Here is a 72,089-nt window from a genome sequence, read left to right as displayed (position 1 = left end):
ATAGGAACGTTCAGAACATAATACCCTATATGGTTTATTAATGCCGTGGCTAATCCATGTCAAGTCGTCAGGATGATGACCAACAATTGTTTAATTTGGTGGTTAGTGCCAAGCTTCGAGTATGGCAAACTCGGATGAGGTAGACAACAGTCGCGATACTAATGACGCGACGAAAGCTAATGATGCTACAAACATAAACCTCAATATTAATGGAGTTAATATCCAAGCTGTGATTGACGCAGCTGTAGGAAAGGCCAATGAAAAGGTCATGAAACAGTTCAAAGAGCCAAGTGCTACTCGCTCCAAATCCCATTTAAAACCACATTCAATTGCTCATGAAAAGAGCTTTGTTCCTACTTTGAATATGAAGAATAAGTCAAAGGAGGAGGATAACTCCCAGAAATCTAAGAAAAAGAGCAAGTACAGGCTTAATAAGAACCAACAAAAGTTCAGTAAGAAGCCTGTATGTAAGAACTGCTATAAAAGACACTGGGGACAGTGTCGAATAGAACAAAGACCAAAACAGTGTGGCATCTGCAAAGGAACTGGTCATCAGTCCCATGAATGTAGGGGCATAAAGAATGCAGTCTGTTATGGCCGTGGTGAGAAATGCCATATCAGAACTAGATGCCATAACGCTGCCAAAGAAGGTGCAGCTAATCCTGGAAAGGCTAAGAAAGAAAATGCCTGAACTCACCTGATGAATGCCAAGAGGCAGTACACGATGTCATCAAGTACATTCCTTATCATTTATCAATGATGATTTCTGCTAAGTGTCCTATTTTAATACAGGCAATAATAAGTCTTTCATAGACCATAAGCTTAGCAAACTTTTAACGATATTCGTAAGAACTCCAGGTACTGAGTATAAGGTAGAACTTACCAATGAAACCACAAAGACTGTTTCTTCTATTTTCGTCAATAATCCTTCTGTAAAATCTAAGAGTACTCTTTCTTCGAATAGAGTACGAAAATATATATTATTCTAATTATTTTCTCATTGATTTTTATCAACTGTGAGTGCCAACTATGATTGATAAAAGCACCATATGAGGATTGGCGTATCCCAATGCGTCCCATAGATTGTGTCCATGCCTGATCAGTATGGAGGTTTAATGCATGGAACCACTAAGATATCCCAATGGTCATATAGTACTGAAGTCGGCTAGTGGTATTCAAGGAAGATATCCATTATAGAAATGCCTAAGTAGGCGTCTCTACTTAAGGCATCCATGCACTCGTAAAACAGATGTGTCATTTGCATGGCACAAGTAATGAACAACCCTGTTTACCTCCTGAGAGGTAAGGTGGAGTTAAAATTGACATCCTATTAGGAGCCGTATCTGTTAAAGAAGCTCTATATCGGTTAGCACCTACGAAAATGGAAGAACTGAGAGCCAATTAGATGAGTTATAGAGAAAGGATTGTACAACCTAGCTCATCGTATTAGGAGCTCTGATTATTGTTGATAAAGGAAGGCACAATGCAATACGCTTGTGCATTGATTACTGCAACCTAACTAAGAAACGATTGAGAATCGTTATTAGTTGCCCAGGATCGTCGATTTGTTCGAATAACCATGAGGATAATAAATTCCTTAAAATTGATTCGGGCAGTAGTTGGAAAGACCTCTCTCACCCTAATTAAGTTCTCCTATAATCAATAACATTATATAAGCATCAAGGTTGCTCCCTTGGAGACCTTGTATGGGAGAAGTGACAAACGCCCGTTTGTTGGGCAGGAGTTGAGAAAAACCCAATTATCAGAATCTAAGATTATCCTAAAGATGACAGATAAGATAATACGAATCCATAATCGTCTGAAAGCTGCCAGTAATAGGCAGAAGAGCAATGTGAAAGAGAGACGCTGATCTCTTAAAGATCCAAGTAGGGAGCAAGACTCTATTGAAAATACCAACATGAAGGGTATAATACATTTCAATATAAAGGGTGAATCGAGCCCTCGATATATAAGATTATTCGAAAGAATCGAATAAGTTGGATTAACACCCTATAAGAGGAGCTTAGTAGAATTCGCGATGAATTCAACATTGTGAATTAAGGAATATCTAGCCAATGTGTTGCTAGCATCGTCATATGAAAATGTGCAGATGATAAAAATTTTCGGATAGTTGAGAAACCAATATCGATTAAGGATCGACAAGTTAAGAAGCTTCGAAAGGAAGCATGTACCTATTGTATAGGACAATTGGGATGCCCGTAAAGGCCCCTAATATACTGCGAAAGTTAAGTCCATTATACGACAGAAAGTACTTCCATCTTTTTGAGCAAATCTCGGGGTCGAGATTTCTTTTAAGGGAGTGAGGATGTAACACCTCGTAAAAACGTGTCCAATGATGTGTTGACCCGTATAATAAACCCTAATAAAGTCAAACGTTGACTATGAGGGACTAATTTCATCAAAAATCGAAAACCTTGAATATAGAAGGACTGAAAGTGTCAACATGCCTAAACTAGGCCTCTGAGTGACCTTATACGGTGTTCATATTCTCAAACGAGCCACTTGTTGGACGAGAGGAGCCGTTTGCGTAATTATTTGAAAGTTTGCGCGACGAAGGGTTAAAAGTGTCAACATGTTAATTATATCTCTGAATGACCTTTTAACGAACCCGAAGCATTATGATGTGCAATCATATTCTCGAGAATGCTTAATATGGGCTACATAGGGCTTTGATGCTATTAAATGATGATACGCGCAAGTTTGCGCATTAAAGGGACCAAAAGCGTCAATATCCAAAACTACACCTTTGAGTGACCGTTTAAGCAAACTGGAGCGTCATAATATTTGAGCATACGCTCGGGAATGCCTAGAGTGGGCTCTGGAAGGCTTTAATATCGATAAATGATATTATGCGCAACTTTATGCGTTAAAAGGACTAAACGCGTCAACGTGTGAAACTACGCCTTTGAGAGGTCCTTTGAACGAATCAGGAATTATGGTCAGTCAAACTCCCGGGTGTGCCGAAGATTGGCCACTAACACCTTCACACCTTATAATGAAGATATATGAGAAACTTGAAAGTTATGTGCCAATTATGTCAATTCTGAAAGTAAAGCATGTTTAATGAAGTCTGGGGCTGGTCTGGACAGTTTCGAAAGTCTAAACGGGATTTAAAAAGAGTGCAAAGACTGATCTGATCTATTTGAAAGTTTAAAAGGGATTAACATGAGTGCAGGGATTGATTTAGTCATTTATGAAAGTTAAAAAGCCATTTAAAAAGCACAGGGACCAAAACAGCCAACTGCCAAAGTTGTTGCTGGGCTGGCAGCGCTCGCGGGCCGCGTAATATTGGGCCTAGGGCGTTTGCGGGCCACCAGAGCCCTATGGCTGCAGATTTTAATTTTTCTTTTATTTTCTTGCTTGTTCATCACTCATATCCACTCCTAACCAATCATAATCGAATCCTTGGGCTTCAAGACAATTGTAACAGCTGTTGCAACACCTGTTAGGATCCTAGAGATCCCTCTAACACTTGTCATGATCCAATTTATACCCAAAAACTATATATAGGCTTGAGTTCATCCATTTCATGGCACATTTCATTCAATCTTCTCCCCTCTCAAATTCTGGAGCCTCCTGATCTGAAAAGGGAATTCATTTTAGTAGAAAAGATTGCTAGGACCCTTTGTAAGTGTCTTAGCCCCCTCCTTAGTTCAGTTTTATAATTTAAAAACCGAAAAGTCAAGTTGTCGTAAATTAGCTTTGACCTTCGATTTAAACTCAAATGGTCCAGCCACTGTTCGAGATGAATGTTATGTGACCATAGTGAGGTAGGTGATTAACCCTTAAAAGGCACCTCCTAATTATTTCGTTTGCTTAGTTAATTGTCGGGTCAAACTATTTAGTTAAAAAATCAAACTTGGCAGAATTGTAAATAAGAATTAAAACCAATAATGCAGAGGTTATAAATTATATTTTAACACTCTAATAACCTGGTAATTATTATTAGAACATGTCTAAGCATGTTCAACCTGAAAATTCTGAGTTTAGCGTCGGTTTGCAACCGAAAGTCGCAGAAGCTTGACTTTTGCTTTGACTTTCAGTTCTGTCCCAATTAAGCTTAAATCCTTTATGTTTTAAGCTTCCATTAGGACCGTATTATGTTGTAGTATAACCCTCTAAGGTTATATTACCTGGTCATTAGTATTTTGAATTATATGTTTGTTTCCGTTATTATGCTTATAAATGCCCATTTTGCCCTTTTGACATATAAACGAGATTTTTGAAAATGTGAGAGGACAAAACCTTTATTACTGTTATATAAGTATGTCCCGAAAACTTGACATCTGTTAGGATCGGAGGCTCTCATGATTGTGTTTGTTTGTATAAATTGAACAGTCAGAATATATGAAATGATATAAAGTGCAGCGGAAATGGATACAAACTTTGTAAACACAATCAAAAAGGAAAATAGTTTGATAAACAAATGCTTTTCATTAAGTTGAATGATTGAAATACAAAGCAAATGATTACAGCATGTTTATAGAACTAAGCTCCCCCTCAGCCTGATACCCCAAGGTTGGTTGCACAAGATGAAAGGATTGGACTGAAGAAGAAGAATCCACTCAGTCAAGCAAATGTAACAGTACAGGGTACTGCTCCATTTATAGGCAAACCAAACCACTGACACATCTCAACTGACGTCACCATGATAGTGACATCTAACAAACTAACAACCTATATACACTGTTCTAAACAAACTACTGATATGCAACATCTGATTATTAGTACAAAACAAACCAAGAGATAACAACTGCTTCACGTTCCACTGTTGTAGCCTTAGCACAGATGTTGAACTTCAGTGCTTTCTTCAAAGGTGATCAGTCTTTGAGTGGGCAGTGCTTGTGTCTTTCAGTAGTACTTAGGAAACAGCAGTAGATAGAGCAACACTGTTTGTCTTCAGCAGTTCTTTAGAGTTTCATCAGTGTTTGGTTCATCAGTTGTTGTAGTGAGCAGTACTTAAGATCCATCAGCTGTTAGAATACCACTGTCAAGGGGAAAGCAAAGTGTAGGCTGCTGCTTATTGTTAGTCCACTGATGTGATCCGGTTTTGGCTTTACATTATATGTTCCTCCGGTAGGGTTCAATCCCAACAATCTCCCCCTGGAACAGATAATGCCAAAACCCTTCATTATTCAGGACCTTTATTACTCACCAAAAGTTCCTTAGCTTGTCTTTTAAATTCAACTTCAAATTCTTTGGAACTTAGATCATCTTCATCCCTACATAGTGTAAGTTCAAGGAGATCCTGCAAATCTTCAACACTAAGGCGTAGTGCTTCTTTCCTTGATATGTACTTCACTTCACCATTGGTTCTGACAAGAGTCAATACGTGGGTCTTTTGATCAGGCATCCACTTTAGTATTTTTAAACCAAATGGGTCTTGGGAGAGATTTATTCTTTGATGAGTTTGGAGATGATGGCCTTGTAAACACTTGCAGACTTTCAGACATTCTTTTGAAGGCTTCTTCAATGACTTTGTTTGCTGCAGCTATGTCTTCTGCAGTTTCTTTTTCAGTTTGCTCTTGCCTTTCAATTTCTGATATGTCTGTTGCAGTGTTTGGTGATGCAGGTTTGTTTAATACCTTCTTAACAAGGTTTTGAAGCTTTGTTGAGCTGGCTTCTTTTAGACCTATTTTCATGATGGTGTCCTTGAAGTACTCTGCTTCCTTTTCTTTGACCTCTTCCTCAGTCAGTTGTTTACCTTCTTCTTGGTTTGACACAAAAATAGGTTTGTCTGCTGATTTGAACAATGTTCTGAGGTTTTCAATCTGCTGTTCAAGCTTCATCATTTGTTCACGTTTCTTTGAAGCACTTGAAACAGTTATCTTTCTTTTCTTTAGCCTTTCATAGGCTTCACCAGTCTGCTGTTTTGACCATTTTGATATGGCTTCAGCAGTATCCATTTTTGCTTCCACCAGCTCCTTTTTCTTTTTTTTGTACTCAGCAATGAGGTCAGCAATGAGCTTTTTGAATTTGCTCCAGTTTGGAGGATTCTTCTTCTTTGTAGGATCATTCTTGATTCTGTCAATCCTATCAGCCTCATGCTTTAGAGCGATTAGTGGCCATTCTTCAAACTGTTTTTCTTCAGCAGGATAGAATTTTTCTTTCATGATGTAGGCTAGGTATTGTTTTCTTAACTTTCTTCGTTGTTCAGCCTTTTCTTTGTTCAGTTCTTGTGCAAACTCTTCTATCTGCTTTACTTTAGTGAGGAAGAAATCCAGTCTTTTAGCAATGCCTTCTTCGCTTAGACCTTCACTTTCACTCTCAACTTTAGCTCTTAGTTTAGCTTGCCTTGCCTTGATCTTGAGGTAATCATCCATATCCTCTGGTGGCATGTAGCCTATGAGTGAGGAGAATCTTCTTTTTGAAGGATCTTCTTCTGTATAGAATTGCCTCATCTCATTTTTGATAGCTTCAAGTTCCAGTGGATATTGTGCAGCATTAGGATCATGTATACCCTCATTGGCAGAGATTGGCTTTCTTTTTCTACTGAAGAGCTTTGGTTGTGATGTAGGAAAGGTGAGAGCAGTGGTGGATGGTTGACTAACAGCTGTTGAAACAACTGGTGCTTCAACCGCTGTTGTCATTACAACTACTGATGTATCAGCAGATGTCTTCTGCTTTTGAGCAGGGGTTATGATGGCAGTTGTTTGAGTAGTGATGAGTGGCTGACTAACAGTAGTTGAAACAACTGGTGTTTCAAACACTGTTGCCATTACAACAGATGTTGTAATATCTGTTGTCTTTTGCTTTTTGGCAGGGGGTGATGAAGGTTTGGTTTTTTTTGATGGTGATGGTGGTTTTTGTGCTTTAGACACAGATGGTGGTGGAACAGTAGTTGTGGTGGTGTGCGGTGATGTGGTGTGTGTGTTGATACTGCAGTTTTGGTTTGGCTACTTTCTGGCTCAACATATATCCCATCATCAATTCCCTTTTTCTTCCACTTAATATTCTCCCCCTTTTTGGCATTATCTGAGAAGGGTTCATTCATGAAGAGAACAGTGGAGGGAACTTTTCCAGAGGCACTTTGAATGTGAGCCTTTATAGCTTTTATATCCGCCTGAGTATCTTTGAATCTTGATTCCACCATGTTAGTCAGCTTTTGAACACGTATGGCATGCTGCTGATCTTCCATCTGCTTTTGTTTTTCCAGCAGTGGTTGAAATAGGTTCCATAACTCATTTGCAGCAGGTACTTGTTGAGCAGATGCTTGAGCAGGAGGAGCAGTTGATTGGGCTTTCTGAGCTTTTAACAGCTGCTGCACCATATCTTTTATTTCAACAACTAAGGTTTCAAGGTTTTCGACCCTGCCCATCAATTCCTGATATCTTGAATCATCACCTGAGTTAACAGGATCATCTGAATCCCCACCAGCAGTGGTTTTACCAATGAATGACTTAGGAACAGAGTCCCAAAAGTCAGCCATTGATGCCCCTTGTTCTTGGTACTGGGGACTTCTTTCTTCAGCACTTGATAACCTTTTGATGTTGCTAGTGGTTAAAACAATTTCACTGGTGGTTCTCAGTGGTGCTATTGAAGAAATTGCCTTCAAGGGAGTCTTATGAATGTAACCACTGTCCAAATGTAAACCAGTGGGTTCAACATTTGTAGTGGCTGCTCCACTTGAACTATTGACAGGAATTACTTGTAATTCCTGCAGTGTAACCTCCTCAGTTGTTGCTGGGATAACAGAAGTGTCAACATCAGACCCAGTCACCTGTTGAAGTATACTCTCAGTGATAGGTGGTTGAGAGGAACTGGTTTGTGTCTGAGTAACATCAGCTGCATGCAACAAAGGTATGGTGGATGGTGGCATTATGTGGGGTGAGGGTAAAGGAGTTGAAAGAGACATGTCCTTGGGATCAGGACTGTGGAAGATGGATCCGAGTGGGTCCAGAGCTTCATATTGTGGGGTCCCTGTGCTTACAACCTGATCCTTTTCCGAGGATGCAAGAGGAGTTTGAGGCTGGGGTTGAGATCTTTCTTCCATCTGCTGTGAGGAAGTAGCAGCAGTGGTTATTGGTGACTTTTGTGCTGTCACTGGCATTGACTCTGGGATCTCATCTTCCAGAGATGCCTTTGTTTTGGGTTTGGTGGGCTTTCTGGATATTTTTCTTTGTCTTTTTAGTGGTGGCAGGTGTGGGTTTCAAAACAGTGGGTGTGCTGCTTTGATCACCTGGAGCAGTGGGCTCAGCAGCAGATACCTAAGGAGCAGTTTCATCTGCTAAATTCTGCTCAGGCACCTCTGCTTTTGTTTTTATTGGTGCCAACATTCTAGAGAATGTTTCAGGTGTTAAGCAGTTTATTTTAAAAGAGGCACCTTGTTTGGGCAAATCTGCTTCTTTCTCTACAAAGTTTTGTTCAAAATAGTACCTTAAAAATATTGGAAAGAGTAGAAATGCCTTATTATCAACGTTTTTTGACCAAATCATCAAATATTTCCTGGGAGTAATTAAAGTTTTTATTGTTTAAAATTGCATACCCCAGGCATTGAATTTTTGTTGGTATTTCATTAAAAGACGTTGTTTTATTAGAAACACACATTAACAGTGTGTGAAATAAAAATCTGGGTGCAGAAGGAAAATAACCTTTTTGTAAGGTATCCCTTTTAGGTTGTTCTGCATAGCCCCTGTTTATGAAATCCTTTTTCAACTCGTCTTTAGAAAATGAGGTTTTTCCTTTCAAATCATCGAGTTTAAAGATTTCAGAAATGGATTGTGGAGAGATTTGAACCTTCTAACCCTGTGTCGAGGAGTTGATGGCTGTGATGATGTCTCCTTGTTTTTCAAGGGTGGCATTTTTCCAGAACTCTCTCTGGGTTTGAAGATAAATGGGAGCGTCTGCTGTTATCAAAGTTTCGTACTTTGATGCAGATAAGATGTTAATGATGGAGTCGAAGGTGTTGTTAGTTGTGGGTTTTGTGAGTATACCCACATAGTTGTGAGGAGATTTGTAGCAAATCTCCGTAGTTTTAGCGGCCATTTGAGTGGCGTCTGATGGGGTGGAGGAAGAAGATGGTTTTGATTTTGACTTCGATTTTGGTTTCGTCATTTTTTATGAAGAAGATCGAAGAAGGTTTTTGGAGTTTTGAGAGGGAAACTGCTTTGTGAAAAGAATGTTTGGAATTCAATTCGACAGTGTGAGCCTCTGTTTGGGTTTAATCAGGGTTTTATTTTGGGGAAAAAGTGAATGCTGATGTGGCAGCGGTTATAATGATCTGACGGCTAAAAGCTGACCACGTGCCAACCCCTGATGGAATGGTAAATAATGGAGGACAGTTGTTTTGACAACCACTGATGGATCAAGCATCAGTAGTTACAACGGTAATGAAATGAAGCAGTGGGTGTATCAATGGATAGAACAATGATTTTGAACATCAGTGTTTTTGAAAAAGCAGGGGTTGACTATAAGCAGTGGACATACTTTAGAGAACAGATGTTGAGGCACAACAACATTTAAGGTACAACAGTGGTTGAAAACAATAATGAGGATCATTTGTGTAACAACTGTTTGTGCATCAATGTTTTGACTTTTGACAAATAATTTTAGCAACTGTTTGTGCAGCAGTGTTTGTGCAACAGATTGTTAGATGTAGGAATTGATTTTGTCTTGTGAAAGCACAATATCTTATCTAGCATCTGTTGAGCACCAGAATTGCTATCCTTAACAAAATACATTTTAGATGTATATTATCAAGATTAAATTGCCAGCAGTTATCTACAGAAATTTTTGTTCAAGGTTTTGCCAAATGTCCATTATTCCAGACAGTGGTTTAGCATCCCAGATGATGAAGACTCTTCTACTAAAACTACTCATTTTGTGTCTAATTACTTGAACTAGAACATGAGTATCTCAGTAGTTCAAAATCAATTTGCAATCAATTTTTGATCTGTGACAACCAAACTTGAGCTTAACATAACCTTGATATGTGTGCCATTTCCTTTTGATCAGATTTAAGGATAATAATTTCACACAAAAATAAGGAAATTGCATCCTGACCAGAGATGAACTTTTACTATCAAAAAATGAGTAAAAGTACAAAATATATTATCCAGGAACAAAGAGATAATATATCCGGTTTTATTTGAGAAAAACACCTTAAAAAAAATTTAAAGGATGTTTTGAAAATTATCAAAAGGATCTGATAGCTTTTTAATAAGTTCATGATCATATCATTCTCAAGTTATTTTGACCATTGTTTGGGGTCATTTTCTTGTCAATCGATTGTAAATTCTTCTTTTAAGGACAATCACTGGAGATGCCATAGATACCTGAACGATTCCTGTATTTGATGAAAGCACTCAGTTGCATGATGACCACTGTTTACCCAAACTTTGACCTCATAAGTGTTTTATGCTTATTCTCTTTTTCTTTGGTTTCAAAAGTTTTGAGATAACCACACTTTGAGATTTGTTCATTTCCCTTTTTCCCTTTTTACCCTTTCCATTCACATGTTCAGAAATACTCACTGGGAGATTTTATTTTGAACAAGCTTAGTCCAGAATCATTTTGAAGTAATGTTTTGAGAAATCTGGCCACATTTGTACATGTTTTATTACCAGATCTCACATTACGTATGATTAGGACTGTTTTGACACCTTATTTTCTTAATGTGTTTTGACAAAGTTGATTTGGTCCTTTTGAGGATTCTCAACCTGCCTTTGAGCACATAAGAAATTTTAACTAAAGCTTTATTTCCCTCTTTCTATGTCAGCAGAACACTAGTGTTTAGATGAACATAGGTTTTGTTGATCTGAGGTGCATACTTTAGTGTAAAATATAAAAACATCACAAATTTCATAACAACAGTTGAAATCAATTTTGAATGAAGATGAACACACCATAGTGATTTGTGCATGACATCACCAGTTGTATGAGATTTGTGAATCTTATGACATCTTGGTTGTTTTTCAGAGCTTTTGAGTCATCATTTTGAACATGATTTCTCGTTACTCTGTTTTTCAACTGAAATACGACCAACCTTAGTATCAATGAATTGTGAGCTGAACTGTTATGTCAAATTGATTGTTAGATCGAATTTGACTCTCCAAGCTCTGATACCAATTGTTAGGATCGGAGGCTCTCATGATTGTGTTTGTTTGTATAAATTGAACAGTCAGAATATATTAAATGATATACAGTGCAACGGAAATGGATACAAACTTTGTAAACACAATCAAAGAGGAAAATAGTTTGATAAACAAATGCTTTTCATTAAGTTGAATGATTGAAATACAAAGCAAATGATTACAGCATGTTTACAGAACTAAGCTCCCCCTCAGCCTGATACCCCAAGGTTGGTTGCACAAGATGAAAGGATTGGACTGAAGAAGAAGAATCCACTCAGTCAATCAAATGTAACAGTACAGGGTACTGCTCCATTTATAGGCAAACCAAACCACTGACGCATCTTAGCTGACGTCACCATGATAGTGACATCTAACAAACTAACAACCTATAAACACTGTTCTAAACAAACTACTGATATGTAACATCTGATTATTAGTACAAAACAAACCAAGAGATAACAACTGCTTCACGTTCCACTGTTGTAGCCTTAGCACAGATGTTGAACTTCAGTGCTTTCTTCAAAGGTGATCAGTCTTTGAGTGGGCAGTGCTTGTGTCTTTCAGCAGTACTTAGGAAACAACAGTAGATAGAGCAACAGTGTTTGTCTTCAGCAGTTCTTTAGAGTTTCATCAGTGTTTGGTTCATCAGTTGTTGTAGTGAGCAGTACATAAGATCCATCAGCTGTTAGAATACCACTGTCAAGGGGAAAGCAAAGTGTAGGCTGCTGCTTATTGTTAGTCCACTGATGTGATCAGGTTTTGGCTTTACATTATCTGTTCCTCTGGTAGGGTTCAATCCCAACAACATCAGTTTCTGGTCTCAAAATAAAGTTATGCAAGATATCGTAAATTGAAAATTTTTATTAATTAAATTACGCTATCTAGCATAAGGCATGTTTAAACATGGATTCTGACCCAAAACTCATTACCTACTGTTAAAATATTATTTTTAGGGATTTTTGGAATTTTTGGTCAGATTATAAACTGACCATATCATAAAGTTCTTGTATAAATTTCTTAATTGACGATAATGCCCTTATAACTAATAAAATGAGATTTACATGTGATTAGCATACCAAACCTTTTTCTACTGACTTGATATGAAAAATAAAAATATTTCAAACATACAAGGCTGTCCAAAATCTCAGAATCACATAAATATCTCAAATATCGTCAATTAGCAATTTTTACGCTAATTAGGAGCATAGTATGGTTTAAAACCATATTTAACACCTAAGACTTGTTACCTACTGAATTGTTAGAAAATTTTCAATATTATTACAGTAGGTATAAGCCATGAACTCAGATTTCCAAAAATGTCCTTAAAAGCATATGTGAAATGACCAAAATACCCTTTCGGGGCATAGTTTGGCCATAAAGGGTAAACCACACATATGAATGATATCTTACTGTTTTAACAACATAAAATTAATATTTTTACTGATTACTTAGGACCAGAATATCAGTTTACTATAAAACCTCTTTTATAAAGGGTTAAATGACTAAAATGCCCCTACGGGACTTAATTTGGTTTTAAGTACTTTTTGGGCGTATATGTTAACATCCTACTGATGCATTAACACATTTTAAGCATAATAACATATGGGACTTGTATATGGTTCATTTGGTTGCCCGTTATGCATTTACGCGTTCGGATCGGTTCATGTAACTAGTTTACGTAAGTTTGCCGAAACGGGTTTAACCTTATCATTTTTACTTCAAAATCCAGAATGTACTTAGTTTACCCATATTATATAAGTCTTCGTACTTGTTGGGTCTAAATTACATTCTATTCCGGTCATCGCTTAATCTAGCGTATTGTACCATTTTAGATACTTTAAGCTAGCCGGTCTAAGTCTACGACTTAAATAAGACCGTTAGCATTCTGAATTGGTTATATATTATCATCACTCCAGACTAGAGGCACCCAGTAAAAGCTACCTGCATATAGATAGATTGGGTACGATTGAGTTATTTTGCTGTGAATCAAGTATTAGCTCAGGTAAATACTTTTAACTTATTTTCCCTTATACGGGCTTGGGATATGGTATTATAATAATACCACTTGGTCGGGTATGAAATCATTTAATTGGATTGTGATTAATAAATTGCATAACCCGTTTTAATCTGTTTTGTTTGATAACATAAGCAATGGCGGTTAATACAACCGTGTCCTGGATATCCTCGGCTCATTTCATTTGAAAATGGCCACGACCTATGCACGGGGTGTAGGCATACACCTGACAGATGCAAATGCTAAAATAACCCACATGTTGGGGATAACTCCTTTGTGGGTTCTATAAGTGGTGAGTCGGTTAATCATGACCGGCTTCCAAACCGGCCCCATATGTATGACAAACATATAAAACTGTATACAAGATTATTTTAAATAATTGTCCCAAGTTATAAATGGTTTGTGCCTTGTGCACATAAATCAATTTTCAAAAACTCTTTCCAAAAAGAGTTAGTTAATTGTATTTACCAGTGAAACTGACGTATTTTCAAAAGACTAAGTGGCAGGTACTACTCGTAATAGGCTGGGAGTTGGTCGGTGTCGAAATAGAGGGTCTTGCAAATCCTTAAAGATGCCTTAAAGTCTGCTAAACTTCATTTTATACATTCTGTAAAGATCCACCTGTGGATTTGATATTACAGGCTCGTTTATAATAAATACTTTGATATTTTCAGACACTTGGGTTTGTAATAATATTTTATATTCCAAGACTTCCGCTGTGCTATTCTGTGTATGTTTGACCATGATGATATCAAATACGTCACGATACTCCCCACCGGGCCCACCGGTAATTTATGGAAATATCGGGGTGTGACAAGATGATGCCAAAAAGAGGGAGAAGAATTCCATGAAAAACTTTGGCAAACCAACATCAAGGAATCAACCAAAACAAAATCCAGATCCTGCCAAGAATACTTCTGCAAAATCTTTTGGAAAATCTGACACTGGTAAGAAAAAGGGAGTTGATGATACCCTTAACAAACAGACAGATAAGGAGATTGAAGCAAAGCAGAAGAGAAAGGATACAAAAGAAAGTAGAAAAGATGTGTTGAGGCAGGAAGTTGAGAAAAAGATAAAGAAAGAAAATGAAGTGCAAAACATTGGAATCTCAATTAGAAGAGAATCATTCAAACACAACAAACCTCCAGTTGATACATTCCTTAAACCTAAATCACCACCACAAAAACCAACCACTGCTGCTACCAAACCTAAAACCACTTTTGGTTCTAAAAGGTTAAATACTGATACATCCAAACCTAATCCTTCACGACAAAAACCACCTCACAGAAAGCAGAAAACAAATACCTCATCACCACCACCATCTTCCATGGTAACAGATGTTGATGCACCAAAAGCATCATCAGATGTTAAGACAATAGCTGTTAAGACACCAGTGGTTTCAACAGTTGTTAGTCACTCCACTGATTCCACTCACTTTGATCCTCCACCATCAACAAAACCACCAACACCACAAAGATTCCCTTCACAAACAACCTTTTCACCCAAAGCACATTCTCCATCTAAAACTCCTCCTCCTCCAAAATCTGTTTATACTAGAAAAAGAAAGTTCATAGTGCATGAAGAAGAAAATGAAATACCAGCACCAATTCCTATATCATCTGCTCCATACATTCCACCTTCATCACTTCCACAAACCAACCCGATCAAATAACCACCCACTGCTCCCACCTCACAAATGTAACACCCCCAAAATTTCACCTGCGGAAACCCCGCGAGGCGTGTTACGCATCAGAGTTCGAGCCACCAATCACATTGAACCAATGCTAAACACTTAAATAAAACATGTCATTGATTACTGAAATAAAATGTCAACATGATATCAATTCCCAAAATGTTGTGTAGCGGAAGCATGTATTAAATCGTTTAGTAATAGTTTCATGATAATAATCAAAATCAATGCATCGTTTATAAGTCATCCAAGAGTCTCGATTCGTGACCACTCCAGCACTCCCAGATAGCAAGTCCATGTTCCAAACATTAATGACCTACAAGCATGCAAACAAGTGTGTCAGACTACGCTGGTGAGTTCAAAGTGTTGCTTACATGTTGTGTTACCAGGTATATGTTAATGCGATTCAATGTTGCGTTACGATGTTGCTCAAGTTAGTTACCCTAGGGACTACGCCCTTACGTAACCGAGGAGTGTGCCTCTTAGCAACCCACTATGTTGTTCAGTTAGTTACCCTAGGGGAACCGCCCTTACGTAACCGAGGAGTGTGCCTCTAAACAACCATAGTGAAACCCAGATAATTAGTTCACCCCCGTCCTTACGGCCCGGTGTGAGGTTTCCCACCTAACAGCGCTATCAACTAATTACCCCCATTGCCCTCCAGGCAATAACCAAAACCGATTAAGTTGTTTACCCAATGTTTCCCTTCCAAATGTTTACCAGTTGTCCCAAACCACCGGGACGCATGCTTGAGAAAATGCAATGAACTCACCTTGGTTTGCTCGGCAGATTATACCAAAAGTTACTTGAATTAAAAGTAGTCAATCACGTCCTAACAGGATTATCATATAAGTCAGGTTTGGTTCAGGTAAAGCACGTATGTTTCACACAAAGTTAACACGTTACAAACACTTATAGGTCATGGCAACGCTTTAGCAATCAACAATGTGCGATTAGATAAGCCCACTGGTCATCGGCCCAACATGTTGTGCGATCAGCACAACCTTGTGCGATCCACAACATGTTGTGCGATCCCTATACTTCGGCCCAAATAACAATAACAAGTTCAATTAACACATCGGCCCAATAACGAATGAACGAATAACAATCTTGTGCGGCTGGGTGGGTTGTGCGATGTGACTTGGGCTTGTCCGGCCCAATCCGACTAATTACACCTTGTGCGATCCGCTTTATTACCCAGCTCAAGATTTCTCACCCGGCCCAACAGTTAAGAGTTCACATACGGATCTCAGCCCAACAAACAACCAAAACAGAATTACTAGTGCGGCCCAATAGAGCATGTGCGATCCAAGGGACTTGTGCGATAGAAATCATCTTGTGCGATTAACTTTGTGTGTCCGGCTTGTGCGAGTAGCTTGTACGTTTGGATCAGATCTTGAATGATCTGATCTTGTGCGATTGGGCCATTTGTGTGATAGGAGGCCTTGTGCGATCGGTCTTATCATTCCGGAAATCATGCTAGTTAGTTACAATCCATTTAGTAGTTTCCATATTACACCAAATCAATCAACAACAGCAACGGTTTCTACCTCTAATCATAATCGATCAAATCATAGTTTTTATCACCTAAGCCATATGAACCCTAATCATGTTTCAAGAACACATCCTATAATCATTCAATCGGATTAACTTTAAAACACAACAAGTTCATAACTGATCAAGACTAATACTCGAATCCATGGCATAACAATCCGATTAACATAAGTATTTTCCAAAACATACATACCAGCCGATTACAACATGAACAATCCGATTCATATGAACAATATCTATCGCACATATGTGAAGGCCGATTGTATGAACGCTATCATCAACTCTTCGGATTTCAAACATCAAACGCATATATAATCAGTTACATTCATCTATGTCTAATCACATATTATTCAATCAATCATAACAAGCATATGAAGCACACATCATAAAATCATCAAACAATAGTTAACATACTAACCGAATAAAATGGAAACAGGAATTGATCCGGCACACTATGAATTCCAATGATGTGCGGCTGCCTTCAAGTTCGTGAAAGGGAGAGAGGGACGAGCTAGGGTTTGTAGCTTGTGTGTGTTGGTGTTTTGATAAGAATAAAAGATGGTTACACACTCTAAGTGTTATGCGTGTGAGGGTGGGCCGAACCCTAACATGGGCTGCCCTATAGTCCGATTACAAGCCATACGGCCCAACCTCGGGCTTGTGCAATTGGGTTGTGTGTTGTGCGATTCGGTTAAACGTTGTACAATCCACATGTGTTACACGTATGCTTAACACACTACAATCTCATAGCACTTATCACATAATAAAACGTAACATTTAACATACATACCATTAAATCAAAGCATCACATAAATACGTAACGTTATACAAGGTAGGTTCGGATTACGAGTTGTCACAGTATCCCCAACTAAAAGGAAATTTCGTCCCGAAATTTGGTACGCACTCACTGAGGGAGCTAAGTAAGTTATATCGTTCACTCACTGGTTTTCCTGGGGTGTCACATCATCCCCCACTTGAATGGGAATTTCGTCCCGAAATTCACTAGTTGCATCAACATTAAGTTTGCTAGGTTCTGCCGGATCTGTGGGGAACAAATGTGGATACTTAAGTTTCATCTGATCCTCGCGTTCCCACGTGAACTCTGGAGCACGTCTTGAGTTCCAACGAACTCTCACAATCGGTATGCGGCTGTGTTTACGAACTTTAACTTCCCAATCCATAATTTCAATTGGTTCTTCGACAAACTGCAATTTGTCGTCTATTTTCAGCTCTTGAAATGGTACTACTAGTGTTTCATCAACCAAACACTTCTTTAGCTGCGATACGTGAAATACATCATGGACATTACCCAACTCAGCAGGTAATTCCAACTTATAGGCCACCTTTCCAATTCGTTCCAGAATTTTGAATGGTCCTACATAGCGAGGGTTTAGTTTGCCACGTTTTCCCAAAACGCACCACACCCTTCCAGGGTGAAACCTTTAACATAACGCGGTCATTAACTTCAAATTCCAGTGGTTTACTACGCTTGTCAGCGTAGTTTTTCTGACGATCACGAGCTGCGGCCATACGGTTTTGGATCTGCACAATGCTTTCTGATGCCTCGTACACTGCTGCCAGCTGAGAAAAATTTGTCTGTTTCCTTGATTGCTAGGAAGTGTGCTGATTTCGTGAGGCGATCAACAATCACTCAAATAGTGTCATTCCCAGCCTGAGTTCTTGGTAGTCCTGTCACGAAATCCATAGCGATCCGTTCCCACTTCCATGTGGGTATCTCTGGTTGCTGCAGTAGACCCGAGGGCTTTTGATGTTCTGCTTTGACTTTAGCACAAGTCAAACATTTGCTGACGTAGGTTGCTATATGAGCCTTCATGCTGGGCCACCAGTAGGTAGTTTTCAGGTCGTGGTATATCTTATCTGATCACGGATGTACAGAGTAACGTGATTTATGTGCCTCTTCCATTACAAGTTCTCGCAAGTTGCCAAAGAATGGTACCCAAATGCGTCCAGTTACGTAGTAAGCGCCGTCTGCCTTCTGTTCTAATCGCTTGTCGTGAGCCACGTATGGCTTCAGCTTTGACGTTTTCGGGTTGCAATGCTTCTACCTGAGCATTTCGTATTTGTGCTGGAAGGCTAGGCTGAATCGTAAGCTGTAGCGCTCGCACGCGCCGAGGTAAAGTGTCTTTCCGACTGAGGGCGTCAGCCACAACATTGGCCTAGCCTGGATGGTACTTGATAGCGCATTCATAATCGTTCAGTAGTTCAACCCATCGTCGTTGATGCATGTTCGAATCCTTCTGCTTAAGAATATGCTCGAGACTCCTGTGATCGGTGTAAATCGTGCACCTGGTACCGTACAGGTAGTGTCGCCATATCTTAAGCGCGAAAACTGCAGCTCTCAGCTCTAAATCGTGCGTCGTGTAGTTCCGTTCATGAATCTTAAGTTGGCGCGGAGCGTAAGCAATGACCTTGTCGCGATGCATTAACACACATCCAAGACCTTGGATGGATGCGTCACAATATACTACGAAATCGTCTGTGCCCTCTGGCAAAGAGAGAATAGGTACGCTGCAAAGCCTATCCTTCAGGTGCTGAAAAGCAGTCTCCTGGGGCTCTCCCCAATGATAGGTGACACCCTTCTGCGTCAGTAGCGTAAGCGGCTGAGCAATCTTTGAAAGGTCTTTAATAAACCGCCTGTAGTAACCCGCCAAACCCAAGAACTGGCGTATTTCCGTTGTTGTACGTGGTGCAGGCCAGTTTCTGATCGAATCTACCTTGGATGGATCGACATGGACCCCATCCTTGTTCACTACGTGGCCTAAGAAGTGGACTTCACGAAGCCGGAAGTCACATTTCGAAAACTTGGCGTACAGCTGTTCCTTTCGAAGAAGCTCCAAAATAAGGCGTAGATGCTGCTCGTGTTCCTCCTGACTCTTGGAGTAGATCAGGATGTCGTCGATGAAGACAATGACGAACTTGTCAAGATAGGGTTTGCACACCCTGTTCACAAGGTTCATAAATACGGCAGGTGCGTTCAAAAATATCAAACCATCCATCATATCAAACATAAAGTATAGTAGTTAAAATAATTCATAAAACCCAATACGATTGATGTTCAAACCAAACATTGTTTGAGTAGCGAAAACATAATAATGAAAACCCAAAATAAGTTATAAGTTCAAATATCGTTCATTGCGTCCCCTTGTCCTAACACGAAAGCTCGACCTCTTGCCTCGTTGCCATTGTTGTTGTTTCCAGCATTGTCGTTATTCGGGCGGTTGTTGTCGTTGGCGTTCTGGTTTAACTGAGGGCAATCCCGTTTAAAGTGACCCTCATCACCACACTGATAGCACCCCTTCCTGAAACCCTGGTTCTGCTGGGGTGGTTGCCCCTGTTGTCCTTGGTTTTGCTGGTTCTGTTGCTGCTGGTGTTTGGGTTGTGAGGTCCTACAATCACTGGCCTCATGGCCCGGCTTACCACACTTGTTACACGTCCGACCACACGGCCCCCAATGATGATAGCCACACCTGTTACATCGTGGCTTTCTCCCTGCATACGAACCCTGGCTGTGGCCACTTCCCTGGCCTTGATTGACAGAAGACGACTGGCTGATGTTGCGGTTGCTGTTGTCTGGCCTTTTCTGAGTTTGGCCAGCACTAGATGCTTTGTCATAATCACTCCACTTCCGCTTGTTATCATTAGCGGACGCAGTGGCAGTGGGTGTAGCAGCAGTAGCGGCCGAAATACGCGGGGGTAACGAATTGCTTTCCACCTCTTGATCCACAATCTTATGAGTCAGACGAACGATCTGTGTCAGATCATTGAGATGAGCTGCAGTGACCAAGCTCTTCACATGCGGAGGCAACCCTTTGATGAATAACTCAATCCTCCGAGACATAGGCCGGGACAAGTTCGGGCACATGTCGGCCAGTTCATACGATCGCTTCACATACGCTTCGACTTCAGATCCAACCATCTTCAAGTCGTAGTACTCGTTTTCCAACTTCTGGACCTCATCCCGAGGACAGTACTCCTCCCTGATCAGTTCTTTAAAGTCTTCCCAGGTTGTCGCATTCGCTGCCTCGATGCCCAACAACTGTACCTGGGCGTTCCACCACGTTAGGGCACCATCCGCCAAGGTACCCGCAACATATTTCACCCTGTCCCCAGCGGGACAGTTACAGATAGCAAACACAGACTCTGCTTTCTCGAACCATCTTAGGAGTCCCACAGCCCCTTCAGTCCCGGTGAAGGTCTGTGGCTTACAGTCCATAAACATTTTGAATGTGCACGCAGGCTGGTTAGGTTGAGGTTGCGCTTGTTGACCTAGATGACGGAAGGGAACACATTATAGGAGTGAAAAGACGTGTACGTGGTATAAGAGTAAAAAGTACTTGGTACATTCCGTACCAGCTTGATAGGCTGCTAAAGCCTCAGCCACGCGAGTATTGATTAGGTCGGTCAACTCAGCCTGAGTCATGGTGATGTTACCACGTCTGTGTCCTCGTCCACTCATGTTTCTATAGTTGGGAATAAACCGATTTAGAAATCGAAACGAGATAGGAGTCAAGTATCATACTGATATTTACGTACTACCAAGTTTACACATAGTAAGGCAGAACCCTTCTCACGCTCGATAAGCCTCACTGGGACTTGCATGCACCCCGCGTTATTATTAAGTGTGCACCCATAATAATAAGGCAATTTGCATGCTTATCTCAGTGCCTCTTAGCTTGCGCTCAAAGCTTCCCCCGTTCAAACAACACAACAGATGGTATCACAGGTCTATGGTTCGCATAAGTCGAAGAGTAGTGTCACACTATCAAGCCACTATGGTGTTAAATGTTTCAGTTCATATACGTTGTGAGTGTGTGTGACTGCTAAGCAAGTAATGTATAAAGTGAGAGAGAGACGAACCTTGCAATCTGGAGTTGAGTGTCATGATCGATTTTCGAAGTTGTTCGGTTATAGTCTGGTTTTACAAAACGCTTTAAAACCTAGTTCACTATAACCAGTGGCTCTGATACCAAACTGTAACACCCCCAAAATTTCACCTGCGGAAACCCCGCGAGGCGTGTTACGCATCAGAGTTCGAGCCACCAATCACATTGAACCAATGCTAAACACTTAAATAAAACATGTCATTGATTACTGAAATAAAATGTCAACATGATATCAATTCCCAAAATGTTGTGTAGCGGAAGCATGTATTAAATCGTTTAGTAATAGTTTCATGATAATAATCAAAATCAATGCATCGTTTATAAGTCATCCAAGAGTCTCGATTCATGACCACTCCAGCACTCCCAGATAGCAAGTCCATGTTCCAAACATTAATGACCTACAAGCATGCAAACAAGTGTGTCAGACTACGCTGGTGAGTTCAAAGTGTTGCTTACGTGTTGTGTTACCAGGTATATGTTAATGCGATTTAATGTTGCGTTACGATGTTGCTCAAGTTAGTTACCCTAGGGACTACGCCCTTACGTAACCGAGGAGTGTGCCTCTTAGCAACCCACTATGTTGTTCAGTTAGTTACCCTAGGGGAACCGCCCTTACGTAACCGAGGAGTGCGCCTCTAAACAACCATAGTGAAACCCAGATAATTAGTTCACCCCCGTCCTTACGGCCCGGTGTGAGGTTTCCCACCTAACAACGCTATCAACTAATTACCCCCATTGCCCTCCAGGCAATAACCAAAACCGATTAAGTTGTTTACCCAATGTTTCCCTTCCAAATGTTTACCAGTTGTCCCAAACCACCGGGACGCATGCTTGAGAAAATGCAATGAACTCACCTTGGTTTGCTCGGCAGATTATACCAAAAGTTACTTGAATTAAAAGTAGTCAATCACGTCCTAACAGGATTATCATATAAGTCAGGTTTGGTTCAGGTAAAGCACGTATGTTTCACACAAAGTTAACACGTTACAAACACTTATAGGTCATGGCAACGCTTTAGCAATCAACAATGTGCGATTAGATAAGCCCACTGGTCATCGGCCCAACATGTTGTGCGATCAGCACAACCTTGTGCGATCCCAGCATGTTGTGCGATCCCTATACTTCGGCCCAAATAACAATAACAAGTTCAATTAACACATCGGCCCAATAACGAATGAACGAATAACAATCTTGTGCGGCTGGGTGGGTTGTGCGATGTGACTTGGGCTTGTCCGGCCCAATCCGACTAATTACACCTTGTGCGATCCGCTTTATTACCCAGCCCAAGATTTCTCACCCGGCCCAACAGTTAAGAGTTCACATACGGATCTCAGCCCAACAAACAACCAAAACAGAATTACTAGTGCGGCCCAATAGAGCATGTGCGATCCAAGGGACTTGTGCGATAGAAATCATCTTGTGCGATTAACTTTGTGTGTCCGGCTTGTGCGAGTAGCTTGTACGTTTGGATCAGATCTTGAATGATCTGATCTTGTGCGATTGGGCCATTTGTGTGATAGGAGGCCTTGTGCGATCGGTCTTATCATTCCGGAAATCATGCTAGTTAGTTACAATCCATTTAGTAGTTTCCATATTACACCAAATCAATCAACAACAGCAACGGTTTCTACCTCTAATCATAATCGATCAAATCATAGTTTTTATCACCTAAGCCATATGAACCCTAATCATGTTTCAAGAACACATCCTATAATCATTCAATCGGATTAACTTTAAAACACAACAAGTTCATAACTGATCAAGACTAATACTCGAATCCATGGCATAACAATCCGATTAACATAAGTATTTTCCAAAACATACATACCAGCCGATTACAACATGAACAATCCGATTCATATGAACAATATCTATCGCACATATGTGAAGGCCGATTGTATGAACGCTATCATCAACTCTTCGGATTTCAAACATCAAACGCATATATAATCAGTTACATTCATCTATGTCTAATCACATATTATTCAATCAATCATAACAAGCATATGAAGCACACATCGTAAAATCATCAAACAATAGTTAACATACTAACCGAATAAAATGGAAACAGGAATTGATCCGGCACACTATGAATTCCAATGATGTGCGGCTGCCTTCAAGTTCGTGAAAGGGAGAGAGGGACGAGCTAGGGTTTATAGCTTGTGTGTGTTGGTGTTTTGATAAGAATAAAAGATGGTTACACACTCTAAGTGTTATGCGTGTGAGGGTGGGCCGAACCCTAACATGGGCTGCCCTATAGTCCGATTCCAAGCCATACGGCCCAACCTCGGGCTTGTGCGATTGGGCTGTGTGTTGTGCGATTCGGTTAAACGTTGTACAATCCACATGTGTTACACGTATGCTTAACACACTACAATCTCATAGCACTTATCACATAATAAGACGTAACATTTAACATACATACCATTAAATCAAAGCATCATATAAATACGTAACGTTATACAAGGTAGGTTCGGATTACGAGTTGTCACAACAAAACATTCCATTGGCAGTTAAATATCCTCTGGAACTGTTTGCAGTTCAAAATGAAATGATTCAATTTTACAAAGAGGATGATCCATCCAAAAGAACTTTTCCATCACTGCAAGGCTTCAGTAAACCACAGAATATTTATGAATACTTGAAGATGAAAGCTAAACAAGCTGAGTTAATAGCCAAGTTGGTGAGTAAAGGGAAATCTGACAGGGATTACTAGGGAACTTATTCACCTGAGTAAGTCTATGTCAGAACTGCCACCAGATGCTGTGCTTCAAAAGGAACCGAGGATTGATTGTCTGGATATCATCTTGAGAGACAAGTCCTACAAAGCCTACAGGTCTCATTTCAAAGACTGGTCTCTTGAAGATCTCAAAGAAGAGGTTAATAGAATTGAAATGATGAACAAGGATCCTAAAATGAAGAAATCTGCACCCAACTGGAACAAATACAAGAAGGTTGATGTGGATGAAGCTTTGAGGTACAAAAGAAAGAGAGCAGAACTTGTAGCAGCTAACTATGGGACTGCTAGATCCATTGCAAGATGGACCAAGCAGGATGTTGATCTAACTTACAAAAATTTAGAAGAACTCAGAAAGACTGATCCAACACTTCCTAAGAAGCCAGTATATGATGATGAAACCACTGATAGGCCTCGGCAGACCCGTTCTTCTAAAAAGATGTTCTCATCATCTGATGTATCCATCAGTGTCTTGAACCAAAGAAAAAGACAACAACACATTGATGAGGAAGATGAAAAAAGGGATGCTGAATTCAGAAAAGTGGCTGTCAGAAATCAGTTACAGTTTGGGATGGATGATGCTTCTCTACAACTTCAAGCTCAGCTTGCTAAAACACTTCAAAAGTTGGCAAGCAGATTTCAATCCCCAAAGTCATCACAAATAAAACTTCTCCCAAGAAACCCATCAGACCCAAAAATACTAAAGTGGAAGTCTGACAAAGATACCCACGTATTGACACTGTTCAGGTCTGATGGTGGAGTGTTAGTGCATTTATGTCTATCGCCTCCGTCAATTCAGATCGCAGCTGAAACTGTTTAATTTTAGACTTTATGTTGTAATTAGTAGAGAAAAGGCAAGGTGGCAATATTGTAATTAATGAGTTTTCTCATTAAAGCCTTGGCCTATAAATAGGAGGCTTATGCCTTAGATTTAGAACTTTTGCCATTTGGAGATTTGGAGCTTAGAGTTTAGAGAGAAAAAGTAGAGAGAGAAAGGCAAAAGGTGATTCAAGTGATTGTACGTTTTTAGATCTATCAAAGAATCACAGATTATATTACGTCTCGTGTGTTCGGTCACGTTCATGTACGGATTCCGCACGTCACACGTTCGGTACGCAATCGTTACAGTGTCAAAACCGAACCTACAAGTGGTATCAGAGCAAGAGCTCAATTGCAAGGATCAAACACACTGATTCGCACAGATATTCATCAGATTCAGAGCCAAAAACATCCAGATTTTTCAAAATTTTCATTGTTCTTCTTGTTCTTCACGTTTTACACTGAATTTTGCAAAATTGAACGAGTTTTTACGGTCCAAATTAGCTGATTTTTTGATATGTTGTGCGAAATTAACTGATCTATAACCCTACAAATTTTCAGGTCAAAATTCCAAGCCGTTTGGAAGAAATCTGAGATTTTCTAGCCGATTTCGCTGATATGTTCATCATTTGATATATTGCAAAATCCCACCCGATCAAGCCACAAACCCACTCGATCGAACAATAATTTTTGTGGTGTGACTTGATCGAACAACAGCTCGATCGAACAGAAATTTTGTGGTGTGACTTGATCGAACAGTGGGTCGATCGAACAACATATCTTTTGTCGTGTTGTGTAGTGCCATCAATCGACCAGCCCACTCGATCGAACAACGTGCTGTCTGAACGACCAACGTCCCACTCGATCGAGCCACGTGGTCAAACCCTTTTAATCAATTTTGTTAGTCAACAAGTGTCAGCCCCATTAATAACTACAACAGATGTCACGCAATTCATTTAAATTGATAATATTCTAATTAGCGGCCCAATGAAATTAAGTTTGGTATTAAAGTTGTCGGCCAATAGCTTTTGATAATATCAGTCTGCATGTGAACAAGAGGTTTGACCCAATCACATTTTGTTGTCAATAAAGTCAAGTGCAGCCCACGTGAATCTGTTGTAATCAATATCTCAGCCCAATTAATATCCTTATTAGATTTTCACATGATATAAAGCTGTCAGTTTGCATGTGTCATATTGAATTAGAATTGTTGACTTTGATTGTTGTGTGCATGTGACATGTCAGGTTGCATGTAAGATTTAAGTTCATTATTGTGGTCAAAAAGTCATCAGGCTACTCGATCGGACAACACTTTTGACGTGTAGTGTCACTCGATCGAACAGTGGGTCGTTCGAAGTGCCACCCGATTCAAGGCACTCCCACCCGGTCGGACAGTATTCCCATCCGGTCGAACAGCTTCTGTCCATCCGCTCGGATCACAAAAACTCACCCGAACGAAGTCTATTTTTGGCCCATCCGATCCAAGTGTTTGATATTTTTGTTGTAACTAATCATTGTTATTTGATTGTTTCTTGTGTTGTGATTTACGAGGTGTGAATATCGAGGAAATAAAATCATGGCTGAAATAAAGGAGAAAACTCAAGAAGAAATTCTAAGTGAGAAAACCAAAAGAGAAATATTCATTATTGGGTGCAGAATTGAGAAAATGCAGGAAGAGTATGAAAATGCTGTAAGCAATAAAAGATGGGACAAGAAGCGAGAATGTTATGTCAACAGAGATGGTAAACCTGTTGTACACAGGAGGGACATAGTTCATGATGATGTTCTTATAGTAATTCCTCGATCCGGCGAATACTATTCAAATGTTGAAAAAGATAAAACGTATGTGAAAAGGCTGATAAAATCATAAGAGATGCCATGACATCAAGTTTGAGGAAGAGGGATGAAGCAAGAATGAAGAAATATGTTGAGTGTATGGTAGAAGAGTTGAAGAAGGTGGCTGAAGAAGTGAAAGAGAAAACAATTGAAGAAAAAGTTGTGGTGAATGAAAAAGCTGAAAAAAAAAGTTATTACTGAAAAACAACAGGTTGTTGAAGAAGAAATAAAGAAGAAAGAAGAAGAAGTAGTGAAAAATGAGAGTTTGGAAGTTGCTGGTGATGTTGGTGGTGAAGCTGATGTTGAAAAACAGAAGAAAAATGATGATCAGACAGAAACTGCAGCAAACACCGAGGTGCCAATCACTGAGGTAAATTCTGTCTCTGAGATCTTAAACGAAACTGTTGAACAGTGTAAGAAATGCATGGAAACGTACAGTGCTTGTACTGAAAAAGATGAAAAGTTCAGAACAAGAAATCTAGAATTTAATAAAATCGAAGAAGTTTTCAAAAATAAATGCAAAGAAATGTTAGAAAACGAAAAGGTTTTGAAAGATAATGACGAAAAGCTTTCTCAAAAAATGTAAAAGTTTAGAAAAAGAAAATGAAAATTTAAAAGAAAATGTTTCAAAAATGACAGAAGAATGTTTACAAAAAGAAAATGCTTTTCAAGAAATGAAAAAGGAATATGATTCAATAAAATTGGCTTATCACATTACAAAAGAGTCATATGAAAATGTGAAAAGTCAAATAAAACTTGTTCAATCCAGATTGAGATACTGTTCTGAAACAACTGATACGCTTAAGCGACAGTATTCAATAAAGCAACAAGTTGTCAATTCTTACTAGGGGTGTGCATGGGTCGGTTTGGGTCGATTTTGACCAAAAACCATAACCATAACCGCGATGTCGGTTATTGGATAACCATAACCATAACCGATCGGTTATGATGGTTATGGTTATTCGATTTGGATGATTATAGCAGGTCGGTTATGGGTGGTTAACCGTGTATTTAGCTTAGCTAAAAATAGCTTAATTTTTTAACATGGAATAAATTGTTATTGCATATTTGTATATATTAATATATTACATAGTATTAAAAAATACATATAATCTATAATATTAATACCAATTATTATCGAATATTCAAATAAAGTGATATGATCCGTTCCATAAATTCAAATAAAGATTCAACCAAAACCACAATCTGATATGAAAAACCAAGAAGTACTAAAAATGTTCAGTCAAAAACATCAAATATTAAAGGCAAATTGGAAAATAATAATCCCATCTTTCTGAAATTGGCCAATAATAATCCCAAGTCAGTTATTAGCCAATAATAATCCGATCTCGTCCAACATTTTTGTAAAATAGTCCGCCGTTAAAATAGCTTAATGGAGTTAAGTTTTTTTTCCGAATTATAAACCGATGTTTTAGGGCTTTTGATCAGAACGAGGATAAGAGTCGATTGATGTAAAACTTACCTCAAAATACTGCCCCCAACCCACGAAAACGGTGCTTCAATTCGGGTGTTTAACTTCCAATTAACAAAATTCAAGCCATTTCGAACACAATTTCAAGGTAAGTTTTACATCAATCGACTCGTATCCTCGTTCTGATCAAAAGCCCTAAAAATCGATTTGTATTTCGGAAAAAAATTTAAGGCGGTCTATTTTACAAAAAAAATTGGACGAGGTCGGATTATTATTGGCTAATAACTGACTTGGGATTATTATGGGCCAATTTAAGAAAGATGAGATTATTATTTTTCAATTTTCCAATATTAAAAATATGGTGAAAAGTACTAAATCCTATAAAGATTTATTACATGTCAGTTCGGTTCGGTTATGGTGGTTATGGAGAAAATGATAACCATAACCGACCCACTACATTCAGTTTAAAAAAAAGACCATTAACCGACCCACCGGTTTTTTATTTGGTTCGGTTTTTTCGGTTCGGTTTTGTTGGTTAATTCGGTTATGGTTCGGTTAATTCGGTTTTGTGCACACCCCTAATTCTTACATTGAGGATGTTGCTAAGCTAAAGCGTTAAATAGCTAATTTAGAACAGGATAACAACAAGTTACATAGTTATCATGCGTCATCATATGTGCTTGAAAGAATTTTCAACATAAAACCGGGTGATGATGATTCTGAGAAAAACAAGAAAGGTATTGGCTCAGAGTTTCATCAAGTCCCTCCACCGGAAAAATTTGCATTTTATGATAATGAGAAAGTCGAAAAAGCTTTCAACATGGTTGATCAATTGCCAGATAACATTGACATAACCTATTCCACATCTGATGATTCAAGTATTTCAGAGGTGGTAGGTAAGGTCGTTGAAAGTGTGTTGAAAGAAGAGTTGGTTGAAACAGGTAAATCTGAATCACAGGATGAAAATGAAGGTAGTTTTCATGAAGAATATCTGAAAAACTCAAAATCTGAGAAAAATTTGAATGATGATTCAAAAAGATTGGTTTATACCATGATTGGATCAGACAAATTATTCTTAGATATTGTATTCCCGATTCAGAATGTGATTTCAGAAAAGATTGATAAAGTTTTCAAGATGGTTGAAATTGAAAAGTCTGAGATTTCAAAGTTTGCTCGAAAAGGTCACAAATTTTTTTTGTAACGAACCTGGTTTCAAGAAGAAAAACATGAAGGCTGGGTTGGGTTATAAAAAGAAACAAAATTGGAAACAAAATGAAAAGTCAAATTATCAAGCAAAAATGAATTTTGTTCACGGAACAAGTTCTGAAGAAGAGAAAGAACTCCAATTTAGACGACAGTCAAATGAAGAGTTCTATGCTAAGAAAAAACAACAACAGGTTAAAGATGTTTCAAAGAGAACATGTTTTAAGTGTGATCAAACTGGACATCTTGCACGCAAGTGTCCAAATCTAAAACCTGTTGATGTTGAGACGAAAAAGAAGTCTGATGATGTTCAAAAACAGAAATATGAGGATGTGAGACAAAGGTCAACCAGATTTGATTCAAAACAAACTTGGAGGTACAACAGAAACAAGTTTGCTTCGCATCAAACTTGGAAATCAAACCCAAATAGTTTCAATTCTAGACAGACCCAGAATTTTCACACACCCAGATTTAGAACAACACAGAGTTGGAGAACAAATGTCGATGCAACAAAACCACAACAATTTTGGAAACCAACTGTTGTTCAAAATCAAAATGTTCAAAAAGATTCACATTTTTACAAAAGAGGTACTCTAAAAGGTCAAACATGGTCTGTTAAGAAACAAATGACTTCGGCAAATGATGAAAAAGTTGAAGTGAAAATTGACAAAGTCTTTGTACAAAATGACAAAGATTTTCCGAAGTTAAATGATGCATATTGTGTTGAAATGCCTTAGGTTAAAAAGACCTAGGCTAAATTGTTCAAATGATTGAATTAAGTTGAATGTGCAGGTGCTTCCGAAGAAAATAGAATGTCAATTAAAGGAGTGTCGGAGCAGCCTGGCACGAGGAGAGAAGGCTGCTGAACCCTGAGTTGGTTGAAACAGGGAGTTTGTTTTGATTTTTGTACATAAATAAATAATATTTTAAAATCCTAAAAATTTAAAAATTTAAAAACCAAAAATAAGTTTTTATTTTGTCAAAAATTTGAAAAATAAAAAAAATATGTTTTTTTTAAATTTTGTCAAAAATTCAAAAATTACAAAAATATGTTAAGTGAATATGCCGAAACCCTCACGGCGGAACAAACATGATTAATTTCACAAGATTGAAAAACGGCTTTCAAACTGTAAAAGATCAATGAGTTGTAAATCATTGGGGTACTTTATATTTTCTACAAAACAGAGCACGAAAAGCAAAAAATGGATGGCGAGACAAAGCCATCAGTATCGGTTTGTCAAATTTTCTTTAAATGGTTTTGCATTTTAGGGGGAGTAAGAAAATTTCAGAAAATCCAAAAACATTAGAAAATTCGAAAAAGCCAAAAAACATGATAAAATTCAAAAATGAGTTTCTGTATAAAAAGAGGAAATGATAGTACATCAGTAGACAATCACAGTACGCTAAGGAAATCGAATGTTAAAATGTGTTAAGCAGTCTCGCTGATGATATGTCGATAGGTTTTTACACATTCAGTAGGTTTGTTCGGGATATAAACATAAATCATTTCTTGCTTATACGTGGGGAACATCTCTCGGATATATAGGTAACCCCTGAAATCCTGTTTGAAAGACTCTATTTCTGACATACTAGGTATGTGCGTAATGATATCTGGGGTATTATACCAGGATTTCTGATTTTGCGGAAGCAATAGCCTAGTCCTCGTATAATACTCTGCACTGATTTATTCTTAAAGCTCACCCTCAGCATAAAAAATGATGAAACATTGAAAAATGCTAATCATGTGCTGTTGAAGAAAAGATCCCCAAACGGGACACACCGAAAGTCGAGCCATCATCTCTCTGTCTGAACGGAAGTTCTAACCTGAGCTCTCATGGCCTCGCATTACCCGTTTACAGATTTATTATTGTGCGTTCACCTGTAAGACTGAATATAGAAAGTCTGGATACGGAAGTATATTCTGAGGTGGTACACGCATATAAGTTAAGTCATTAAAACACTAATTCGTATCCTAAACAGATTGAAATTTGTTTGAAAATTTAAATTGGATCAGTATATCGGCAATCACTGTGAATTGTTTAATGCTTAGTATGTTATCAAGCTTAACGGTACTTGTAACTTGTCGGCAGCTGGTATGTCCCCTAACACGCTTACCAAAAATATGTTTGTAAATATTTTTTTTATTGCTTTATGTTTCAGAAAAATCCAAAAAAAATTTGATTCTACTTAAGTTTCGACAACCGATGTATGAGAGCTGAGTTTCAAAATCTAAGTATGCTAATCGTGTTTCTGAAAATAAACAAGTTCATTAATTTGAAACTTAAAATTTTAGAATCAAAAAATTCAAAAACAGTTTGTGATATCTCCAAGGTCATTAAATTGGACTTGGATGATTAACTGTGAGGGAGTTGGATGCTTAGATTGTTAAAATCTTTTGTAATAGAGCCAGTGTTCAATTTTGGATTCTTAATACTGCCAAATCAATGAAAATATTGATCGGGGGAGAGATTCAAGAAATCCTGGATATATTCATATTATTATATCTTAAAGCCAGGATCTTGATTAAAAGTTTGTAAGTGCCAGGTCACGATTCCTGGACAATCGATTCCAGATTATGATCCCGATAGAGGAGTCTAAGGGGGAGTCTGAAGACGAGCTCAACGCAAAGGGAAGCGTGCTTTCAAGGAACCAGGTAACTATCCTAAAAGAGCTTGTAACCGGAAAGCCAGGTGTCGATCCCTAAAGCACGGAAGCTTGACGAAAGGGGGAGCCTGAAGAGTCTACCGAAAGGGGGAGCTGAAGCTGAAGGCAGATCCACGGGGATTCTGTTCAAGAAAGAGGGAGTCTGTGTTTCCTGAAGTCGTCAAACCTTCAAGAAGACTCAAGAGAGAGAGAAAGACAAGACACTGCGAGATTGACTGTGGCAATATCCAAGGGGGAGTCTGTTAGTGCATTTATGTCTATCGCCTCCGTCAATTCAGATCGTAGCTGAAACTGTTTAATTTTAGACTTTATGTTGTAATTAGTAGAGAAAATGCAAGGTGGCAATATTGTAATTAATGAGTTTTCTCATTAAATCCTTGGCCTATAAATAGGAGGCTTATGCCTTAGATTTAGAACTTTTGCCATTTGGAGCTTAGAGTTTAGAGAGAGAAAGTAGAGAGAGAAAGGCAAAAGGTGATTCAAGTGATTGTACGTTTTCAGATCTATCAAAGAATCACAGATTATATTACGTCTCGTGTGTTCGGTCACGTTCGTGTACGGATTCCGCACGTCACACGTTCGGTTCGCAATCGTTACGGAGTCAAAACCGATCCTACATGGAGTTGTAAAGCTATCAAGGGAGGATGCATTTGGTCTGAATGCAGGTGAACTCCAAGATCTAATGAACCTTCAACTGGAAAGGGATGAAGATGACACTGATTCGTTTGATTTTGAGCTCCAATTCAAAGGGCAAATCCGGGAAAAGTTGATGAAGATGACACCGATTCCTTGTATTTCAATATTTTGATTAAAAAGCTTGTATGATGAAAACTGTTCTCTCCTTGATTGTGTTACAAAGTTTTACTTCATTCTGCTGCATTTGATCATTTATTTATCTACTTCATGTTACAGTTTTTATAAAACAACGCAATCAAGTAAACTCAGATCCTAACACAGATGATCCCCAATAACAGTGTCTCAACATTATTTCCCTCCAATGACAGTGGCACTCAACAAGTGATGATCTATAAGTCTGATTGTTTTATAAACACTGTTATGCAAAATTCTGTTGGATGTAAAGACTGTTGAAGACCAATCATCTGCTGAAGTGTACTGCTGAAGTCAAAGGCTTGATCAACCTTAATGGAAAGCACTGCTCAGCCTCATCAGTGGTTGAGCATCATCAGCAGATTGTCTCATCAGAGTTTGCTGATCTATAAAGACTGTTATACACAAAGATCTACTGATTTCTAAAGTTTGCTGATCTATAAAGACTGTTATACACAAAGATCAGCTGAAGTCTAAAGTCTGTTGAAGACCTATCATCTGTTGAAGTCAAAGAACTGCTGGAAGTCAAAGGCCTGATCAACCTTGATTGAGCTTTGGTGAAAGTTGTTGAGGTAGGTGATCATGTGTTTGTAGTTAATGTTTGTTGAAACTTAAGTTGTATTCAAATTCTATTAAGTTTGTTAGACATCTTTTATATGTACTTATGTCTATAAGCAATTTACATTGTCAACAAGTGGGTAGTCCGATTTTTGAAAATGAGAATGGAAATAGTCGTATGTAACTGATATATTAACCAATGATCTATGTTTATAGTTGTCTATTAGCTATAATAGATAACACGTTTTGGTACAATATCTATACCTATCTTTACTTTATATTAAAATGTGTTATGAATGGTTTTCTAAAAACTACCCGTGTTTGCACACGAGTCTTACTACTAGTAGTAGTAATAATAATAATAATAATAATAATAATAATAATAATAATAATAATAATAATAAAATAATAAAAATAATAATGACATGAGTGTGATTTGTGAAGTGTATGTGTACGTACAAAAAAACTAATAAATTAATAAAACAAGAGGAAGCTACGTAGTATTTACTATTTATTTACGGATTGCATATTTTTTAATCGAGTTTGGATGGATTGCATATTTTTGAATCGAGTTTGGATGGGTTGTAGTGTATGGTGTGATATAACTCCGCTATATATCTTTATGGTTAAGGATTTTATGAAAGTGCACGGCTTCTTAAATATGGGGAAGAAAGCGAAAATGATCATACACGACCTTGTTATAATATAATCACATGTTGGTGCTTATGAAAAGGAAGAAACGAGATGGTTTTTTCAAAACATAAAAAATAGTCCGCCAGACGTTTTGGGAGAAGTCAAGTTTTAAAGTTTTGTTTGATTACAGAATGTATATGTTGTAATTTTTTTTGCGTCGAGGGCGTATTTGAATGTATTTGTCAGTTGTCCGTTTGGGTCGGTGACGTGTTTCAAAAAAAAGGTATTTGTGGACTTCATACTATGAATCCTAATATTTGTGAAGGATAACAAGTCAAGTTGCAAAAGGGTCATGCATAGATTATGACTTTAATTCGCACGAGGCATCTCTTTTCTTTGGATAATTATTATATTAAGTATGTTACAAAAAAGTCTACTCAATCCTGTGTATACAGCTACTAAATGCATCAATGATTGCCTAATTCGATCTTTATATCTTCAAGTATCCCTAGTTTGGATACAATTGTGATTGCTGATTCCATACGTGTTTGTTGATATGTCTTTTTAGTTAAATGCTAATTACCAATTTGCATAATGCTTAATTACCTAACAGTTTAAAACTCTAATTCTCTCAGAGGATTTAAATTTTAATTTTTTAAAACATTATAAAAAACAAAACTAAAAAGCCTATTTTTTTTTCACCAAAAACATGGAAATTGTATTCATATATGCAATATTTGTGATGTTATCACAAGTCTTTGAAGGATCTAGTCAGGGGCGGACCTATTAACAAACATCGGGTTCTCAGGAACCCATTCAATTTTTAATTTTTAGTACAAATATATATAACAAACTGAAAAGGAACCTATAAGTAAAATATAAAGGGAACTCATAAACAAAAAAGCTTTGGTTCTCTACTAGTTAATCTGTGTTATTCTTCCCAAGACAACCGGGTTCGAATCTTGTATGAGACAATTATTAATCATTTTGTTCGGTTTTTTTATTTCTATTTTTTTCCGTTAATGTAAAACTCATTTAAGATTACAACAAAACAAACCCATAACAAAAAAAACAACATCAGAGAACAAGTGAACAACAGTCGTCAGCGGCACCTCCACCTTCAGTGACCACCTCCGCTCGCTCCGGCCGTCCTCCTCCGCCGACAGTCGTCCACCTTCAGTGAAAGCGTAAGTCTTTCCCATCTCTTGACTCTAAGCAATTAGGATGTTGATTTGGGTATGATTTGATTTCATAATAAGTTAAGAGCATTTAGAACTCAGATTGAATTTTGGTTTATCTTTTACATCAGCAAAGAAATTTAGGATTTGTGTTCTATATTAATTTAATGATTTGAAACTATTAAGATTTTGACTTTTGATTTAATTGAGTTGAGAATCTGAGTAGGGCTGTTTTTTTAGATCAGAAGCTCCCCTTTGTTCATCTGTCTCAAATCGTGTTTTTTATTCTTGAAGTTGGTGCTCAGTTTTTATGCATTTTATTGATTTGATTTTGAGTTAAGAATTGTCAAACTTTATATGAACTAATTATAACGAGTTTAGATTTTGTCGGAACAGTTGTTATGCATAATCAACTTTTGAATTGTTTCAAATTTTCTTTTCATTATTGTATCATACTTTTATTATGTGATGAACCTTACCCAATTCGAAATGTCGAACCGACTCGAAACTTTTTATGTTCAGTCATATGAAATTGAAGTATTTAAAAAAGTGAACCCAATGAAAAAAATTCATGGATCCGCCACTCTAGCTCAAGGACGACTTATTATGGAGGTTCTCAGTGGCGGAGCTTGAACGAAAAATCAATTAGGCTGGACTCAAAATTCAAATAAGTGAGGGTCGAACTCTTAAAAATCTCATATTTTACGGTACAGAACAAATATTTTTCAATAAAATTAATACTACGAGAGAAAAATTAGTGAGGGTCGGGGCATCCCCTGACCCTAACTAAGCTCCTCCCCTGGAGATTCTCATTTTTTTTAATCTGCTTATAAAAGAAAAATCATATAAAAAGTTGAATCACTGGAGTTAACTCCAAATATTAGTTCTAACTACTAAGTCAATGTGAGGCTCACCTTTGTCTCTTATCGGGAGGTCTTAGGTTCAATCCCAATTAAGGAGTAGATTAGGATTAAGTTGATGTAAGTTAGAAGTGAGTAAGCATTGTCATTAAAAAAAAGTAGTAAGTAATCCCACGCGTTGCGGCATAAATTCGGCCAATTTTAGTTTGGTTCACACGGTACCGGTACTCGCTAGACTAACCGAAAGAGAAAACCTAAAAAGTAAAAGTCGTGAAATGCCTAAAAAGATATTGAAACTTGTTTACATAGATCCAAAGCTATAATATCGGTACTCGTATGGTACCAACACTCGTATAGATTAAACTCGTGATACGCGGTTGAGTTAATTTTTCTTCTTGACATTGCGATATAAATTTTATTTGAAAAAAAGTTTCAAAATAATGGTACAATGACGAACCGAGTCGATATATTTACAATGATTTTATTACACAAAAAGCTGTATGATTTAACTCAAAAAAATAAAGTCGTATATCGATCGAAAATCACTAAAACAAATACCAATACCAGTTCCGATAACACCGGTACCAGTACCGATGTCGTTGGTCAGAACTGACTCAGATCTTCACTGTATCATTATTTCGAGTACAATACTGTTTTAAATAAAATTTTGAATACAACTCCATTTTAAATAAAATTTCGAATACAATTCTGTTTTAAATTAAACTTCGAATACAACTCCATTTTAAATAAAATTTATATCGAAATGTAAAGAAAAAAATTAACGCAACCGCATATTTAGGGGCTGTTTGGCAACATTTGAATGGTTAAGTGCTGAGCCAGTAAGAGGTCCAAGAGGTCTGAACCATTAAGTGCTGAACCAGTAAGAGGTCTGAACCATTAAGAGGTTGTATAATGCTTAACAGTTCAGAGACAAGTGTCTGACAGATTAGAGGTCTTAACCATTCAGACTCTGTATAAATCTTAACCATTCAGAGGCAAATGTCTGAACCATTCAGACATCTGCTCGTGAAACAAACAGTCTGAACCATTAAGTGATGAACCAGTAAGAGGTCTAAAACATTAAGAGGTAAACAAACAGCCCCTTAGTCTTTATAAAAAATGAACGAAAGTTATAAAAAACAAAACTACAAGGTTAATAACATATTGTATTTATACTATAAGATGCGTAATAGAAAGTTATAAAAAAGTCAAAGTTAACGTTCCTGTAATTTGGTAAAACGATGAGGTTAAAAACGGATATTATATATAGTATAAGTTGTGTAATTAAAACTAAAAAAAAGTCAAAGTTACTATTCACATAAGTCGATAATCTATAATTTATTTATACATATATACATATATATAATATAATGTGTGTGAGTGAATGCTATCAACATGAATATCTACTTGTTAGCTAGGTTACTTGTAAGTATTGTGTTGATGATCTATTATATATCGTTGTACTAGCGAATCGTAAATGGTTATTTTACTTGTTGAGTATGAAGCCACTTGATCAAGTGGACATCAGACAAGCTTCTCTGATTACAGGATAAGAGGATAAGGGGCAGGGATCATTATTCACGGATCTTGTTTTATTTTACTTCTTTCTCTTTCTTCAATCTCTATATAAGAGATTCGTATGTATTGTAATTCCTTGTACCTCTCCAAGTATTATAAACTCCTAGTTACCCGTGGACGTAGGTCAGTTTAGACCGAACCACGTAAATCCTTTGTGTTCTTGATTGTGGCAGATTGTGTGAGAGCGTTCGATCCTAACAACTGGTATCAGAGCTCAGGATCGTGTTGTTGAACCGACCAGAACGAACAGAAACCTAACAGAAACGAAGGTGTAGAAGAAGAAGATACCTGAAGGTGCAGAAATCTGAACTAGGGTTCCGATTTGCATCAGTTTCTACCGGATTGTTCATGTCAGCCATTTTCTGTTCGAAGTCGCCGCCGCCCACACCGCCGAGTTCCGATCAGAACCGCGGCCACCGCCATCAGAACCGCCTCCACCGCCATCAGAAACCGCCAGAACCGCCACCGCCTCCATACTCTTCACCCTCGCGACCAGGATTTGCTGACCCAGTAGCCGCCGTTACTTAGGGTTTTCAATCTTTGCTTTTTCCGGGTGTTGATTGCATCCAGAAAAGAAAAGAAGAGAAGAAAAGAAGGAGAGCAGAGTTTTGTTCTGTGGGGTAGAAGAAGCACAGTCGTGCTTTATCATTTTTTTTTTGGTGGAAAATTGAAATTTATCAATTTGACCAAGGAGGCCCCTCAACTTTAAACAAAGAAGAAAATTGGGTTTAGTTCTTTTTTATTTAATCCTTTGGCAGTAGTAGCCAAACTTTTATTTTTCAAAGAACTAAGTTTCTTTTGGGGCATTAGGCAGAAGGTTTAAAATTTCAAGATCAGTTTTTTTTGATCGGTTAAACCAGCAAATTTTCAGAGTATCGTTTCATTGAAGATCGAAGAAACAGAACCGTAGACCAGTGCTTGTTTCGGTTGTTTCAGTTTGATTTTCGGTTTATTTTTCCGATTTCAGTTTCGTTTAGTCGTGTTTGAGTTATCATGGTAGAAGACGGGAATGTGCAAATCGACAAGTTTAACGGTACAGATTTTAGCTGGTGGAAGATGCAGATTGAGGCATTATTGGTTCAGAAAGATCTTGATATTATGTTATCAGGAGTTAGACCAGAAAGGGTGGAACTAGCAGATTGGGAATCAAAAGACAGGAAAGCCAGGGCAGTTATTACATTAGCGTTATCAAAGACTGTGGCATTCAACATCATGAAGGAAACCACAACTAGTGGCATGATGTTAGCCCTATCTAACATGTACGAGAAGCCTTCGGCAACTAATAAGGTCTTTCTGATTCGAGAGCTGGTGAATACTAGGATGAGGGAAGGCAGTTCAGTCACAGAGCATATCAACAAATTGAATTCGATTTTGGCCAGACTTGTGTCAGTGGGCATCAAATTTGAAGATGAAGTTCAAGCTTTGCTACTGTTATCTTCTTTGCCAGACAGTTAGTCCGGAACTGTTACAGCGATTTCCAGTTCATCAGGTACCAGCGGATTTACTTTTGAAGGGATTCGTGATCTTATTCTGAGCGAGGACGTCAGAAGGAGAAGTTCAAGTGGATCATCGAGTGAATTACTGAATGTTGGCAGAGGAAGGAAGAATAACAGAGATAGTCGGAGCAGGAACAGAAATAGGAGTCAGTCTAGGGCTCAAGGTGATGTAACCTGTTGGAACTACAAAGAAATAGGACATTTTAGGAATCAATGTCCTAATGAGAAGAAAGAAGTTAACGCTGCAGTAGACCACTCAGATAATGATGTTTTGATCTGTAGTGTGAAGAGCAGTGTGGATTCCTAGGTTATGGATTCGGGTGCTTCATTTCACGCTACCCACAGCAGTGAAGCACTGCGAAATCTGAAAGAAGGTGATTTTGGTAAGGTAAGACTGGCGAACGATGAGGTTCTTGATGTGACGAGCATGGGTGACTTAGATCTGAAGACTCCAGTCGGTTCATGGACTTTGAAGGATGTCCGGGTAATTCCAAGTCTGAAGAAACAGTTGATTTCTGTTAGGCAGTTGGATGAACAGGGGCACGAGGTTAAGTTCAGGAACGGGCAGTGGAAGGTTCTAAAGTGAAATCTAGTCGTAGCTCGAGGAAAGAAACGGGGTTCGCTGTATATGGTCAGTGTACCGTCTAAGGGAGTAACCGTCCCAGTTCAGAAGAAGACCAAGATCCGGTTCACAGAATCTCGTGGGCAGAAGAAGGTATGTTTTGCTGGAGAAAAACCCAGAGCCATGGGTCAGATTCAGGTTGAACGTGCAAGGAAAGGTTCAGAGAAACCAGTCAGGGGTTTTCGTGGCAGTGGGAGCACAGGTAATGCTTCAGTCAGAACTCCCAGACGACAGTGGGTTAAGAGAACCTGTATTCCAGCGGCGAAAGTCTCTCCCGTGAATTACCCGCTTATGATGGAAAGTGTTAGTTCTCAGGTTTTCTCAGAATCCGGCAGTTCGTGTCAGTTGGAGCCGGTGGAGACAGAGAATGGGTCAGGGGCAGACTTAGCCATGACTGATGTGTTGAAGCTAATGAAAGCTTCAACGGGCCTTCAAGATAATTGAAGAAAAGGCCGGGTAACTAGGAAGGGGCTAAGATCAAAAGGTTTTTACAGAAATGCAGATGCATAGTTGAAGCACATGTGAAGATTATCCCATAGCTTCAAGTGGGAGATTGTTGAGTATGAAGCCACTTGATCAAGTGGACATCAGACAAGCTTCTCTGATTACAGGATAAGAGGATAAGGAGCAGGGGCCATTATTCACGGATCTTGTTTTATTTTACTTCTTTCTCTTTCTTCAATCTTTATATAAGAGATTCATATGTATTGTAATTCCTTGTACCTCTCCAAGTGTTATAAACTCAGTTACCTGTGGACGTAGGTCAGTTTAGACCGAACCACGTAAATCCTTTGTGTTCTTGATTGTGGCAGATTGTGTGAGAGCATTCGATCCTAACATTACTCTCATGTCCAACATACGTAAAACTAATCTTGAGGTGACAAACTACACGACTGGGTGACCGGTAAATTATAGGTGCATATCATATATGCTATATAGTGACTTATAAGGCACACTTAGACAGTGGCACGCTACTTTGATTTTGTTACATTTTGTAAACTTGAAATATAACAAAATGGTGAAATTGGGGCTTGAAGTGAAGATGGGAATGCAAGGAAGAACATCTGAAAGATTCTGACTCCCTCACAGATACATAATGATAAATGTTACTAAGTAATAAAAGGATACACTGCGAATAAAAAAGAATATAAACCTTTAAAATGATAACTTAAAGTACAACTCTTGGACATTTATTTATGAACCATTAAAAATGATATCCTGAAGGCCAATTCAATGGACAACCTTATATTTAGATAAAGATCATTACAGAATGAAAAACAATGACCCAATTTTCTTTGTAGGGGTAGTTTGGAAAGTTAAAAAGCTTGGTGTCATAATCTGTTAGGTATTTTAGTGTAATTCGGATTGACTTGGTGATCAAAGCGAATAATAATACACATCAAACAAGTTAGGAGGTGTGGGAGTGCACGCTTGTTTGAGTTATTATAATTCGAAGTGTACGGGCGGAGCCCGTACTCTACGGGGGTTCCAAGGGGGCAACGCCCCTTGGCGGGGGTCCGGGGGCAGCACCCCTGCGAGCAGGGTCCAAGGGGCAGAGCCCCTGGCTGGGGTCGAAAATTTTATTTTCTGAAAATTGCCACAATTTCGAAATATTTAAACATTGGTAGTTTCATTGGCAGTTTTGTCTTAAAATTAAGATAACTTCCATTAGGCGGGTAATGATCCCAAAAACCCAAATTCTTAGTCAGTTTTGATTGCAATTTTTCTGGTTCAGACAATTTTCGCATACACACATACCCTGGTTCAATTTTTCGAAAATCAGAGTTGTATCTGATTAAATTATTCGGGTGAACCATTGAAATAATTTAATCTGAGAGTGATTACACGCCTCTCTGATTATCCGGTTTTCTAAAATTTCTCCAACACAGTTGTTGCTGACAGAAGCTATTGAAGCTGAAGCTATCCAAAAACCAAAGACAGTGCGAGACTACATGAAGATTGCAAGAAGACCGAAGACAAAGTTTTGACTCAAGACAAAGTTTTTATGAAGCTATTGTCAAGGGGGAGTTTGTTGGTGCATACTTGTGACAACAGCTTAGATTTGGTCTTTGGATATCTTGTAATTAGTTAAACGATAAACAGTTAGCGGGTTTAGCTTTGTATTAGTGAAATAATAGAGTTTGGGCTAAACTAAACCCAATTGGATGTAGGGGGGACGATTTGGGCCTTGCCCATGTAGGAAACCCTAGTCCAATTAGTAAACCTTGTGTTATATAAACAAGGTTAGGCTTTAGGGTTTAGGTTAATCAGTTAATCAGCCAAAACAATATTTGAGAGAGTAATTTCGTGAGAGTGCTTAGGGCTTGGACGAAATTGTGTTGGTTAGGGTTTAGATTGATTGTAATACGAAAGTTTGATAATCAATAGAAACCCGGTTTGATTGGAATTGCTGTTTCTGTTTTCTACACGTTTTCTGCTTATTCTGATCAAGAGGATTCCACACTCTTGATTGGAAAGACGATTCTGTGAAGATCCATAACATCAAGGGGACCTAGAATTGGTATCAGAGCGTTGGGCTCTTGAAGGCTCGGTTCAGAATTGATTGCTGCAGAAACAGGGAGATTTTTCGAAATTTGTGAAACCTGAAAAATTAGGGTTTTAAAATTTTCGAATTTTTTTGTTTGGTTTGATAAAATTTTCGAATTTTTTGGCTGTTTGATCTTCTGGTTTGTTTGTTTGGTGGTTTGCAGGATTTCTGGAAAGATTTGGTTGATTCTGGAAAAGTTTTCGGCTGATTGACTTGAAGATTCGAAGACTGTTCTTCGTGTTCTTGAGTTTATTCAATCGGTTCTTGATAAATTTTCGAAAGGCTTTGATTTTGCAGGAAGTTGTTAGAAAATCAGAAAAATCTTCACAATTTTCGAACAGATTGAGTTTCCATAGTTACTGGGCGAAATTAACTGTTACTGGGCGAATTTGACTGATCTGCGAATTTATCCAGCATATTTACCGGCGAAATTAAAATCCAAAGGCGATTTTGGTAACTGTGTTATTTTCCACAGCGAAATTATCACGGTTTTCGGCGAATTTACTAGTCGTCGTAATAGCGAAGTTGACCAGAGAATTTGTGAGCTTGACAGCGAAATAGACCAGCATAATTACCAGCAAATTTAAGTGACCCAGCAAATTTAACAGCATAACCTAGCGAATTTACCAGTTGACCAGCGAAATTAACTATTAACCAGCGAATTTAGCAGCAAAATTAAGTGGTGAAATTTCAGTTGGCAAGCGTCGGAAAATTTTCAGTGTTGTGCAAATCTGATCTAGAGGATTCCGCACTCTAGGTTAGATATACAATTCTGTGAAGATCCATAACATCAAGGGGACCTACAATTGGTATTCAGTGTTTTGCAAATAGAATTTGATCCGTTGCTCGTTAGACAGAACCGTTTGCGCCGTTAGATTCCTTGGATTTTTAGGACAAAAAAAAAAATTCTGTACGGAAAAATTATATATCATTGGATTCGTCTTTTCGAGACGATTCTAAAGGTGTAATTTGGTAACCACTGTTTTCGGAAAAATTCTGTACGGTTTTGTCAGTCTGCAACGTTTAAAATGTCGAACATGGCCAACTTGAATGCTCCTAAGATGATGAAGGTGGAGAACTATCTTACTTGGAAAAACAGCTTCAAATCCTTTATTAAATCTCAGGATGCACGCATGTGGATATGTATTGAAGATGGGTACGTAAACCCAGTACATGATTTTGAGGGCAGACCACGTAGAACAGACTACGTGAACATGAAAGAGGATGATAAAAAGATCTACGAGGCTGAAAACAGAGCTTTAGTTGCAATAAAGACATCCTTACCTGATAGCATCAAGCATACCTTCTCAAAGTACACAAATTCAAAGGATATGTGGGATGCATTACAAAAGCGATATCAGAGAAATGAATGTGCGACTCAGGCATTCATGGCAGAGATAGTGCCAGTTTATGAGGCTGAAACTACTGTGAGTGATGCTGAATCTGAAGTGAAAAGTGATGAAGCTAAAGTGGATGCTGAAGTAGAGAAAGAGAGTGAAGCTGAACAGGTTGTTGCTGATCAAACCACAGAAGTTCACGAGGAAGAGGTACAATCTAATTCTGTGTGTTTGAGGTGTCGTGAACTACAGGGTGAGGTTGACAGGTTGTCAGCTCAAAATCAAAGTCTGGTGAGTGAGATGTCTAGCATAAAAGAGTCAAACTTTTTTGCTAAAAGAAATGAATCTCTATACTTGAAGAAGATAAAAGGTTATGAAAGTGAAATTGAAGCTTTAACATGCAAATTAAACGAAAAACTTCAAGTAATAGACTTAGCTCACGAAATGATGGCTGAGAAAACAAAAGAGATTTCTGAAAAATGCAAAGAGTTGTCAGATGCACAACTCAAAATTATTGAACTTGAACAGAAATTAAGTCAATTCAGAGATTCGTCTTTTGTTATGAAACACATGATGGGTGGGTTAAAGAAGAGTAATGACAAGACTAGTGTGGGATTCCAAGGCTTTAATGAAGTCTCACCTCCTCTTAGTCATGACTATTCTTTCCTCCCTGATGAAGATGAGCTAGCAACCTATATGTCAACTGCACCAAGTAGTTTCGGATCGACATCAAGTCAAGGTGAAGGGTCTGAGAATGGTGATGCTAGGAAGAACAATAACAGGGAATCTTTGAAAAAGAAAAATTCACCTCCTAAGGGCAAAAATCAAACTTTTGTTAAAAAGATTAATTTTGTTCAAGGTAGTGATATGAAAAATGAAACTGCTGTTATTGAAAAAGAATCAAATGTAGAGTTTGCAAAAAATAAGAGCATAGAAAAATCTGAAATTAAGCAAACTGAACAAAATTCTTCCAAGGCATCATCACCATCAGAGACTTCAGCTAAGAAGTCTTTAAAAAGGAGATCGTGCTTCCGGTGTCACGTAAAGGGACATGTAGCTAGCTGCTGTCCTAACAAAAATAGTGAAGCACAAATGAGTGACAAACAGAGAGGAAAATTACCAGAGAAGAGTGGTGATAGTGAGGAGAAAGGTTCAAATTCTCCAAAGAAATCTGCTCCTAAGCAACCACAGAATGTTGTTGTTGGTGTGGATAAGGCTGAATCAGGAACTCCACAAGTTCCACGTTTTCAAAGAAATCAACAAAGATTTCAGCCTAGATCTCCACCAGGCAGATATCAGAGACCTAGAAGCAGTTCACCTAGAATGAACAATCTTAATTCAAATAATTTCAGAGGTCAAAGTCAATATCAAAATCGATACCAAAATTATGGTGGTCGAAATTTTTATAATGGCTTTAGAAATTACCACAATAATGCTTCTTGGAATCAAAATCAAAATTTCCAAAGGTCGAATAGTCCAAATGGATATAGGAACCCTCAGGACCAGAGACCTTATGGAAATCAAAACTCATTTCCATCAACAGGTCTGAGATCCAAGACTCCAGTTAGGAGTAATGGATATTGGATGGATGTTCCAGTTGTTGGTGAATTTGGACGACCCAAGACCATTAAGGCTTGGGTCCCCCAATCTAACTAATTTCTTAAGTTAGTGTGTGCAGGAGCTGCTAAGGAAGAGTATCAACTTATGTTGATATTGGCTACTTCAGGCACATGAAGGGGGTGTGAGACTGTTGATATATATTTTTAAATGATTTAAATTGAAGTTCAAAGTGCTGAGTTGACACAGAAGATAACCTGGCAGATCTTTATACTAAAGCGTTTGACAGGGCTCGCTTTGAACACTTAGTCGAACTCAACGGGATGAGGAATCCTGAATAACTGGTTTTTCATAAGAATTTTGTAAATAGTTTACTGCTTTTTCTAAAAAAAATCAAAAATACAAAAAAAATTGAAAAATCAAAAACATAAAAAAAATAGAAAATCAAAAATGAGATTTCACTGTGTGAAAAAGAAGAAATGATAGTACATCAGCAAGTTAGACTGTCACACTGAAGTTGAACCTAAATTGCTTAAGTGTGATAGCAGCTTCATCATATGATGTACCAGTAGGCAAAAAGCATGAAATAATCAACTTACCAATGTGATATAAACTTAAATGAACTGAATATGAATGGGGAACACATCAGTGGTGTATGGTTTAATGACCTTAATTCTTGCATTGATAGATTGCCAAAATCTGAAGTTTTGGGTCTTTATACTGTTATTTCAACTAGGGATATCTTGGCTGTCTGTCTGTTAGAACTAAAATTGTACATGACCCCAGGAAAGATAGTCACTTGGAATTAGCTCATTTCTATTTGAATGTCTGTATATTTCCCGATACACACAATTTTGATCTGATTCTGAAATCTTCTCTGAAAAAAGTCGTGTACCTCCTCTGCTGCATCCAGATATATGCTGACCTGGAGGTGCTAGGCAACGACAGCTTCTGCTGCATCCAGATACATGCTGACCTAGCTGTACGTTGTCGCGCTATAGATCTAATACACCCAAAAGAGGCCCTCAAGTGCCCAAAAGAAACCCAAGAAACCTATATCAAACTGAGAAAATCTCATTTGATCTGTATATTATACCATCTCTACTAAAGATCTATTTTGTTCTCTTCTCAACCTATTCCCAGTTAAGATTTCAGAAATCTGGATTGGACTTGTGAAATATGTGGTAGGGAAGATACTTGCACGATAGAGTGTGCTGTTTATATTTCCAGGATTTGATTAGTATTTATTTGGGTGTTCATTGTTAAGCAATCAAAACATGATAAAACAGATTACATGCAGATCTAGACACCGTCATGATATCTTAAAGGATGACATCAGTATACTCACCTACTACGATGAATCTTTGTGCATACCTTGATCGCGGGGGTATATCCTGTTGTGGGACACGCTGATATTTCAAAAATTAAAATTACCTTAACGTATCATACGGTAATGGTACTTGAAATGTTCATGCATTTTGTTTAAGTGGACAAATATACTGGTAATCGTCTTGAACTGCTTTTCACGAAAAATTAAATAAAGAATTATCTAATTGTGTGAAACAGTTTGATTGTGCTGATATGATCTTCTTACCAGTGATTCTCACAACAATAGAGTGTTTATTGTTTTTGTTATTTACTTGCTTTCAGAAAAATATAAAAATCCAAAAATAGTGTCATTTTCTGTTTAAAATTCTTAACGTACGGAAAACTGTTATTCTTGGAGGAATTGTTACTGATAGGGGGAGACGGTGTTAGAAAGTGAGTTCAAAATTTTCAATCAGACAGGTTCTTATGTGTTGGACAGAGAGTTTTGCGTGTTGGTGATGAAGTTGAAAATGCTTAATCTGTAATACAGTTTAACTATCTCTTGAAAAATAATAATTTATTTAACTTATGTTGAAAAATTCTTATGGTTTCTCGAGGTGTTTGTTTTATAGTATACAGATTGAAGCAGTTTGTTGCTGAGAAGTTGCTGTAACGTGTGAAGATGAGAGTTTGATTGGATGCATGGTAGAACCTCCTTTCTATATTGCAGACAAGATTGAAGAGTTTGAAGATTGCTGTGCAAATGCTAAACTGGAGTTTACTCAAGTACTAACGTGTTGAAGATTTGGTGATTGGATGCATCAGCTTAGGGGGAGTCTGTTGCTGACAGAAGCTATTGAAGCTGAAGCTATCCAAAGACCAAAGACAGTGCGAGACTACATGAAGATTGCAAGAAGACCGAAGACAAAGTTTTGACTCAAGACACAGTTTTTATGAAGCTATTGTCAAGGGGGAGTTTGTTGGTGCATATTTGTGACAACAGCTTAGATTTGGTCTTTGGATATCTTGTAATTAGTTAAACGATAAACAGTTAGCGGGTTTAGCTTTGTATTAGTGAAATAATAAAGTTTGGGCTAAACTAAACCCAATTGGATGTAGGGGGGACGATTTGGGCCTTGCCCATGTAGGAAACCCTAGTCCAATTAGTAAACCTTGTGTTATATAAACAAGGTTAGGCTTTAGGGTTTAGGTTAATCAGTTAATCAGCCAAAACAATATTTGAGAGAGTAATTTCGTGAGAGTGCTTAGGGCTTGGACGAAATTGTGTTGGTTAGGGTTTAGATTGATTGTAATACGAAAGTTTGATAATCAATAGAAACCCGGTTTGATTGGAATTGCTGTTTCTGTTTTCTACACGTTTTCTGCTTATTCTGATCAAGAGGATTCCGCACTCTTGATTGGAAAGACGATTCTGTGAAGATCCATAACATCAAGGGGACCTAGAATTGGTATCAGAGCGTTGGGCTCTTGAAGGCTCGGTTCAGAATTGATTGCTGCAGAAACAGGGAGATTTTTCGAAATTTGTGAAACCTGAAAAATTAGGGTTTTAAAATTTTCGAATTTTTTTGTTTGGTTTGATAAAATTTTCGAATTTTTTGGCTGTTTGATCTTCTGGTTTGTTTGTTTGGTGGTTTGCAGGATTTCTGGAAAGATTTGGTTGATTCTGGAAAAGTTTTCGGCTGATTGACTTGAAGATTCGAAGACTGTTCTTCGTGTTCTTGAGTTTATTCAATCGGTTCTTGATAAATTTTCGAAAGGCTTTGATTTTGCAGGAAGTTGTTAGAAAATCAGAAAAATCTTCACAATTTTCGAACAGATTGAGTTTCCATAGTTACTGGGCGAAATTAACTGTTACTGGGCGAATTTGACTGATCTGCGAATTTATCCAGCATATTTACCGGCGAAATTAAAATCCAAAGGCGATTTTGGTAACTGTGTTATTTTCCACAGCGAAATTATCACGGTTTTCGGCGAATTTACTAGTCGTCGTAATAGCGAAGTTGACCAGAGAATTTGTGAGCTTGACAGCGAAATAGACCAGCATAATTACCAGCAAATTTAAGTGACCCAGCAAATTTAACAGCATAACCTAGCGAATTTACCAGTTGACCAGCGAAATTAACTATTAACCAGCGAATTTAGCAGCAAAATTAAGTGGTGAAATTTCAGTTGGCAAGCGTCGGAAAATTTTCAGTGTTGTGCAAATCTGATCTAGAGGATTCCGCACTCTAGGTTAGATATACAATTCTGTGAAGATCCATAACATCAAGGGGACCTACAATTGGTATTCAGTGTTTTGCAAATAGAATTTGATCCGTTGCTCGTTAGACAGAACCGTTTGCGCCGTTAGATTCCTTGGATTTTTAGGACAAAAAAAAAATTCTGTACGGAAAAATTATATATCATTGGATTCGTCTTTTCGAGACGATTCTAAAGGTGTAATTTGGTAACCACTGTTTTCGGAAAAATTCTGTACGGTTTTGTCAGTCTGCAACGTTTAAAATGTCGAACATGGCCAACTTGAATGCTCCTAAGATGATGAAGGTGGAGAACTATCTTACTTGGAAAAACAGCTTCAAATCCTTTATTAAATCTCAGGATGCACGCATGTGGATATGTATTGAAGATGGGTACGTAAACCCAGTACATGATTTTGAGGGCAGACCACGTAGAACAGACTACGTGAACATGAAAGAGGATGATAAAAAGATCTACGAGGCTGAAAACAGAGCTTTAGTTGCAATAAAGACATCCTTACCTGATAGCATCAAGCATACCTTCTCAAAGTACACAAATTCAAAGGATATGTGGGATGCATTACAAAAGCGATATCAGAGAAATGAATGTGCGACTCAGGCATTCATGGCAGAGATAGTGCCAGTTTATGAGGCTGAAACTACTGTGAGTGATGCTGAATCTGAAGTGAAAAGTGATGAAGCTAAAGTGGATGCTGAAGTAGAGAAAGAGAGTGAAGCTGAACAGGTTGTTGCTGATCAAACCACAGAAGTTCACGAGGAAGAGGTACAATCTAATTCTGTGTGTTTGAGGTGTCGTGAACTACAGGGTGAGGTTGACAGGTTGTCAGCTCAAAATCAAAGTCTGGTGAGTGAGATGTCTAGCATAAAAGAGTCAAACTTTTTTGCTAAAAGAAATGAATCTCTATACTTGAAGAAGATAAAAGGTTATGAAAGTGAAATTGAAGCTTTAACATGCAAATTAAACGAAAAACTTCAAGTAATAGACTTAGCTCACGAAATGATGGCTGAGAAAACAAAAGAGATTTCTGAAAAATGCAAAGAGTTGTCAGATGCACAACTCAAAATTATTGAACTTGAACAGAAATTAAGTCAATTCAGAGATTCGTCTTTTGTTATGAAACACATGATGGGTGGGTTAAAGAAGAGTAATGACAAGACTAGTGTGGGATTCCAAGGCTTTAATGAAGTCTCACCTCCTCTTAGTCATGACTATTCTTTCCTCCCTGATGAAGATGAGCTAGCAACCTATATGTCAACTGCACCAAGTAGTTTCGGATCGACATCAAGTCAAGGTGAAGGGTCTGAGAATGGTGATGCTAGGAAGAACAATAACAGGGAATCTTTGAAAAAGAAAAATTCACCTCCTAAGGGCAAAAATCAAACTTTTGTTAAAAAGATTAATTTTGTTCAAGGTAGTGATATGAAAAATGAAACTGCTGTTATTGAAAAAGAATCAAATGTAGAGTTTGCAAAAAATAAGAGCATAGAAAAATCTGAAATTAAGCAAACTGAACAAAATTCTTCCAAGGCATCATCACCATCAGAGACTTCAGCTAAGAAGTCTTTAAAAAGGAGATCGTGCTTCCGGTGTCACGTAAAGGGACATGTAGCTAGCTGCTGTCCTAACAAAAATAGTGAAGCACAAATGAGTGACAAACAGAGAGGAAAATTACCAGAGAAGAGTGGTGATAGTGAGGAGAAAGGTTCAAATTCTCCAAAGAAATCTGCTCCTAAGCAACCACAGAATGTTGTTGTTGGTGTGGATAAGGCTGAATCAGGAACTCCACAAGTTCCACGTTTTCAAAGAAATCAACAAAGATTTCAGCCTAGATCTCCACCAGGCAGATATCAGAGACCTAGAAGCAGTTCACCTAGAATGAACAATCTTAATTCAAATAATTTCAGAGGTCAAAGTCAATATCAAAATCGATACCAAAATTATGGTGGTCGAAATTTTTATAATGGCTTTAGAAATTACCACAATAATGCTTCTTGGAATCAAAATCAAAATTTCCAAAGGTCGAATAGTCCAAATGGATATAGGAACCCTCAGGACCAGAGACCTTATGGAAATCAAAACTCATTTCCATCAACAGGTCTGAGATCCAAGACTCCAGTTAGGAGTAATGGATATTGGATGGATGTTCCAGTTGTTGGTGAATTTGGACGACCCAAGACCATTAAGGCTTGGGTCCCCCAATCTAACTAATTTCTTAAGTTAGTGTGTGCAGGAGCTGCTAAGGAAGAGTATCAACTTATGTTGATATTGGCTACTTCAGGCACATGAAGGGGGTGTGAGACTGTTGATATATATTTTTAAATGATTTAAATTGAAGTTCAAAGTGCTGAGTTGACACAGAAGATAACCTGGCAGATCTTTATACTAAAGCGTTTGACAGGGCTCGCTTTGAACACTTAGTCGAACTCAACGGGATGAGGAATCCTGAATAACTGGTTTTTCATAAGAATTTTGTAAATAGTTTACTGCTTTTTCTAAAAAAAATCAAAAATACAAAAAAAATTGAAAAATCAAAAACATAAAAAAAATAGAAAATCAAAAATGAGATTTCACTGTGTGAAAAAGAAGAAATGATAGTACATCAGCAAGTTAGACTGTCACACTGAAGTTGAACCTAAATTGCTTAAGTGTGATAGCAGCTTCATCATATGATGTACCAGTAGGCAAAAAGCATGAAATAATCAACTTACCAATGTGATATAAACTTAAATGAACTGAATATGAATGGGGAACACATCAGTGGTGTATGGTTTAATGACCTTAATTCTTGCATTGATAGATTGCCAAAATCTGAAGTTTTGGGTCTTTATACTGTTATTTCAACTAGGGATATCTTGGCTGTCTGTCTGTTAGAACTAAAATTGTACATGACCCCAGGAAAGATAGTCACTTGGAATTAGCTCATTTCTATTTGAATGTCTGTATATTTCCCGATACACACAATTTTGATCTGATTCTGAAATCTTCTCTGAAAAAAGTCGTGTACCTCCTCTGCTGCATCCAGATATATGCTGACCTGGAGGTGCTAGGCAACGACAGCTTCTGCTGCATCCAGATACATGCTGACCTAGCTGTACGTTGTCGCGCTATAGATCTAATACACCCAAAAGAGGCCCTCAAGTGCCCAAAAGAAACCCAAGAAACCTATATCAAACTGAGAAAATCTCATTTGATCTGTATATTATACCATCTCTACTAAAGATCTATTTTGTTCTCTTCTCAACCTATTCCCAGTTAAGATTTCAGAAATCTGGATTGGACTTGTGAAATATGTGGTAGGGAAGATACTTGCACGATAGAGTGTGCTGTTTATATTTCCAGGATTTGATTAGTATTTATTTGGGTGTTCATTGTTAAGCAATCAAAACATGATAAAACAGATTACATGCAGATCTAGACACCGTCATGATATCTTAAAGGATGACATCAGTATACTCACCTACTACGATGAATCTTTGTGCATACCTTGATCGCGGGGGTATATCCTGTTGTGGGACACGCTGATATTTCAAAAATTAAAATTACCTTAACGTATCATACGGTAATGGTACTTGAAATGTTCATGCATTTTGTTTAAGTGGACAAATATACTGGTAATCGTCTTGAACTGCTTTTCACGAAAAATTAAATAAAGAATTATCTAATTGTGTGAAACAGTTTGATTGTGCTGATATGATCTTCTTACCAGTGATTCTCACAACAATAGAGTGTTTATTGTTTTTGTTATTTACTTGCTTTCAGAAAAATATAAAAATCCAAAAATAGTGTCATTTTCTGTTTAAAATTCTTAACGTACGGAAAACTGTTATTCTTGGAGGAATTGTTACTGATAGGGGGAGACGGTGTTAGAAAGTGAGTTCAAAATTTTCAATCAGACAGGTTCTTATGTGTTGGACAGAGAGTTTTGCGTGTTGGTGATGAAGTTGAAAATGCTTAATCTGTAATACAGTTTAACTATCTCTTGAAAAATAATAATTTATTTAACTTATGTTGAAAAATTCTTATGGTTTCTCGAGGTGTTTGTTTTATAGTATACAGATTGAAGCAGTTTGTTGCTGAGAAGTTGCTGTAACGTGTGAAGATGAGAGTTTGATTGGATGCATGGTAGAACCTCCTTTCTATATTGCAGACAAGATTGAAGAGTTTGAAGATTGCTGTGCAAATGCTAAACTGGAGTTTACTCAAGTACTAACGTGTTGAAGATTTGGTGATTGGATGCATCAGCTTAGGGGGAGTCTGTTGCTGACAGAAGCTATTGAAGCTGAAGCTATCCAAAGACCAAAGACAGTGCGAGACTACATGAAGATTGCAAGAAGACCGAAGACAAAGTTTTGACTCAAGACACAGTTTTTATGAAGCTATTGTCAAGGGGGAGTTTGTTGGTGCATATTTGTGACAACAGCTTAGATTTGGTCTTTGGATATCTTGTAATTAGTTAAACGATAAACAGTTAGCGGGTTTAGCTTTGTATTAGTGAAATAATAAAGTTTGGGCTAAACTAAACCCAATTGGATGTAGGGGGGACGATTTGGGCCTTGCCCATGTAGGAAACCCTAGTCCAATTAGTAAACCTTGTGTTATATAAACAAGGTTAGGCTTTAGGGTTTAGGTTAATCAGTTAATCAGCCAAAACAATATTTGAGAGAGTAATTTCGTGAGAGTGCTTAGGGCTTGGACGAAATTGTGTTGGTTAGGGTTTAGATTGATTGTAATACGAAAGTTTGATAATCAATAGAAACCCGGTTTGATTGGAATTGCTGTTTCTGTTTTCTACACGTTTTCTGCTTATTCTGATCAAGAGGATTCCGCACTCTTGATTGGAAAGACGATTCTGTGAAGATCCATAACATCAAGGGGACCTACAACAGTCATGAATTATAGAATAATGCGTGTAGATGTGTGAGTGGTGGAGTTTTGCAAAATTTCTTCATGACTTTGAAGGTCTTCATTGTCAAGATGTTTATGACCCACTAAAATGGATGCATGCATGCATCTAGACACCATTTTCCATTTACCCTAAATAAAATATTATAAAATATTTTAACCTTATATGAGTTCGTCTCAACATATTCAGCACACTTTATGCGTGTACGAATATTCTCTTTTTTCGCTTGTTTAAGGAAAGTAAAACGCTTCTTTTACGGTCTTTAAAATTTATTTCAGCTAGCTGTTGAGTTTGAAGCCTTTTCCTCTACTTTTTATAGCAGATAGCACACCACAAACCGAAATAACTAAAATTTATTGGTAATTCAATCTATCGATCTATATTTTCTATAAAAGAAGAAATCTGAGTGACATAAGAAAAACTGATGTAACAGCCATAGAGGCTGTCCAACAATGGTTTCAATATATAAAATCACTTTAAAATTCAATTAAACCACTGTCAAGAAAACATCTGCCCGTATATATCCGTCTATACTTTAATACCCAGCAGAGGTTAAAGGTTAATTGCCGGCAATTACAAATTCAAAATGCATGAGAATAAGTAATTTGCAATTAATGCATGTCACTCACAAACTTCTGTCAATCATTTTCTTGTATAAGGCTTTTCTTCTCATTTCCCTCTTCATATTTGATCAAAATCCCATCTTCTCTGATTTCGGATTTTGAAATTTGAATTCAATCCGAATTCCGAATTAGAAGCATGTCAACATCAGTTGAGAGTAACAATCTAAGTTTTGTTAACGATTTGAATCCCATGAAAGATATGTGGCACATGAAAGCGAGCATTATTCGAAAATGGAATGAAGGTTATAAAATGGATCTCATCTTCATTGATGAAAAGGTAATTTGTATTTGTGTTTTTTCGTTCTATCAGAGACTGTAGTTTCGTATGCTAAAAAATACATTGTTTAAATGTTCTTCAGGGTGCCAAGATTCAAGCAGGTATTAAAAGTCATTTGATACATGTTTTTGATGGACAGCTTTAAGAAGATGTTATTCTGTCGAAATTTGGTATTGGTGAAAATAAAGATTTATATGAAGTTGTAGTACATGATTATAAAATCAACTTTTATCGATGCACAACTGTTACACCTGTGAGAGACTTGCAAGGTGCTGAGTATGGTTTCAACTTCAGAGCTTATCAAAATATTCTTTAAGGAGAGGCGTAGTGTTGGTAGTGTATATTTTTGTAATCATGTCTTCTATGTATAAAATTAAAAATTTTTACTTATATTGTTGTATAATGTGATCATATAGATGTTGCTGGATCTGTGGTTTGGTGTGGAGATCTTGAATTCTTTGGTCGACCTCCAAAAAACCTAAGAAGATGAATTTCGATATTCAAGACTTAGAGTAAGTGGTCGTTTACATGTTCAGTCATGTACAAATCATTTTTTTGTATTTAATGATGTTAATAAATGAGATCAAGAATGTTGGTATTTAATGTGGAATCATGATAATGGTAATAAATGAGATCAATAGTGTTTGTATCTAATGTTGAATCATGGTAATAAATGAGATCAACAATTTATTCTTCAAGTGAATATGTTAGTTAATTTGTGGGTCATTTACTACTTTAATAAATGTCATAAGTTTCCTTTGATTTTGTGTTGTTATTCATTCAATTTAGTTTTGATTTTATATATTGTAAAAAATGGTTATAATTTAGTGTTTACTTTATCGTCATACGAATATTGTTTTCATGTAGGGGTACGGTTTTGCGATGTACTCTGTGGAATGATTATGCTCTGCAGTTTAATGAGTTCATCTCCACAACCCCAACTCATGAGCATGTGGTGGCTGTTATACAGCATGGAAAGTGTAATGAATGGAAAGGTAATTTTTGTTACTTTCTGCAAATCATAACTATACTCTTTATTTCTGGCAATATAATAACATGTTGACCAAATATCTATATAATTTTGCATGTAGCAGTTCAAAGTGGTAAGTTTGCAACACGAATGTTTCTGAATGAAGAAATCGATGAAGTTAATTAATCAGCTAATGAGGAGGTAATTTGTCAACATAATTTCTACTGTATATAGATGTTCAAGTCAAATACTTTGTTTCATGCTATCTGTATACTAATTCTAGTCATTTGTGGTATCGAAAAGTCTTATACTGAAACATGGACAAGGGAGTGGTTCTACTTCTCAAACAATACTATCGTCTCAGAGTGTTTTTCCTTTGCATAAAGAATTTGTAACAGATGGTGTGAGGATACATGTTGATGAGATTAGTGAGATAGAAAAGATTTCACATATTTTTATATAGTTTGGTTATTTGTTTGGTTTATCACCTGCATGTTTGTCAAACTATAGATTACATGTGGATATATTGTTTTTACAGGAAATGTCTTGTGTTGTGGGTGCGACAATTTGATTTGAGTAAATTATAAGTTTTGTCCTTTATGTTTACACCATTTTGAAGGTGGTGTCCTTTAGTGCAAAACTTTGCAAGTTTTGTGTTTTATGTTTCAAAATCTTGCACGTTTTAACTTTTAGGCTAAACTCAGTTAGATTTTTTAGTTAAATCAGGTCATGTGCCTTGCACATGAGGGCATTATTGGCATTTCACCTCTCTAGGGACTGTTGTGTAAAACAACTTATTTAAAGGGCTATTGTGTCAAAAATAAAAAATGTTTAATAAAAAGAAAACTTTGCAGACTCTCTTTCTAAACTCCCTCACTCTTTTCTCTCTCTCTCTCTCTCTCTCTCTCTCTCTCTCTCTCTCTCTCTCTCTCTCTCTCGTGAGATGGTGGATGGTGATTGTGGTTTTAGGGCGGTTTGCGATCGTACATCTGGTGGTTGTTGTTTTAGGGAGGCGTTGATGGTGGTGATCCGGCAGATGGAGGTGGTGTGGTTGTGGTTTTAGGGGCGACGATGGCGGTAGTGTTATGGGCGATTGCAGGTGGCGGTTTGTGATGGTGGATCTTGTGGTTATGGTTTTAGGGCAGCGTTGATGGTGATGATTTTATTAAGAACTTGAATCTGCGATTTTGTTGAAGTTCTAGAAGAACTTGAATCCACAACGCATAAATTAATTTTATATTGAAGTTCTAGAAGAACTTGAATCAGCGATTCTTCTGACAAGAGGATCATCGGACGATTATCGGATCGGATCTTGAGAGATTTGATCTCCGCCGTTGATGGATCGGTTAAGAGGAAGAAGAGGAGAGAAAAAACGGTGACGATTTTGGTGGAAATCGTCATTTTTGGGGTTTCTGGCGGTGGTTTATGGCGGAGGAGGGGTGGAGAATGGCGGAGGAGGAAACTAAAAGGGTGAGAATTTGGTGTGAGGGGTGACAGCTTATGCTAAAATACAGATGTGAATGAGATTGGAAAACGAATGATGTGAGCCGTTTATTGTAATTTACTCAATCTGATGGTTGATCTGAGCCGTTGGATTGATTGGGTTGACAGCTTGGAATTTTCAGTCTATTACAAACTAGTCCCTAAATATAACTTGTAATCTTGTATTATACAATAGTCCCTGAAGAGATAAAATGACAAAAATGGCCTCATGTGCAAGACACATGACTAGATTTAACCAAATAATCTAACTAGGTTTGGCCTAAAGAACATAATGTGCAAGATTTTAGAACATTAAATACAGAACTTGTCAACTTTTGAGCTAAAGGACAACGCCTGCAATTTGATGTAAACATAAAAGACAAAACTTGTAATTTACTCCATTTGAATTTTTTTCATTGAATTTACGCATACCCCTACCTTGAATCTCTAGTTTCCAATAATCTTGTACAACTTTATCCAACGCCTCCCAATCAACCATAAACTATAAAAATCTAAATGGGACTGTACCATAATTAACTTTCTTTTGTGTTAATACAATGGCCTATGATGTGGAATCCGCGAGAAAAAAAACGTACCTTTCATGGCCGGCCCAAAAATTTAAGTGTCTTGTCGAGCTAGAAAAATGTGCCCCAACTGTCGGGCCCAAAGAAACACCAGATATTCTTTAATTATTTTTTTATTAAATGGGTATTGGACTAACTAAACCTAATGGACTAACTTCCAAAACTTCACAGTTGTTTTATAAATGGATCTATCAATAACTTGGTCTTTGTATATATCAGATTTTTTTTTTTAAAATGTGGCCATCGAAATCATGGTCCCTAAGAGATGGTTCTCCCCACCCACCCTTTAAGCTTCTAATTAATTTTGAACCAAATCCATAAAACCTTTATATATGAGAAACCAACCTAGTTTACTAAAGTTTTACCCGCCAAATCAATAGTGAACTTGGAGCCTCAAACAAGTAAATCCACCACCCCAACCTGAACAATAAAATCATTAAAATTAGAAGCATTCTGAGAAGAAAACACCAAACCCAACTTTTCGTCCAAAAATCGAACCGAATAATAATCACCAAATAAACAATAAATACCTGGACGGTGAGACATAAACAAATCATTTATATACCACAAAATTTTCTTCTTGCTTTCATCCTGAGGACTATAAGTATTAACCATATAATGTTTAGCTTCATCCTTTTGACTATCACCATATTATCCATACACAACATACCATGTTATAGTATATGTTATATATACAAACATACATATAACTATATACATTATATATATTTTTATATATATATATACCATTCTATTGGATTCTGACCCACTATATATAAATGTGCAATTATATTTATACATAGCTCAATCATCCGAATAAAAAAAAAATTCACACTAAATCTAAAAGTACAATCCTAATCTGTTATGCAAAAATCTATGAGTCGGATAGTCTTCTCCTCGCCTCATTGTCTCCAACTCTCACCCCCCCAAGTCGGCCATCTCCCACTGACTCTTACCATCATTGTGCTCTACAGTCTGCTCATCGTCTCATCGGCCAGAGCCTGAGCCTCGGCCTCATCATCAACCACAATACCATTATTCATGAGGTATTCTCTGCAATTTAAACTGGATGACACATTAGATAATAGGATTGTTCAAATTGTTCGACGCTCGCTTAGAAAATGGGACAGTCTTTAACCCGAATAGGTTGATGCCCGGGCTCACCATTCATAAGTGGCCCCCAATTTTTAAGGAGTTGAGTATGTTCGTTTCTATATATCCAATCATAACTCCCTCATCTCTAAGTTTCTCGAATTTTTCGGTGTAATTCCTACCACTATACGACTGGCAATGTCGGTTGACTTCTTCTTAATAGAACTGTGGTACGCAAACCATTTAAAGTATGATATGGATGATACCGACGACTAGCCATTGGCGAGCCCGACTAGGTGAATTGGTATAAAAGTATGTGTCATCATATTCCCACATGTTAGAACGCAAAACAACAAATGGTGATTCTTTTCTTTTTTTCTTTTTACAGAAATAGCCAAAATCCGCTTTAAGCCTTGAAAAAGGTTAAGTCGTCCATGATTCGGACTCATAACATGTCATGTTGGTATTGGGCTGGAGCCAGTGGCTTCATATGGTATAACATGTCACTCTTTTATAAAAGCATATGGTCATTGAAAAAGAAGACTTTAAATTTAGATGATCAGTTTTCGTGTAACAATTAACGACCTATGATCACACTTTCAAAATATCAACCATGCAACTTTGAAATGTGAATATCGACATTATCCTTTAATTGCTTTTTTTTTTTGTTGTATCGATACCATGTTATGTGTTAATTGTCATGTTAAATATATGGAAGACGTAAAAGGTGATTGATTCACATAATTCATGCCTATAATCACATGTGGTATGGAATGGAAGAGTCGTGATAGATAGTAATCCAAGTATCTAAAGACTTGTCAAAGCATATTTTGTCACTTTATAAAAAAATGTTATTAAACATATATTATAGAAGTTCATAACTGTTTGATACATTAAATAATTGTATAGAAATCTTGTCAAGATCTTTGAAACCAATATGTATATTTTATGTTCATGAATAACCGTTTTCGATAAGAGTTATCGATATATTCAGTTTTTTAAATAAATAATACACATACACCCTAAATAAAATGCTATCACCTTTTAGTGTACTTAATTAATTAATTAATTAATTAGGGATAACTTTATTTAATAAAAAGTAAACCTCATTCTAATTTATTGTACTTAATTAATTAAGGGTTATTAGATTCTATGACCCCCAACTATTAGCTATTGGCCGGTGTCATTCTCAAATATCACTTTAACGCCCGTCACCCCCAACCTAACACTTAGTATGTTATGTCACCCAATCGTTAACTGATCACTGACTTTTGATCATGTTACTATACTTTTGGGGTGTCATAGGGATCTTAGGACACCCCAAAAGTATAGTAACGAAATTAAAAGTTAGTGATTAGTTAACGACTTGGTGACAGAACATAATAAGTGTTAAGTTGGAAGTGACAGGCGTCAAAGAGATAGTTGGGGGTGGCAGCGGCCAATAACCAATAGTTAGGTGTGATAAAATCTAATAACCCATTAATTAATTAATTAGGGATAACATTATTTAATAAAAAGTAAACCTCTTTGCAATTTATTACACGTATAATATATATATATATATAAGGATAAAATAAGAACTAGCTTTCGTTGTGAGAACCATGAGAACTAGGCCTTTCGAAAGGTATTTTTTTTTTCAAAAAAAACATTTTCTCAAAAATCTTAAAAAAATCACTTGTTTCAGCAAAAAAATAAAAAATAAAAATAAAAAAATGCCGCATGCACAATTTAACATGAGGTGTAAAAAAAATTTTCATCGCCGTAACAAAATTTACGTCAGCGCGTAAACAAAAATTACATCATGCAAAACTACCGACTCGACAATTTTTTTTTGTTTTTTTACAGACGTGTATAATATTTTCATCTACGTTTGTGCAAAAAATTGTGGCACAACTCGCGCGGGAAATAAAAGTTCTTATTGTTCTCACAACTCGTGGTGGTTTTAACTGAACTGAAACATATATATATATATATACATGACTCTCCTCTCTCACTATATATATATATATATATATATATATATAATAAGATATATATACATGACTCTCCTCTCTCACACTCTCTCTATATCTCTCTATATATATATAAGGTTACGTTATTTGTGAACAACCCCCTTTATAGTGAACTGTGTGAACTAGTCCTAGCCCTTGATTATCACTACTCATGTGTAAATCAATGGCCAATATTTCATCAGGATTTGATGAAAAAAATACACTAGTGTATTTTACGATTTAATGATGTAAATCAATGGTCAGGATTTGTTCACTCAGTTCACAAATACACTAGTGTTCACTCTAGAACCACACCCTATATATATATATATATATATATATATATGTATATATATATATATGTATATATATATATATATATATATATATATGTATATATATATATAAATATATATATAGGGGCCAATTAACGTACAAAATGGCTTATCGTATATTGCGTACGCGATAACCCCAACCGTCAGATCTTCATCCCTCATGCGATTTCACCCAATAAAACACAACATGCGATTTCATCCCCCATGCGATTTTGGGGTTTTATCATATGCGAATACATGTGAAAGTAATGCTTGGGTATTTATAATATGTGATTTCTCATGAGATATTCAATAAAAATGAGAACATGCGATTTTATCATTCAACTGATGCGAAATTCACATCTAATGCATCATCATTACATGTGATTTGTGTGTCTCAAAAACATGTGAAATTAATGTGAAAGTAGTGTTCGGGTTCTTATATTATGCGATTTCTCATGAGATATTCAATAAAAAATGAGAACAACATGCGGTTTTATCATTTAAATCATGCGAAATTCACATCTAATGCATTATCATCACATGTGATTTGTCTGTCTCAAAACATGCGAAATTAATACCATGTGATTCCATAACAATTGGCCTCACATATAATTAAAAACCATCACAACCATTACAATCAAATAGTATCACTTTCAAAATATGCATAAATTTTAAAATTATACATTTGCGGTTGTCATTTTTATGCGATTAGAGTTTTAATCGATTGTTGTTTTCTATGGATCCACATTGCAGCACCGGACGAAACCCAGATGTTGATTTTAAATATGTTGAATTCGCCAGTGATCATGGCGAGTTCACTGGTGAGGAGAGAGTTACGATTGAATGAATTGTCTGTTTTGCCCTTAGCTATGAAAACTAAATTAGGGACACGTGTTTTGATCCTGTACTCGCGTACGTAATGTAGGATAAGAGGAATTGTATTCTACACTTCCTCTCTCTCTCTCTCTCTCTCTCTCTCTCTCTATATATATATATATATATATATATATATATATATATATATATGAGGGTTATCTTAAGAATGCTAAATATTGCGAGAACCGTGAGAACGAATGAAAAAACAATCATAACCAATTTTTTAATAGAGTTAAATGCTTGGTTGGTCCCTGTGGTTTGCGAAAATTGCAGATTTGGTCCTAATGGTTTACTAATTACATACTTGATCCCAGTGGTTGTAACTTTTGAACTCGGGTGGTCCTTAACACTAACCTTTGTTAAATTTTCTAGTTAAGTATTTGTGAAATGACTAAATTGTCCCTGAACATTAAAAAAAAAAAACTAAAACAATATGGGCCCACCCCTCATCTTCTTCTCCCCCATCCCTCTCTAACCCACCACCACCACTTCCTCCTCCTCCACCTTCAACCCACCACCAACACCTCCTCCACATCCACTGTCAACACTTCTAAAGTAACCATTCAATCTCATCCTACTTAACAAAGAGCACACAATTTGAACAAATAAAAGGTGTGCTCATGGCTACCGCATCCGCTTCTTTCATCGGATAGGTTTTCAAATCCAACCGTATCTCAATCAACTCCGCAATCTCTGCCGGCGTATGGACCGTCGCTTTCAACACCGACACCGCATCGTCAGTTCAGCTTCAACGGAGCCTCAGTTACTCACTGGATCTGCGACGGAAAAGGCACCACCTGTTCGAATTTCTCCTTAGAAGGCGACGGAGAAGGCACCACTGGTTGTGAATTGTTGCGATGTTACCGTTGATTGTGAATTGTTGATCTCCGCCTCCACCAAGAGGGGTTTCCACCCGTTTTCTGGAGACATCATCTTCGCCAGCTAATTCTACTTCTCCGCCAATTTCAATTGCGGTTGTTGTTGGGATTGCTATTGGTGAGGTAATTCTTACTATTTTGAGTATATTAGTCCTTTTTCAATATCTTGAATTCTTGATCACATTAGATCAGACTATAATTTGCTTTGAAATTTGGGATTTACTGTTAACAATAATGACGGTGGAGGTGGTGGATTGAAAGTGGAGGTGGTGGTGGTGGTGGTGGGTTGAAGGTGGAGGTGGTGGGTTTAAGGTGGAAGTGGTGATGGTGAGTTTCAGAGAGATGAAGAAGAAGATGAATCTTTATATATATTTTTAATTATTAATTGTTTAGGGGCAATCTAGTCATTCTATACATATTTAACTGAAAAATTTAACATAGGTTAGTGATAAGGACCACACGAGTGCAAAAATTACAACCACTAGGACCAAGTGTGTAATTATTAAACTACTGGGACCAAATCTGAAATATTTGCAAACCATAGGGACCAACCAGGCATTTAACTCTTTTTAATACAAACCTCATTTTATTTAAAATACAACATCAATAAAAGAATTTACCATATCAAATAATCCATTTCTCCTATCAAAATAACTCTTATTAGATTTTTCATACATGTGTAAATATAACAAATTTATACACGTGTAAATGGCAAACTTACACATGTGTAAGTTTTCTTTATTTACGAATTCACGTAAATTTAAACATGTAAATTAAATTTCAATTATTGTATTCGAATAATAATGATAAGTGTAAAATAATTTGAATTTCAATTATTTTTTACCAAGTTCTCGTGGTTTTTTCATTCATTCTCATGGTTCTCGTAATATTTCGGGTTCTCATTTAAACATCCCCTATATATATATATATATATATATATATATATATATATATATATATATATAGGGGAAGGTTCATTTGAGAAGAAAATTTAATTGAGAAGAAAAAGAACAAAGGGTAATTTTGTAAACATTAAATAGTTTTTTTTACTTATCTCATTTATTATCATTTGTTACTAATTAATTAGTCATAAAGACTAGTATCCTCAACACTACTTTTTTTGCCTACACACATCAAAAATTATCTTACATATTTCGAAATTCATCCTACACATTGAAATTTATCCTACATAACTCGTAATTTATCCTACACTTTAAATTATTTTATTTTATTTTTTTGAAAAAATATATATTTTGAAGATAAGTTACAAAAAAATTAATTTAGTTAGCTATTAAAGAGGAATACTACAAATTAATGACCTATGTAGATTTACCAATGTACCCTTATAGTAACATTAAATACTACTATTAAATGAAGTAAAATAAAGCATTCTTATTGGTTGAAATTTCTTCTTTTTTCTTCTTACAAAAAATTTCTTCTCATTTGAACTCTCCACTATATATATATATATATATATATATATATATATATATATATAGGGAAAACGCTGAAAAGTGTGAGAACAGTGAGAACGATTATGGATCGTCAGATCAAAACAATCTATGGACTAGATTGGTGCGGTGGCGTTTTAAAAAATAACATCAATTTTATTAAGTGGGCGCACACTTAGGGCTGTAAACGAACCGAACGTTCAGCGAACAGTTCGTGAACCGTTCGGCGGGAAGTTCATTTATGTTCGTTCGATAAGCTTAACGAACGAACACGAACAAAAAATTTTGTTCGGTAAGCTTAACGAATGAACACGAACAAAGATCTTGTTCGTTCGACTGCGTTCGTGAACGTTCGGTAATATGTTCGTTTATGTTCGTTTGTGTTCGTTCGTTTATGTCCGTTCGTGTTCGGTTTTTTATGTTTATTTTTCTAAAAGTTTTAATGTTTTATTAAATTTTTACTTTCCCCATATGTATTATTTCCCTCTCTTTTTGTTTACCTTTCCCACCTTTTTTTACTTTCTCGCCTAATTCCTACACTTCAATACACTAATTATATTAAAAATTAGTAAAAACTAATAACCCATGTGGCCTTATCTAAATATAAAGATATTGAAAGTTGAAACCCTAACCAGTAAGTACGACATTTGAATGTTTAACACCCCTCTGGCCCTCTCCCTCTTTGATATCACGCTCCTTCATTCAACCTATCTCCAATAGATTGAACCCAATATCATCCATCCCTTCAATCTTTAAATGGTTATATTTAACTACTTTCATTGTGTACAATGTTTAAGATTAACGATGCATTTTTTTAATTTTCAAAATTAATGTTCATTTGTGTTGATGCACGGAATGTCTGTTGACTACGTTTGCATTGAGTCTTAGGTGAAGATAAGTCAAAATAGGAGTTTGAAAGTCAAATTTAGGTGTAATGTTAGAGGTTTCGCTCATTAGGACAATTAGTGAGAGGGTTCGCTTATTTGTACAATAGAGGTTTCGCTTATAGGGTTTTAAGGGGGGTTTCGCTTTTGTGTCAAGTCATATGAGCGAAACCACAGGCACTATATATAGTAGCTATGAGCGAAACCAGATAATTCAGTTGTGTACGTTGGAGCGAAACCTGTTCATGCTTATGGTAACGAAACTCTGTCAAATTGTAATCAGAAATCATCAATAGAGAAGAAATTAAAGAGGAAAAGCTATGTAACTTCATGTGCATTGATTCCGCCTTTGTATCTGAAGATGAACTACCTTGACTGACTTTTCAGGGTCATAGAACGGTCCAACAAGTGGTATCAGAGTTCAGGATGAGGAGTTCATACTACTACAGCTTGATTATACCAGATTCTCTTATTTCTACTCACTTTCTCTCATACTTTTTCGATTTGAACTGGTTCCTACGGTTGAAATGGCCTGAATTTCGAATATAATGTGTGAAACATAGTAATAACAAACCCTAGAAAGAATCAGATTAAAATACGGTTTAAAAATGGTAAAAACTGTTTAAAAACTAGGATTCGCTTATTCGGACATCGAAGGGTTTCGCTCAAAAATACCTATTTCGCTCATACGGACATTACTATTTCGCTCTTAGGGACATCTAGCTATTTCGCTCATAAGGACTTGTTGCTATTTCGCTCATACGGACAGACTTTGTCTGATTTCGCTCATTGGAACATACCTGATTTCGCTCATCTGTCACAATACTGGTTTCGCTTTTGTGACATCGCTATTTCCCTTATCTGTCACAATAACTGCTATTTCGCTTATTAGTCACTATTTTTCAAAATTTCGAAAATTTTTCTAAGTATTTGCTGATTTTGCAGGTACATTCAAGATGGATGACATATTCTTGAACCCGTTTAGCGATATGTACGCATTTGCTGGAAATTCTGGAAACGATGATACTTCGTCTAGCAAAGAGAATGAGAATCCGCCGAATGCGAAGAAAAAGGAAGCTTGGGAATCTGAAAGTGCCTTTGGAACCTTCAATAAGCCTCCAAAGCTAATGGCTATCGAGGAATACAATCGGTGGTCAAGAAAGTTTGAAAAACGGTTATTCAGATGGAGGAGTCTGAAAAACGGTTATTCAGATGGAAACAAAAATGGTGAAACTTTAACATCAGCTGAGGAGATTGAATCATTTGTGGCTGAGCAAAAATGTGTGGCATTGTTATTTCAGTCCGTCCGGGAGGACATAATCTCATTGATCGATTATTCAAATGCAAAAGATCTCTGAAAAAAGCTAGAAACAAAATGTCTAGGAAGTGCTGAAATTGTGAAACGTAAACAGAAACTTCTTAGGAAAGAATTTGATTTATTTGGATGTCTAAAGAATGAATTAGTGTCAAAGATGATCGAGAGGTTTGGACATTTGAAACTAGAGCTAGCTAGCCATGAAATTACGTATTCTAACGATGAGCTAGTAGATAAGTTGTTCGATTCATTACCAGACGAGATGGATTGGAGATATTATGCGTTGATGCTGAAGAACACTATCGAGCCTGAAAAGTTGACTGTGGATTTGTTGATTGAGAGACTTGAAAGTCACGAGTTGGAACTGAAGAAGACATACAAAGTCAATCACTCATCTTACCAGCAAAATTTGGACTTGTATTATCCAAAAAGCATGATGCCAGAAGCAACTTCTCCCAAGACGGCGTTTTCTGCTGAGAATGTGTCCACAGCAAGCAAAGAAAGTCAAAGTGGTCAAAGCAGTGGTTATCACAGTGGATCTTCGTCATCTGCAAGCCATTCTGATGCAAAGAATCGTTTTCAATGTAACATCGCAATAGACTTAAAGAATGCTCAGAATTTTGATGAGGAGTTGGCTAAGCAGCAGATGATCTTTCTAGCATCTGTGTTGGAGTCGTATGAAGGGTTAGTAGCAAGGAAGATAGGCAACGCCAACCTAATGAAAGAGGACTATGATCAAATAGATCCTGAAGAAATGGAATTAATCGACATTCGTTGGTGCATGGCCAGTGCTGTTCGTCGAGCACAGCGTTTCATGGAAATAACCGGCAGGAAGACAATTGGTGGTCCATCTACCAAGCTGGGTTTTGATAAGTCCAAGGTGACGTGCTTCAAGTGTAAGCAGAAAGGTCACTTCAAGCGAGAATGCAGAAACGCATATGCTGATGAGTCGGAGAATCCTTTCAGAGAAGACTATTACAAGAAGGCGATATATCATTAGAATAAATCCGAGCCGCCTAGATTAAAGTAGGTTGAAGACAACAAAGAGAAATCTAGAGCTCTTGCGGTGATTTATGATGATGAGGGTTATGATTGGAGTAAAGAGGTTATACCGGAGGAAGATGCGGTTGGTTACGCGTTCATGGCGAAAAACGAACCTATTCCTTGGAAAGATAACTGAACTGAAGAGCAGAAGTATAAACACAGAAAAATGTTGGCTGAAAACAGAATAATTCGAATATCTGGCATCTATTTGGAATCAAAGAGAGCGAGAAGATGGGATCCGGACAAAGAGTGTTATCTTGACCCATATGGAAATATCGCAGTTGATCACAAAACTCTTGATCTTGAAGCAATAATCAAGGAATTCAAAGATGAAGATGATTATTGGCAGAATAAATGGTGGGGAACTGGAGATGAGAAAGAGAAAGAAGAGAAAGATAAAAAGGAGAAAGAAGAGATCAAGAAGGCAAAGAAAGTTGACACTGGGGTTATTGACACAACGCAGGAGTTAACTGCTGAAAACCTCAGAAAAATGGCTGACAAAGTGCTGGCTGCTAAGGCAGTTGAGGTAGACTCTAACTCCGTGTCTGAGTCAAAAAGCCAGGTCAGTTCAAACTTGTCGACAAACGTGTCAGGTAAGAAGATTGATGGAAATGCTGATTGCAAAAATTGCATCAAAGAATGCAAATTTTGTAACACAGTCATGTATCTCAACGGTAAGAAAGTTGAAGATCTGACAGCAAAAGTCAGAAGCGTTGAGAATCGAATTCTTGATCGTGACAAAAGAGTTAAAGCTTCAACTGAACGGATAAAAGAATTAACTAATCAAATTGAAAATGATAAAATTGATCATGAAAGAGTTAAAAAAGAAAATGAAAAGTTAATTCTTGAAAACCGTCAGATTTCTGAGAAGTTTGAAAAACTCAAAAGCACAATGAAAGATAATGATGATCGGAATGGTAAAACTTATAAAGAAAACGTTAAACTAAAAGCAGTGCTGAGAGTAAAAGAAGAATCAATCAACCAACAACTGGATGAAATCGCTAAACTGAAACTTAAATTTCAAGAGGCTGAAATCGAAAACGAGCGAATCCAGTTGAAGCTTAAAAGTTACAGCTCCGCAAGCTTTGTTTTGCAACACATTGTTCCCAAACCCATCGAGAAAAACAAAGCTGGCGAAGATGTTTATTCTGATGGAACCGGGGTGGGTTTTCATAGAGTTCCACCGCCGATTTTGGATAATTACACAAAAAAGCAATCTGGGTTGGTTGAAATTGAAGAAGAAAGTGAAATGAATCTTCCGGATTCAATTGACGTCACGTTCACATCTTCCAATGACGATAGTGTCCAAAATGATATTGTAAAAGGTGTTGTTGAAAATGTGCTAAAAACGGATAGTGACACTACTGAGGAAGATGGGTGTTTCTTGGACAAATACATTCCGAAACAAAAGTCCAAGAACAACTTAAATAACGAATCAAATCTTGTCATGTACAAGATGTTGGGTTCAGATAAGTTGTTTTCGGATTCTGAGTTTCCAATTGAGAATGTTAATGTAAACAAATTGACAAATGTTTTCAAGTTGGTCGAAGTTGAGTTGTCAGAAGTGAACAATCTGAGTCAAACGAAGAGAAAAATGAGTTTTGAGAAAGAAAAAGCTTACAACAAGAAATCTGTTAATCCATCACGATTTTATAATAACAACAAGAATCGAAACAATTGGTCGGGTGGTTATCAGGGTGGTAAGAATTATCAGAAAAGAAAGGTTCCAAACAAGAGGTTTGTTGAGAAGAAAAAGTTTGTGAATAGTTCGAGTTCACTTGCTGATGAAGAGAAAGAAATTTTTTCAAAATCAAATGAAGAGTTCTTTGAGAAGAGAGCTTCACAGGCACAGTCTAAAGGCACAAGTCGAGTGGTTGATACTCGAACATGCTTCAGATGTAATCAAGTTGGTCACATTGCACGAAAGTGTACCAACGTGAAGCCTAAGACTGAAACTGTGAAGATTCAACAAAAGAAAGTTGACGAGAAGGGTAAAGCACCAATCGTTGTTGAGAAAAAGAGTGTGAAAAATGACAATGCTAAAGTGAAAAATGAACCCATAAAGAAGTCGGTAACTAAAAATGACAAATTTTACAAACGGGTTGCATTATCTCAACAAGTTTGGAATCCCAAAACTGAGAAAAAGATTTCACCTTCTGAGGATTCAATTCCAATTGATTATGATGCAAATTTTCCACCTCTGAAGGCTGAAAATTTTAAAATTTAAATTGCGAGAGTCAAAGTTACACCCAAGGCTGATGAGGCCTGGGTGGACTTAATGTTTGATTAAACAATTTGAATTGCCGGAGCTTCCTGGATCGCGAAGCATGAATCAGCATCTTTATTGAAGTTGATTAAGTAAAAGTTTGTTATGTGCAGGATCTTCCAAAACTTGTATCCAGATGGATCATGGATAGTGGAGCTTCAAGACATATGACAGGGAAGACTGCGTTGCCGTATGATGTGAGAAACATAAATGGAGCATACGTAGGATTTGCTGGTAATCAAGGAGGAAGGATTATTGGTGAAGGAACGTTATCCAACGGGATTGTGACGTTTGAGAGAGTTAACTACATTGCTGAGCTGGAGAATAATCTGCTGAGTATCTCCCAGATCTGTGACAGGATGTATACTACTCACTTCACTGACAAAGAATGTTTGATCTTGAAACCAGGATTTGTTATCCCTGAGGAATGGATTATCATGAGGGCACCGAGAGTTAATGATTTGTACGTGTTGGATATGAGTGTAGCTACTACAACCACGGGTCAAGCTCATTGTTTCGTGTCCAGAGCAACTGAGAAAGAATCGAGATTGTGGCACCGGAAGATGGGGCATATTCATCTTAGAAAAATGAATCACTTGGTGCACAACGATTTGGTTACGGGAGTTCATGTCAAAGGTTTTCATCTGGAAGGGGAATGCATTAGCTGTGTGAAAGGCAAGCAGAAGAAAAAGTCACACCCTACAAAGCAAGTCAATACAGTTTCGAGACCTCTGGAAAGACTTCACATGGATTTATTCGGTCCTGTGAATGTCAAAAGTATTACAGGAGATTACTACTGTTTGGTCGTTACTGATGATTATTCCAGATTTTCGTGGGTTTCTTTCTTGAAAACGAAAGACGAAACATTTGACAGTTTGATGGCATTGTTCAAAAGAATTGAGAATCTGCACCAAAGGCGTATCAAAAGAATTCGAAGTGATAATGGTACTGAATTCAAGAACAGCAAGATGGAAGAATTTTGTGATGAAAGAGGTATATTGCATGAGTTTAGTGCTCCGTACACTCCGCAGCAGAATGGAGTCGCAGAACGCAAAAACCGAACACTAATCGAGACGGCTAGAACTATGCTCGCAGATTCAAAGTTACCGATTAATTTTTGGGCTGAAGCTGTTTCCGCCGCATGCTATACGCTCAACAGGGTTCTTACTGTCAAAAAGTTAAAAAAAAAATGCTTTGAGCTGATCAATAATCGTAAACCGAATTTGAAGTATCTAGAACCGTTCGGGTCACCCTGTACTGTTATAGAGCCTCATGGAAAGTTTGGTCCGAAGTGCATTGAGGGAATATTTGTTGGTTATGCAAATCCAATGCGACGTGTCTTCGTTCCAAGTGAGAAGCGGATTATTGAAGCTGCAAATGTTGAATGTCAAGATTATACTATGCCGCCGCAGAATCCTGGTGATTCATGGCGTTATCATTATGACAAACTATGGGATTCGTTTGACATGAGGGAAGAATCAGAGGAAGATGAAGATTTCTTTGATGAGCTGGATATTTTGCGTGAATATGAGTCGCAACAAAGGTTCCCAGCTGAGTATTCTAGAAGACCTCGGGAAACTTCAAATGATGATGAAGCAGGTCCTAGCAATGCTGGTGAACATGATGATATAGTTGCTCCTGGTAATCAGTTGGCTGTGAATGATGATCAAGAAGCTGATAACATGCCAGTTTTTGATCATGGTGATTCAGATTCTGAGGGGGAGCAGATCCAGATTTCAAGTCAAACAAACCAAGTTGGTGAACAAGATGCAGATCAGAATGTTACTAATCTGGAGGGCAATGTAGATGTTCCAAGCGAAGTGATGCCGCGAACTCTTTCATATCATCCAGAGGAGTTGATCATAGGAGAATTGCAAGCAGGCATTCGCACGAGACGTCAAATTGACCAGGGCCTTACATGTTTTTATTCTACAGTAGCACCTTTACAAACTGAATTATCATTAAGTTGTTTCATTTCGCAGATTGAAACGAGAACTTACAAAGAGGCGCTTACTGAAGACTCTTGGGTCATTGCGATGCAAGAAGAGTTAAGTCAATTTGAAAAGTTGGGAGTGTGGAAGCTAGTGGATTTACCGGATGGTCATAGAAAAATCAATACTAAATGGGTATTTAAGTGTAAGAGAGATGACAGAGGAGTTGTTGTAAGGAACAAAGCTCGACTCGTTGTTCAGGGCTTTAGTCAACAGGAAGGAATTGATTTTACTGAAGTCTATGCTCCTGTGGCACGACTAGAAGCTATTAGAATTTTCCTTGCATTTGCGTCTTGGAAGAACTTCAAAGTATATCAGCTAGATGTAGATTCGGCGTTTCTTTATGGGAAGGTCAAAGAGGAGGTTTATGTCGGTCAGCCGCCGGGCTTTACTGACCCAATCCACAAAAACGAGGT

Source organism: Helianthus annuus, chromosome 1 (assembly GCF_002127325.2).
Source record: "Helianthus annuus cultivar XRQ/B chromosome 1, HanXRQr2.0-SUNRISE, whole genome shotgun sequence".
NCBI classification, from domain to species: Eukaryota; Viridiplantae; Streptophyta; class Magnoliopsida; order Asterales; family Asteraceae; genus Helianthus; species Helianthus annuus.
This window is presented reverse-complemented; position numbering follows the sequence as displayed.